Source organism: Hemicordylus capensis, chromosome 7 (assembly GCF_027244095.1).
Source record: "Hemicordylus capensis ecotype Gifberg chromosome 7, rHemCap1.1.pri, whole genome shotgun sequence".
In the NCBI taxonomy this organism is placed as follows: Eukaryota; Metazoa; Chordata; class Lepidosauria; order Squamata; family Cordylidae; genus Hemicordylus; species Hemicordylus capensis.
The window spans coordinates 36,674,551-36,746,639 of NC_069663.1; the positions used below are offsets into that span (position 1 = coordinate 36,674,551).

Sequence of the window (72,089 nt, forward strand, 5' to 3'; positions counted from 1 at the left end):
CTGGGGATAGGGGGCTGCAGCCTGGCCAATAGGTGCCAGCAATGCTGCAGCCGCGACCAAGAGGGGTGAGGGGGATGGAAGCAATGGGATGGAGGAGGAGGAACAGGAGTGCAGCTCAGATGAGGGTAGAGAGATCTCTGAGGGGGGCTGTGGCAGGGGGTGAGGGGAGCAATCAAGTACTAGTGCACAGTTGCTCTGCATGGGTTAAGCTAGATCCCATTATTCTGGTAAGAAATTATGCTCAGGAGTACCCCATTCCCATTGAATGATGTTTTTGTTTTTAAACACATGAAAGGTGGAAGGGGATTTGTAGGAAAAGTTGGGTAGTGATGGAGTGGGGTGAGAAGTCCATTTTGAGCCAGGCCCAGTTTGAGGATTCTGGACCCAATGGGAAAGGTGGCCAGACTGTTTCAAGTGGGGGCGGGGGGGAGTGGGGTGGGGGCGGTTCATATATTCCCCCATTTAAATTCTTGCAAAGTCTCTAGTAACATCTGGCTTTTTTGTTGCTGCAAGGAAGACATCAGATAATCATTTGATAGTTTTTATTTTCAGGATAGAAAAATAACAAGTTCAAAGGGAATCCCACCTCCCTCCCCACCAAATAACAATTAGATTATATGAACATCCACTCTTCCCCCCTCCCTTTTTTTGTGGCACAATCCCACTCAGTGCCATTGCACCCCCAAGGTTTCTTCTTATTCATCCTTCCAAATCATATGGATGATCTCTATACAGGATCACCCAATAAGAGATCACACAGTGAATGAGATAATGTAACAACTAGGTTTTATACAGCACATTTCACCCAAAGCAAAATTCAACCCACATTTCAGATTCCAAGGGGGAAACCTCTGAGAATTTCCAAAGGGAGACAGATGAGCTTCTATAGGAAAAAGGGAAATACTCAGTGGGTCTATTCACATGACCACATGCGTGTGCAGGTCGGAAAGCAGGAGAGGTTCAGCCTACTTTCCCCAGACAGTCTTCTGCAGCCCTGCAGCATGCAAGCCATGTGCCCACATGACTCGTGCTGCCAGGAGCAGTGCAGATAAACAGAGGACAGGACTCATTATCCTGGCCTCCAAGTATCCCACAGTGCACTGTGCGCCAAGCACGGTACACTGGGGGATTCCCCCAGGAGACGGGCACTCTAGGCACCCGTCTCTGTGTCAGTGCCTGACGCACGATCCTAGCAGCCAGGGCACCCTTAACCTTGGCTAAGAGCCGGGCGTCAGTGCAGGGTTTGGTGCCACTGGGCCGCAGAGATCTGCATGGATTCTGGCAGTTCTCATGGGGCTCCCATGGGGTTGTTGCCTGAGCCAACCACCTTTGGGATCCCTACACTATCCTCCTTTATGGGCGCACACACTAGAAGCAAGAGGCATCCCCCTGTTTGAAGATCTCGCTTTCAGAGGTCCTGGGGAGGGAACTGAACCCTGAAAAATGGCAATGCTAGTAGCTCACTAGGACTGTCCTCATGACTGTTAGTTGGGTAGGACACGTCTCCTCCTCAGCTTTGGGAGTTGCACACTCTTCCAGTTTTCAGTTGTGTGTGAGTTGAAAGCTAGGTCGGAGGAGGGGAAAGTGATTGGGTGCAGAGCGGGTGCCAATGGCATCCTCTTCCCCAGCACTTTAATCCAGGGTGGAGGAATCATGGTCAGAGCCTCCTCTGGCCTAGCTTTTAACTCACACACAACTGAAAATGGGGAGCACACACAGTTCCCACAGTCCCAGTTAATCACAGTGAGAACTGCCCTACCCAATTAAATATTAGCACGCATTCCCCCAAGGAAACAAAAGGAGACAAAATGAACTTAACACAAATAAAATAGGGAGCATTCCCTGGTAAACAATCACAGCGTATGGAGTGGGTGCATGAAAGCAGCAGTTATGGGGAACACCAGGAGACTGTTGCAATCCAGAACAGCGGCTATTTGGAGTCCAGATATGCAAAGACATACACAGTGCTAAAGCGCCCCCCCCCCCCCCCACACACACACACACTCCTGTTGCCTCATTTCCCATCATTTGCAGGAGCAACTCTTGCATGCTACACTTCCTCCCAAGGTGAGGTGGGTTGCTCTGTTAATCACCAGATATGTTTGCTTCCTGCATCTGGCTCAGCTCTGAGTCAGCAGACAAGCCTCAGTGAAACAGCTGAGAAACCCGGAGGTGGTGTGAGTCCTTCCTTCCAGCTGATCCCATTCGCCTACGTGTGGCTGCCTAGCCAAGAAGTCTGCAGTAGAGCACGGCCAGACATGACATCTCCATCCTCTGCAATTGAAGCTTTAGTCTTGATCTGCAAGAGGGCCTGCCTGACCAGACAAGAAAAGGAATTTCATCAGCCAGGGTAGCAATATTTTGGGGTGTGCCAATGAAGAGGTGGCATCCTAGGTGCTTTAGTAATCTCACAGAAGATCAGCAGGAAAGAAAGACCTGCTCTACCATAATGCTACCCGAGCAGGGGCGAAACTTCCATCGAGCAGCTGTGTGCAATGACCATGGGCCGTTGCTGATGCTGGGGCCACCAGGAGTATCTCTGCAGGCCCTGCCATTCGCCACCACCTCTTTCACCAGCCAGCCGACCAGCCGGCCGTTCTGTGGCCGCTTCTAACTGCCACCTGCCACTATCTTTTGCCAGTTGGTCAAGCTGGTATAACGATGTCACTGCCTGGTGCCTGGGTGCTTTCCAGACCATGTGGGAGAAAGTGAGGTCAAATCCAACAGCTAGCTCTAATGTTTTGAAGCCAGTTAGAGTCAGCTGCTTTGGATTTTACACTATTTCCTCCCTCACTGAGGCTTTGAAGGGAGAAAAAGAAAGGAAGAGGAGAGGAAGGAAACCCCTCCCCTGGATTTTCACACAGGGCACTTCCCAGAGGGAGAAGAAGAGGAGAGGTGGGTGACTGATGGCTTTCCCTCACTTCCTCCCACCCCCCTGTGAATTTGCACAAGGGCAGCAGACCCGTGCAAAAAGATTTTGGCAATTGACACACACAGAGCCCTCTGAAACAACTATGGGCCTATCCCAAGTGGTCTCTGGACCAACGCATATTGCGGGATTGCGGGTCATGCGTTTGATTGGGTCTTTTACTCTGACCAGGGTAGTGTTGCATGGGTGGGGACTCCTGTGATCTCCCCATTGTCATAGACGGACCACCATCTGGTTAAGGTTGGACTTACAGCCACTTCCCACCTCAACAGGGGCAAGAGGCCTATTAAAATTGTCCACCCGAAGAGGTTATTGGATCCAGTGAGATTCTGAAGAAGCCTTGGAGGGATTCAGTGTTGGCTTTGCCAGTGATCCTATCGATGCCCTGGTTGAGAACTGAAACAACTTGCTCACCAGGACAGTAGACACAATTGCTCCCAAGCGTTGCCTCCAACCCGCTTCAAAAGTGGCCCCTTGGTATATGGAAGATCTGTGGGGGCTGAAGCAGCAAGGTAGGCGACTGGAGCGCAAGTGGAGAAAGACTCAATTCGAATCCAACAAATTACAACATAGAGCACATTTGAAGCAATGCATGCGGCAAAGTGGTTCTTTTCAGCCCATATTACCTCTGCAAATTCACGCACAGCAGAATTGTTCAGGGTTATGAGGGGACTAGTATCCTCCCTCCCTCCCTTGAACCAGAATTTGGAGTCATCTGTTACCCACTGTGGTGTGTTTAAAGAGTTTTTTCACAGATAAAATCTCTCTGATTTAGGCCGACCTAGATGGAGACTCCACAGTTAATTTGATGTCTGAGCTGGAGGTGTCCAGCAACTCCTCTTATGCAATTCTACTGGATCAGTTTCAGTTTGTGACTGCTGAGGATGTGGACAAGCTGCTTGGAGTGGTGAGGCCTACTACTTGTTCTCTTGACCCTTGTCCAACATGGCTTGTTCTAACTAGCAGGGAGGCTGTTGCAGGTGGCCTGGTAGAAATCATAAATGCTTCTCTGAGGGAGGGCAGGATGCCTCCTTGTCTTAAGGAGGCAATTATTAGACCTCATCTAAAGAAGCCTGCATTAGATCCCTCAGAGTTGAGCAATTATAGGCCTGTTTTCAACCTCCCATGGCTGGACAAGGTAATTGAGAGGATGGTGGCCTCTCAACTCCAGGCAGTCTTAGAGGAAACTGATTATCAAGACCCATTTTAAACTGGTTTTCGGGCGGGCTATGGGGTGGTGACTGCCTTGGTTGGCCTGATGGATGATCTCCAATTGGGAGTTGACAGAGGAAATGTGACTCTGTTGGTCCTTTTGGATCTCTTGGCAGCATTCAATACTATCAACCATAGTATCCTTCTGGAACATCTGAGAGTGTTGGGGGTGGGAGGCACTGTTTTACAGTGGTTCCGCTCCTACTTCTTGGATAGATTCCAGATGGTGTCGATTGGAGACTGTTGCTCTTTGAGATCTGAGCTTAAGTATGGTGTCCCTCAAGGCTCCATACTTTCTCCAATGCTTTTTAACATCTACATGAAACCGCTGGGAGAGATCATCAGGGGATTTGGAGCTGGGTGTTACCAGTATGCTGATGACACCCAGATCTACTTCTCCATGTCAACTTCTTTAGAAGCTGTCATTTCCTTTCTAAATACCTGCCTGGAAGCAGTAATGGACCAGATGAGGGAGAATAAACTGAAGCTGAATCCAGATAAGACGGAGGTACTTATTGTGCGGGGTGAGAACTCCAGAGACAATTTTGATCTGCCTGTTCTAGATGGGGTCACACTTCCCCAAAAGGGACAGGTTCACAGCCTGGGAATGCTTCTGGATCCACACCTCTCCTTGGTTTCTCAGGTTGAGGCAGTGGCCAGAGGTGCTTTCTATCAGTTTCGGCTGAAACGCCAGCTGCGCCCATTTCTTGAGATCAAACTTCAAAAGAGTGGTACATTTGTTGGTAACCTCCAGACTTGACTTTTGTAATGCACTCTATGTGGGGTGCCTTTGTATGTAGTCCGGAAACTTCCGTTGGTTCAGAATGCGGCAGCCAGGCTGGTCTCCAGGTCATCTCGGAAAGATCACATTACTCCTCTGTTGATGGAGCTTTACTAGCTGCCAATAGGTTTCTGGGCAAAATACAAAGTGCTAGTTTTAACTTATAAAGCCCTAAATGGCTTAGGCCCTGTGTATTTACATGAGTGTCTTCTTCACTATGAGCCACATTGCTCAGGGAGGTCATCTGAGGAGGTCCGTCTCCAGTTACTGCCAACTCGTTTGGTGGCTACACAGAGACGGGCCTTCTCAGTTGCTGCCCCGAGATTGTGGAATGTGCTCCCTGCTGAGATACGATCCTCCCCATCTCTGGCAATTTTTAAAAAACACCTGAAAACCCATCTTTTCACCCAAGCTTTCCCAGTATCTGTCTGTTTTTAATTTTATGGCTGATTTTAAATTGTTGCATTGTTTTAACTTTTTATATGTGTTTTAATTGTTTTATGTTAACCGCCCAGAGATGAAAGTTTGGGTGGTATAGAAGTTTATAAATAGATAGATAGATAGATAGATAGATAGATAGATAGATAAGCAAGCCACACTTCTACAGCTGCAATCTTATGCACTCTTACCTAGGAGGAAGCCCACTGGACTAAATCATCTACTTCTGGATAACCCCAGCAAGCCTGCACACAGTTTTCAAAACTCAGAAAAGCAGCTATTATTTCAGGATGCACATACAATGTGTTAAGCCTGAAACGTCAAGATAAGATCTGAAACAGGCTGCGGCGACGTGAACAGTGCCCTGCTGCTCCCATATGCAAGACAGTGTCAAAACCCAGATCATACATATGGACAGCGAGCCTAGATGTAGCGAAGCAATTTCAAGGTGCCATCTGGAAAGTCCACTGGGATGTGCTCGTGCTAGGTGGTGGCTTCGTTATACCACATTGGCTGGTTGGCTTGCCAAAAAAAATAGAGAGAGAGAGAGCAGGTGGTAGACAGAGGCGGTTAGCAGGGGTTGTGAAGCAGTCAACTGGTTGGCAGGTGGGCAAGCAGGAGCCCAAGGTGGTGAATGGAGGGGCCAGTATTGGCTGAGTGGAGGCCAGTGGCTGGTCGGTGGGCGGGCAGGGCACCAGTGGCGGTCTCTGCCTGCTGCTTGAAAAGGTCCCCCCTCCTCCAGATTTGGCATTGGTGCACAGCTCATGTTTTGCACACAGGGACCTTCAGAGATTGTTGCGCTCCTGTACCCTGGCAATAATAAACAGTACTGCTGTTAGTCTATGGGTCCTTTCTCATGATCAGTGAGAAGGGCGGCCAGGTGTGCCAAGAGGAAGGCTGCTGAAACTTACCTCCGCCTCAGACAATTGTTTGGTCTGTGCTGGGTGCATGGATCATGCGCCAGGCGGACTGCCCCCAACAACGCAGAGGTGTGAGGACTTGGACACGCCCTCCCAGCCTTCAGAAATCCCATAATTTGGGGAGCTCCCTGGCACTGGCCGGGAGCCCCACAGTGTCTCAGCCCTGACTGCAAGCAACCAAAGCTGACACACAAGCAGTCATATGGCAGTTAAGGGCACAAGTGCGCACTTAACCTTGGCTAACTGGTGGGCTTCTTTGGCGGGTTTGCTGCCGAGGTGCCGCCATGATTGGGCCAATCCTAATCCAGGCTGGGTGCCCCTAGTCCAGGTTAGACTGTGTGTGAGAACAGCCTCTACAACTCCCAATTTATTTTGGCTAGGAAAAGAAAGGTAGGGAGGTGACATATGACAGGGGTGTCCAACCGGAGGCTCTCTGGCTGTTGTTGGACTATAATCCCCAGTTTATTGTAGTTGGGGATGATGGGGATTTTAGTCTAACAAGAGTTGGGGAGCCTCCCCTGCCATGTTCTACCTCTCCTTCTTTTGTTTTCTTCCTCTTGGCTTCTCCTTTCTTTGCAACTTTCTATATGTGTTTTGTTAACTCTTGCTTCTTAACTTCCACCCTTGTCAAAAAGTTCCAAAAAGTCCCAAAGCCAAAAACTCCCTTTATCTACTCTTAGCACATCATCCCTCTCCAATTGCCAGAATTCCTGGAGACTTGAGAACAAGCAGAAAGGGCTTTACACAGCACATTCTTTTGATGGAGAAATTAACTTCCACCCTTCTCTTGACACCCGACTCCCTTCCCTGGAGGATGGCATTATATGCCATCTAGAATTATGTGACATGTGGATGCAATTGTTTATGCAGAAAAGTTGCAGAGATTTTGCCACAGTACTTTTGCAAAAGTATCATAGGTTCTTGTTTGTTGAATGCTGCCCAGTTCAGACTAGGGATTTGCAAACAGGTTCAAATCTGAACCAGTTCGGTTTGAAGGTTTGAACTTGATCCAAACAGGGCACTGAATTGGCAATGCTGGTCTGAGTTCTATTCGAACTGGTCCAGGTTTTATTTGAACCAGTACTATTTGAACCGGTTCAAACTGGTTCAAAGGATCGAGTTTCCAAAACTGGGTTGGGGTGGTAGGCCCATGGGTGCCAACTACCACCCAAGCCCTAAAGCAATTGGACATTCCTTCAATTTTTAATGTTTTTTTGAATATTTTTCAATTTTTTGCATTTTCCCATAGGGTATAATGGGGACATGAAGAAGCCCATTATTCCCTAGGCATAGCACCTAGGGGCACAAAGCCTGGGTGGGTGGTAGGCACCCAAGGTTGCCTACCACCCACCAAACCGCATAGCAATTGGACACTCCTGAAATCTTTAATGATTTTTTTTGAAGATTTTTCTTTTTTTGGCATTTTCTCCATAGGGAATAATGGGGATTTGAGGATGTCCCAACTGCCCCCCTGGGGGGTTCCTGGGAACCACAGTGGGTTTGGGGGCAAGGCACCTTGTGCCACAACTCCTCTCAGAAGCCCCAAGCTGGTGGGTTTCATGAGACAGACAGAGAGAGAGAGAGAGAGAGAGAGAGAGAGAGAGAGAAGATTCTAGCCTGTCACGATGCAATGAATAGGAATTTCTCCCCCACCCCCGTGAACTCCAAGGACACACAGAGTTCATTCGATCACACACTGTTCTATGAAACAAAACCCATGAGCCCCACCAGCTTGGGGCTGCTGGCAGGGGGGTTGGGGTTGTGGCATAAGGTTCTTGTCCATTGAATAAGGTGGCATAAGGTGTTTGGCATAAATCACAGGAGTATCCAATTGCTTTGTGGTTCGGTCGGTGGTAGGCATCCATGGGTTTTGTACCACCCACCCAGGTTTTGTGCCCCTAGGTGCTATGCATAGGGTTTAATGGGCCAGTTCAAATCCCCATTATACCCAATGTAGAACCTCTTAGAACCAGTTCGAGTTGGGTTCAAAATTGAACTGAACTGGGAGGGGTGTGGGTGTTCCAAGCAAAGCCAAAACTGAACCTACATACCCTGGTTCGAATTGGGTTTGAATCTGAACCAAACAGGCCAAGCTGGTTTTGTGTACACCCCTAGTTCAGACAATTCTTCTCCCTGATTTTTTTTTCTGCATGCCAATAGGCTCCTGGTATTTTTGCCTGGTGTCACAGCCAATCAGGAAGCTTTGTACTGTCTGCAATCTCTTTCTGGCTTGCATGGGCTGACAGCCAATTTCATCAGGGCTGGAAGCCAATTGCCTGGACCCTGAGCTTTGCAGAGCTCTGAAAGGAAACCCACATCCATATCCACAATAACTAGCATGCCAGGAGTGCTTGTGTGAATAGCCCCCCACCCCACCCCCCATTTCACAAGCCTCAGTGTCAAACAACATGTCCCATTAAGTGTGGAGAGGAGAACTGGTCTTGAAGTAGAGAGCATGAATGGTCCCCTTTGCTAAGCAGGGTCCTTCTTGGTTTGCATTTGGATGGGTGACTACATGAAAGCATATACCCTCTAGGCGATGGGGTTGTAGCTCAGTGGTGGAGCATCTGCTTGCAGGCAGAACATCCCTGATTCACTCTCCAGCTAGTACAAACTCCTACCTTTGAGAGCTGCTGCCAGCCAGTGTAGACAATACTGAGCTAGATGGACCAATGGTCTGACAGCTCCCTATGTTCCTGTATGTCAACTGACTTTCAAGCCTTTTAAAAAATATATTGTTAAAATATTTTTATTTAATAAGAAAAGATGATTACATTATCATCTCTTGAACTTCCAAACTTTACATATAACCATCTGGGATTCTGCTTCCATCCTTTGCCAACCCTCCCCCTCACATCAAACATTACAGAAAGATATAAGTAATGCCTGTTTTTTGGGGTTTTTTTACAGATCTAGCAGCAACAGGGCCTGATCCAAATGCATGCACAGCCATTCACACGAAAACATGCACACATGCACAGACACTGGAAGCACATGCCATGTAATGTCCAAATCGGGCTCTTGTGGCAGTGCATTCCCCAGGTGAATGGTGTGTGAAGAAGCGAGGGGAGGGAACTCCTGCTAAGTCAACAACAAATCTTTTCAGCTAGTTCTTTGCTCAGCAGGGAACAAAGGGAGCTCCATGCTTCGGTCAAATATCGATGCGCTGATGAAAGAGCTGAGGGATTCCTCTGATGATGTCTAACAAGAAGGAACGTGTTTGGAGGGCGTGTCGGAGGGATCCTGGAGGGGGGAAAATAACAAACTCTGTATCTAAGGACAGAGCCGTGTGTCATGAAAGAGACGGCTGTGCTAGGAACAGAGGGCTTTGATCTGACTTCTTTGCTCGGTAGAAGCACAGCCTTTTAACCACACGGCAAGACAAACAACACCCTATTAATCTCCAAGGAGCTGAACCCTCCCCTGACCTGCATCTGTCTCAACATGCATTCAGCTCGCAGCTCTGGAGGAAAGGGTGAGACGCTGTTGCTGTCTTCATGATAATACATAAGAGGGAGCTCGGAGTAGGAGGAATCTTCGGGGCAGCGTTTGCACAACAGTGTCTTTGGCACTGGATGGCTCAGAAGGCAGAGAAGAGCATCATGCCTTTATATACATCTATGCTGCAGCTGCATTGGGAGTGCTGCGTGCAGTTCTGATCGCCTTCTCCCAAGGGTTCTCAAACTGCGGTCCCCAGATGTTACTAGACTTCAACTCCCATCATCCCCGGGCACAATGGCCAAAGCCTGGGGGTTCTGGGAGCAGAAGTCCAGAAACGCCTGGCGAGCCAGGTTTGAGAACCCTGGCCTCAATGATGCAGAAAAGGGCAATGAAACTTAACTAGAGGTTGGGGGACCTCCCCTATAAGGAAAGGCTAATGAAGCTGGAACTTTTTGGTTTAGAAAAAAGACCATTGGAGGGGGCACATGAGAAGGAAATGGTTCATATGTAAATGAGGGTCAATGAGCCCTTTCTCACGAGCAGTAAGAAGGGGCAAGAGGGTTAGCGGGGGCAAAGCCTTAAAAAGTTTATTTCCCTGCAGATGATACAGGGCTCCCTCTTCAGCGGACGGAGTGCCCACCTAGACGATTCCCAGCTGCTGACGGTAGCTTGTAGAGTCAGGGTGCCGGGATGCATCACCCTGCATCACCCAGCCCCCTGGAGTAGCCATAATGCATTACAGAAGTCCACAGTGCATTATAGGGCTTTCCCCTCCCCGGATCTAGCTGGGATCCTCACCGTCTGCCGCCCACGGCTGCAAGAGCCGTGGCTGCACCTGTTCTCCTAACCTCATTTTAGAGGGTGACTCCAGCAGTGGGTTTGCCACCAAGGCACCACCAGGGTCGGGCACATGTGCAGGAAAAACCTTCCCTTACCTGGTTTTGTCTGCATGTGCAGATAGCTTCAACGTTTGCATGTAAGTGATTAATTTGATTAAGTGCCATCAAGTCGGTGTCGACTTTTAGCAACCACATAGATAGACTCTCTCCAGGATGATCTGTCTTCAACTTGGCCTTTAAGGTCTCTCAGTGGTGCATTCATTGTTGCCGTAATCGAGTCCATCCACCTTGCTGCTGGTCATCCTCTTCTCTTTCCTTCAACCTTTCCCAGCATTATGGACTTCTAAAGGGTGCTGGGTCTTTGCATAATGTATGTGGTCATTTGTGCCTCGAGTGACAATTCTGGATTCATTGTTCTATGAGCCATTGGTTTGTTTTCCTGGCTGTCCGTGGTCTCCTCAAAAGCCTTCTCCAGCACCACAGTTCAAAAGCATCAATACTTTTTCTACCTTGCTTCTTCCAAGTCCAGCTTTTGCATCCATACAGTGTCACGGGAAGTAGGCCTGAATTAAATAGACCAGCCAACGTTAGCTGCCATGATCAACAGAATGCTATTGCTGGAGCAGAAATGAGATGACCGTCTGATTTCATTGGAGTACTAAGGGATGGTAATCCAGATGGTTGTCTCAGGCTCTTTATTGGAGTAATTGTCCTGTCGAAAACAATGCGTATATCATTGCCACTCAAGTTGCACAGTTTTACAAGTATGTATCTTGCGATGGCTCCAAAGGTTGTAAGAAGCTTGCCAGGAGTATGAAGAAGGAGCAGTCCATCTACCAATGTGCAGTCTGCAGTGGATGGTTCCTGACTGTCAACTCTGCTTACAAGTGTCCTCGTGAGAACTGACATCAGTTGCAAGCATGGTTGTATCTATGTGAAACAAAGCAAGAGGCTCTCGGATCAGAGGAAATGACAGCACTACCTGCATTTCAATTTTGGTTGAAATTGGGATATCTACCTGCTGCCAGGTCGCTCCTTCCCCAGGCCTCTATGACCAAGATGGCTGCCGGAAGCCTGGGAGGAACTACCAGCAGCCCGAGCACCCACACAATCGGGCAGTGAGGTAGGAAGCTTGCATGTGTCCTCCTACCTCACTTTTAGCCCGGGTTTCAAACCAGGGCTACCCAGGGGTGGAGTGCTAGGATCTGGAGCAACCCTGTGCTGCACATGAACAGCCTGACTTGGGGTGGCTCTGTTCTAGCCCTGGAGGGCTGGTCGTGTGAATGACCACAATACGGAGCTAGATGGACCAAAGGCCCCACTCTGTACAAGGCAGCTTTCTACATAACCTATTTATGTTCTTCTGTACTGCTTTGCATCCAGGATGGTTATCACCATTTTCCAGAAGAGTAGAGTCACCCAGCCACCAAAGCCACACAGAGGTATTCCCTTATCTTCCTGCTTCTGTGTTCGGCAACACGATGCAGGAAGCCATGGGAAACATCCCCATGCTACCAAGGCGATGGGGCAATTCTGATCCTCTGGCACTGTGCTGGTAGCTTTCATCACAGCTGTGGGCAATCACAGAAGAAATCAGATAATCGGTTGCAAAAGTGGGGTGGTTTCAGGAAGCACTATGGGTTTGCAATGGGTGAACTTTGTCCCTCCAAAAGATGGACCAAAAGGGATGTAATTGTGGCTATTTTGTGGGGAGAGGCCATCATTCATCCAGTGGATTGGATCAACCTCCTAACACCCACTATTGTGTTTCATAGGATGCAGCAGAAATGACACAATGTCATGATGTGGCATAATTCCTTGATACATTCTGCAAGGAAGAATGTAGTCAGCAAGCCACTGGGGAAAACAGCAGCCAGTGTGGTGTAATGGTTAGAGAGTTGGACTAGGCTTGGGGAAACCCAAGCTCAATTTCCCATTCATCCATGAAGCTCACTAGGGCCTCATTCACATGTAATGGGGGATCAGAGTTGCAGGAACCCATGTTTCCTTACTGTTACATCCGAAAACCGGAAACTCCAGTCCCATCTTCTGTAGCGTGAACTGAAGTTGCACTGAGAAGACTCCAATATGAACCCTCGGTTTGTAGTGAGTTCCGCTGCTCCAAACCAAGGGTCCAAGGAGCCTCTGTTCCATCTGAATGCAGCACTGGAGGCTGCATTTGGCAAGACTGGAGAAAGTTCCTCTCTCCCTGATTGGCTGTGCAGGCTGTCCTTCAAGCATGAAGAAAGCCAATATAGCCAGCTCCTCTGTCTCTCTGCAGTCTCGCTGAGAGCAGAGGTCACAGAAGACGCTCTGAGAGCCCCCCTGAGAGCCCCCCTGAGAGAAGAGGACATACTCCAGTACATCCAAATATGGATGGGAGGGGTGGTGGTGCAAAACCGTGGATCCACTGGACCCGTGGTTCCACATAACATGTGAATGCAGCCTAGGTTTGTTCACATGATCCCCATCCGGATAGGAAGAGCACTCCACCCATATAGAAGAGCCAAGCACGCTACCAAGCGACAGTCATGAGAAAACCAAAGAGGGTGGAAGAGTGATTGTGTTGGAGGTGGGAGCTGGCCAGGTGGACTTTTCATCCACCTTGGGGAAAATGCTGGGGAGATCATCTGGGCAGAGCGCACCTGTCTGTCTCAGCTCCCGCCTCCAACGAAATCACTTCCCATGCCTCCTACCTTGCTTTCTGAGTTCACAAGACCATGGTTTGGGAGCACACCTGGCTGTACTACCCTCTACTCTGACTGGTCTTGTGAAGAGCATGCTCTTGGGGTAGCAAGCATGAACTGTCCCCTTTGCAAAGCAGGGTCCACTCTGTTTTGCATTTGGATGGGAGACTACAGGTGTGAGCACTGTAAGATACCCTCTTCAGGGGATGGAGCCACTCTGGGAAGAACACCTGCATGCGTGCATGCAGATGTTTCCAGGTTCTCTTCCTGGCATCTCCAGGAAGGCTCAAGATAAGGCTGGGAGAGACTCCTGCCTGCAACCTTGGAGAAGCTGCTGGCAGTCTGTGTAAACAATGCTGGGCTAGATGGACCAATGGTCTGACTCGGTAGAAGGCAGCTTCCTATGTTCTCATGACAGTGGTCCTGTGAATAAGCCTACTGGATGACTCTGAGCCAGTCACTTATCTCTCAGCCTACCCTACCTCACAGGGTTGTTGTGGGACTAAACATAAGCACTTACACTGCTCTGGGCTCCTTGGAGGAAGAGCGGGATATAAATGTACAAATAAATAAATAGAAGGCTTAAAGCACAGCAGCAGCCACCCCACCAGCGCCCATGGATGTGCACAATTTTCAGAAGCAAGGGAAAGGATATCTCAGCTGCCACCAGCAGTTTAGGTAACACACACACACACACACACACACACAAACGTGCGCGCATCCCATGTTGCAACTTCCAGCAAAGCTTGTGTAGCCTCTAAAACTGACACTGTTTGTCCCTCCCCCAGCACTCCTGAACTTAATCCAAAATCGCAGAACTGAATTTATGCAGATCAGCAAAGATGGGAGAACACCTTCTTTGCATGCAGAAGGAGACAGATGGAAGATTTCTTAGCCCTTCCTGGAAAAGCCAGAATTGAACCTGACACCCCAAGGGTTGCTGCCAGTCAGTGTAAACAATACTGACCTAGATGGAGAACATAGTGTAGGCAAAACTGACCCTAATGACTCTGCAGAAGGCAATTTCATATATTCTAATTGCTGTGGAGTTACTAGGCTAGTTTTGACTCAGCTTTAGAAATCATGCCTGGTGTTTACAGAGCAGATTGAGATCTTTTTTCCCCGTCCGCCTTAACTAGACGCCTGATTTACTTCCTAAAGATCCGCTGTGCCAAGGAGCCGGCATCATTCCAAGGGGTAGCAAGGATTAACGGATGCTCACCCCCAATTTTTCCCATTCCCCCTTCTGTGCCCCCATGCACCAGACTGGAATTTGACAGCAAAGTATCAGACAATAAAGTCACATTGTCTGGCACTCACATTAAAAGACCTCCGTTGTTTAAAGAAGCCTCCTCCACTCACTGTTTTAACCCCCACCCCCAGAACAAGCAGTAGAAGCCTGTGCAGTCTGGGAGGTAGAGGACTCCTCCAGCCTCCCAGGAGCCAGGCCAACTCCTTTACTTCCTGCCTGGGCAGGAACTGGGCTGAGTGAGACCATGTGTGTGGTGGTGGTGGGGGTCATCTCCCCTGCAGATTTCAGCTGGCTTGGTCCTGACCTCTCTCCTCACCTCAGCCTTTCCAGCCACATTGTCATGGCTGGAATAGGAAACAGGAAGAGGAAACATGTGTGGCTGGAACAGGAAACATGCCTAAAAGGTTTGGTCTAACTCCCCAAAACAATGAGGCTCTTCACACGATTAGTGTGAAGAGCCTCTAGGGGGGTTGCGGGGAGAACAGGCTTAGCCCACTCTCCCTGCAGACGAGCAGACAGTCTGCTCTGGGCAGCTGCAGCAGCCACCCACACGACTGTCAGCTCCATCATGGAGCCAGCCGGGGCTGGGGAGTTCGGGGGCCATGTGGCCCCCGGAAGCTCCAGCTGGGAAGCCTCCTGGTTGGGAGTCTACTCGTGAGTAGCCACGGCACAGAGCCACACCACAGCTACTCACGATTTAAAAAACCAGGTTTGTGGAGTGCTCGCTCCGCAAACCCAGTTTAAGGGGCGGGCAATCTAAGCAGGCTAGGCACTTGTAAGTGCTTGTTTACATGAGCAGCAAAAATCGGGCTAGGCTCTCCTAGCCCGATTTTTGCTGCTCGTGGGAATAGCCTCAATATTTTCTATGAGGAGTCTGGCCCATTTTATAAATAAGTTTGAAAATCTCTAGCAAACTTCATTAATAAGATGAATCAACTAACATTCATTACTTTACCTCTGTAAGAATTTAATGTATAGCAAAATCCTCACTCCCCTAATCACATTCTTTGCCAACCCTTTGCACATTGTTCTGGAGTCACCCCTGCCAAGAAGAGGTTCAGCAGCTGAACTACTGAACAGAAACATGTGGGGAAGTGTTTACATCTCCATCCTTAGCACTTACTCTTCACAAAAAATGTATAAACAAGCCTGTGCATATGTTGTGAGTTAGGACACGAGCAGGAGAAGTATGCATTGGGTACATTTCAACTGCCATTTGAATTCTTTTTAAAGCAAGCTTCTAATCTTCCTGATTGCCAAAATATACATTCAAGTGTATGGTCACATTTGCACGTAAGGCAGAACTGGAGTTGCAGGGGACAAAGGTTGCCACACCGTTACGTCTGAATGTGTGCAACTTCGGTCCCATTAGAAAAGCAACCCAATGTTGTGCTCTGCAGACTCAGTTTGTAGTGAGTTTCCCTGCTCGTAACCGGGATTTCAGTCTGGGAGCATCACATCTGAATGTAGCACTGGAGGCTAGGGATGTGAATGGAACCAGGCAGGGGTGGTTCGATGATGGGGATGTTGCACTTTAAGGGTGGGGGAGGATGCATTTACTCCTCCATCCACTTCCCCCTCCCGCCGGCACTCAGTATTTGCAAAGTCCCATGGGGCAGCAGCATATTCCCTGCCACCCCATCCACTCCCTGGCCGGAAGTGGCCGGAAGTAGCTGGCGCATGTGTGCAGGCTGGGCACATGCAGGCGCATGCTGTGCTTGTACGCAAGCCCAACCGATGTGCATGGGCATGCATGCCAGCTACTTTCGCCCCGTAGCACCGGTGAGGAAAAAGCGGAAGGAGGGGTAAGTGGATCCTTCCCTGCCCTTAAAGTGCACCCCCCCCACCGCCTTTGAATGTCAAAACTCCCAGTGTTCAAACCTGTTCAGAGGCCTGTAAAAGGGCCTCCCAACTGGTTCGTGCACATCCCTACTGGAGGCTGCATTTGGTCTAACTAGAGCTGAGGGAGGAAGACTGGCATACATAAATTGCATAGAGCCAGCGTGGTGTAGTGGTTAGAGTGCTGGACTAGGACCAGGGAGACCCGAGTTCAAATCCCCATTCTGCCATGAGACTTGCTGGGTGACTCTGGGCCAGTCACTTCTCTCTCAGCCTAACCTACTTCACAGGGTTGTTGTGAGGAGAAACTTAAGTATGTAGTGCACTGCTCTGGGCTCCTTGGAGGAAGAGCGAGACATAAAATGTAAAATAATAATTTTAAAAATACAGCTGTATTGTGATCAGATGTAATGTGGTACAACATAGGGCTGGATGTATATCATGATCAGGACTAGTCCAAGAGCTTTTGGAGCCCTAGGCGAAGCTTGATTTTGGTGACCCCACCCACAGACAAGAAGTGTGAATCCCCGGCTTTAACCTGAGCAATGCAGTCTTCTCATCTGCGAGGTCCACACAGATGACCAGCAGATAACTAGCCCATGTTGGTTTGAGGATACAGTGAGAGCGAGTTCACATTCTTTTATGGGGCAAAGTTCTTAACACTTCAGAGATGAAAAGATGCTGCTATTAATGTGGAAAGCCAGTCTGAGACCATTTCTTTTTGGAAATGGATGCTGAGGCAGGCAATTCATCTTCAAGAGAGGAGGTGCAGCTGATAAGACTAGCTGGGGTGCAAAGACTATATTTTGGGATCTAGAACGTGCAGGCCCTATGGGGTTCAGGGGGCAGGGTTACAAGATGCATTCTTACACCACTGTGCAGTACTTCAGGGGCGCAATATGAGAGGGAGGGACAGGATAACTGGCAGGCAGTGCTATATTCTGGCACTGTTTATGCACCCTCCAAGAATTGGTGCCAGACCTGGCTACAGTTCTCTAGAAGCAGAGGGGGAAATGCAAAGCATTGCATTCAGTGAGGATTCTAGTTTCCTAAGCATCTTGACTTTTCTTTTTTTAAGAGCAAGTTCATTAGGAAAGGGGTTGAAAATGAACTGTTAGTGATACAATGCCATTATACAAATCTATGATGCAGCCACATTTGAGGTACTGAGTACAGTTCTGGTCCCTAAATCTCAAAAAGGACATCAGAGAACTAGGAAAGGTGCAGAAGAGGGCATCCGAGATGATCAGGGGCCTAGAACATCTTCCTTACGAGGTAAGGCTACACCATCTGGGTTTTGTTTTCTCTGTTCTTTTAAAGGCAACTAAGGGGAGGCATGTTAGAGGTGTATACAATTATCCATGGAGAGAGTAAAGAAAGAGAAATGTTTCTCCCTCTTTCACAACACTGGAACCAGTGGTCATCCCATGAAACTGAAGGCCAGGAAATTTAGAACCAACAAAAGGAAGTACTTTTTCACACAGCATATAATTAAACTTTGGAATTCTCTGCTTCGGGATGTGGTAATGGCCACCATCCTGGATGGCTTTAAAAGGGGCTTAGACATTCATGGAAAACCAGTCTATCAATGGCTATTAGACTGGATGAATACCAGTTGCAGGGAGCAATAGCAGGAGAGAGGGTATGCTTTCATCTCCTGCTTGTGGGCTTCCCAGAGGCATCTGGTGGGCTACTGTGGGAAACAGGATGCTGGACTAGATGGGGCTTGGGCCTGATCCAGCAGGGCACGTCTTATGTTCTTATGTTTCTAGATCAGGGCCTGCACAACTTTGGCCCCCTAGCTGTTTTTGGACTACAACTCCCATAATCACCAGCTACGATGGCCAATAGCCAGGGATAATGGGAGTTGTAGGCCAACATCTGCAGGACAGCTGAAGTTGAGCAGCCCTGTTCTAGATCTTAGGATTGCAAAGCTGTGGTTGAAAATGTGTGGGCAATGTGGGCCTGCTGAAACCTCAGAAGGCAGAAAAGGAACTGGGCAAAAGAGTGCAGTGGTCAAGGGGCGTGGGCATAAATGGGTCAGCTTCCATACCTTGCCCTCCCTGTGGTTAAATTATGCAAACGAAGAAAACAATGTTCAAAGTTGCCTTGTTGGCATCCTTTATAGAAGCTGCAAAAAATTGGTTTTAAATTACATGGCGAAAAATAGCTCTGTTCATGAAGTTTGCATAAATGTGGCTTGGGGAATGTGCTGCACTCATCTGTGCTTTCCATCAGTGTAATCAGTATGTTGCCATTTCTTTCCCATCCCCTAAATGCAGCTGCTTGCACCCAAACTCTCTCTCCTGGCTCTATAAATGGTCAAGCAATGCCCAGCCAGTGATTGGTCTGCTAAGACCTCTTTCAGCAGTTCCCTCCAACCAGCGCACACTTGCTGACAGAGGAAAGCCGATACCATCACAGAACAATGTGACTGAGGTTTTCTATGATGCTGGGGACTTGAACATTGCTTGAGGGCAAAGGAAAGCGTTTCTCAGTGTACAGCAGAAACTGTACAACGTAAAATCTTTCTCCCAGAATTGGCTTTCATATGAATTGAGAGGAGAGGAGTCTTTTGCCCCCTGCATGTATAGACCCTTGCTCCATCTAGCTCCGAATTGTCTACACTGACGGGCAGCAGCTTCTTCAAGGTTTCAGGCAGGATCCTTTCCCAGGCCTGCCTGGAGATGCTGCCAGGGAGTGAACCATCAGTGAACCATAAGTGTGCAAGTCCTACCGTGGACTACTGTTGGAACGTCTTAAAATGAGTGACAGGGAATGGCCATAGGAATGCATGGAATTTCCAAATGACCATTGCAAGGAACCAGAGCATTTCAGTGGGCATTCTCTGTTATTAGTACAGCACCCAACCACAATTTTGTGGCCAGGGATAATAGGAGTTGTAGTTCAACAACTGCTGGAAAGGGAAGATTGCTGACCCCTAGGAGAGCTGGTCTTGTGGTAGCAAGCATGACTTGTCCCCTTAGCTAAGCAAGGTCCACCCTGGTTGCATATGGATGGGAGACTAGAAGTGTGAGCACTGCAAGATATTCCCCTCAGGGGATGGAACCGAGCAGAAGCTTCCAAGTTCCCTCCCTGGCAGCATCTCCAAGATAGGGCTGAGAGAGATGGTTGATTGATTGATTGATTTGATTTGATTTGATTTGATTTCTATACCGCCCTTCCAAAAATGGCTCAGGGCAGTTTACACAGAGAAATAATAAATACATAAGATGGATAGATAAATAAGATAAATAATTCCCACCTGCGACCTTGTAGAAACTGCTGCCAGTCTGGGTAGACAACACTGAGCTAGATGGACCAATGGTCTGACCCAGTATATGGCAGCTTCCTATGTTCCTGTGTACATATCTCCTAGCAGGCAGTGCTCACATGTAGCCACCTATCCAAAAGCAAACCCCGGGATGATTCATGCTCGCTACCATCAGACTGGCTCTCCAGTGGTTAAAGAGAAACAAGCAGAAGTAGTCCAGTCTCCCTGTATCCTAGAGAGGAGAGGTTTTCTCCTCTCTTGCCAGCTTCTTTGTTCCATGGGTCTGCTCTACCCTGTGTGATTCACTTCTCCCAAACGCTAGTTTAAACCACGGGAATTTCTAACATCAATCCCAGAATGGAACATGTTCAACTTGCTGTGGTTTTCTGTTCTTTCCGCCCTTTGGCATCCTTCCCTCCTCTGCTTTACCAATGCAAAAGTTTGCACTGATTCAGCACAGCAAACAAGTACACTTTGATGTGGCTCACGCTGTTGTATCACAATCCCCTTTTATGCAATGTTTCTAGGGCTGTTCTCATTCAAATTTTATTAGCGGATCATCCAGTCTTCACTTTAATCAGCTTGCCTGCGGTACATAGGTACAACCTTTGCACTGATCTTGCCAGATGCATTGGTGTGCAAGGCAGTATTTTGATATGCAGCAGAGTCAATCAGAGACAGCATAGGAAGTTGTTGTTGTTAATAATAATAATAATAATAATAATAATAATAATAATAATAATAATAATAAATAATTCGATTTCTATACCACCCTTCCAAAAATGGCTCAGGGTGGTTTACACAGAGAAATAACAAACAAATTGTCATAAACCGAGTCAGAGCATTGGTCCATCTATAAACCGAGTCAGAGCATTGGTCCATCTAGCTCAGTACTGTGTCCAATGACAGCAGAAAGAGAGCTGGGCTTGTCATGCAGACATAAAGCTGGTCATGCAAGCATGAAGTGTCCCCCTCTGCTAAGCAGGGTTCTCCCTGGTTTTCATTTGAATGGGAGACTGCATGTGAGCACTGTAAGATATTCCCATTAGGGGATGGGGCCACTCTGGGAAGAGCACCTGCCTGCTTGCATGCAGAAGGCTCCAGGTTCCCTCCAAGATAGGGCTGATAGAGACTCCTGCCTACAACTTTGGAAAAGTTGCTGCCAGTCTGTGTAGACAATACTGAGCTAGATGGGCCAATGCTCTGACTCAGTAGAAGGCAGCTTCCTATGGTCCTATGATCATATGACTGGCAGTGGCTCTCCAGAGTTTCAAGCAAGAGTCTCTCCCAGCCCTATCTGGAGATGCTGCCAGGGATTGAACATGGGACCTTCTGGATGCAAGCAGATGTTCTCCCACTGGATTCCAGCCCAGTTCCCTAAGGGGACTATATAACAGCAGACAGTGCTCACAGTAGTCACTCATCCAGATGCAAACCAGGGCAGACCCTGCTTAGCAAAGGGGACACTTCATGCTCGCTACCACAAGACCAGAGAAGCAGCAAGCAAGGGACCTGAAGCAATGGAGAATCTTCCACCTCTGCCTCCTTGCTTGCCCTCTCTCTGAGTGTGCGATTTCCATCCTTGGGTCTCTAGATGTCATTGGACTGGATCTCCCATCATCCTTAGCTACAATGGCCGAAAGTGGGATACTGAGTGGAATACTGAGGTCCTAGTAATACAGACAGTGGTGCCTCTGAACATATGCAGACCGACTTTTCTTCATAAACGAGAAGCTGAAATCCACCTCCAAACATCTGAGATTACCAGGGAAGGCTTCCAGATTGGATTGTGTAGATGAATCCCAGCATCTCGGTTTTTAGAAATCAAGCACTTGGTTGTATGCCCAGGAGGGATGTGGAGAAAACTTCCCAAAATTTCTCCTTGGGAAGAACCTTGAAATCCAGAGAGAGGTTCAGTTCTTGCTTGGGAGGAAAACTTTGAAATTCAGAGAGAATTCTCATTCAGGAGAAATTTCTCCAGGTCCAAGGAATTGGATGCCTCTGACTAACAGTTTCAGGGGAGCAGCAGCAAGAGGGCATGCCTTCATAATCTCCAGCTTGTGGGCTTCCCAGAGGCATCGGGAGGGTCACTGTGTGAAACAGGATGCTGACCTGGATAGGCCTTGGGCCTGATCCAGCAGCAGTGGCACTCTTTGGACTGGACTTCTGGGAAGAGGTCCAGTCTCCTGAAGTCCTGGGGGCGGGGGCTCCAAATGCTGAGTGGTCCACTAACTGAAGTGGCAGGATTGTCCATGCAAAATGTGGTATCTCCCTGCAAGTCAGTGGGAGGTATCTTATTCAGAATATCTTCTTCTTCTTCTTCTTCTTCTTCTTCTTCTTCTTCTTCTTCTTCTTCTTCTTCTTCTTCTTCTTCTTCTTCAAAAGGAGTTTCCAGCTTTCCCTGAGCATGTTCTGCTGTAAAATAATGGATTGCAGCTCATCTACTGCCAGCAGCAAGAGCAGTAGGGGGCCCCCAAAAGGCCTTTAGGTCCAGGCTCCAAAATTACCTAGGTGCACCTCTGTCCAGCACTGGGCTGTTCTTATGTTCTTATGTTCAGGAAAGATGAAGTGACAGCAAAGAGAAGAATTTTCCTTTCCCTCCCTCTTCCTGCTCCAGTTTCTCTACCGTAAAAACAGCCCTGCTGCTGGATCAGGCCCAAGGCCCACCTAATCCAGCATCTTGTTTCTCACAGTGGCCCACCAGATGCCTCTAAGAAGCCCACAGGCAAGAGCTGAGGGCATGCCCTCTCTCTGCTGTTGCTCCCCTGCAACTGGTAATTAGAGGCATCTTGCCTCCGGGGCTGGAGGTGGCCTGGAGCCATCAGAGGCCTCTGAGTCCAAGGGGTGGAAAGATGATGAGACTGACATCTCTTTCTCCAGCATTAGGCCACTGACAAAGGATCTCCAGCTGACAGGGTGGAGGAGCAACCTAACTTGCTCCTATGCCTTTAACAGCAACTCAGCCTGCAGAAATCTGCTGGTGAAGCTCTTTACATCATGGAGAAAAGTCATGTCTGCAGATCAGTTAAAGTCACCGGATCCGGGGCGGCAGAAAAGCTGGCAACCCTACTTTGTTAGGGAGAGGAGAGCTGGTCTTGTGGTAGCAAGCATGACTTGTCCCCTTAGCTAAGCACGGTCTGCCTTAGTTGCACATGAAAGGGAGACTAGAAGTATGAGCACTGTCAGATATTCCCCTCAGCGGGTGGAGATGCTCTGGGAAGAGCATCTAGGTTCCAAGTTCCATCCCTGGCTTCTCCAAGATAGGGCTGAGAGAGATTCCTGCCTGCAACATTGAAGTCACTGCCAGTCTGTGACGACAATGCTGAACTAGATGGACCAGTGGTCTGACTCAGTATATAGCAGCTTCCTATGTTCCTATGACCCATTTCTCCCCTTTTAGCTCCCCTGCTAACTGGGCAAAGAGGCACCTTTTAAGGTGGTGATTCTCTTTATTTAGCAGGGGGAGAGAGTAACTGGCTCTATCCACCCCCAGCACAGCATCCCTCCAGTGACTGTTGCTGGTGTCCCTCTTTTGTTTTTTTTTAGATTGTGAGCCCTTTGGGACCAGGATCCATCTTATCGTATTTATTTATGATTTCTCTGTGTAAACCGCATTTTTGGAAGGGCGATATAGAAATCAATCAAACAAACAAACAAACAAATATCAAAATCCACCCCAGAAAAACAATGTGGTTGTTCAATTAATGGCCCTGAGCCATTTTTGGAAGGGTGATATAAAAATCAAATAAATAAATAAATAAATAAATATCAAAATCCACCCCAGAAAAACAATGTGGTTTAAAGATCCTCACTAACATGAGTTGTGGGAGGAACACGTGTGCATGGAAACAAAGGGTGTGATACACACTGGCACATCAAATACATTGGCGCACAAGCAAAGTAAACACATACCCATCTTGCCCCAAAGGAGAGGGGGTGAGAAGGGAAGAGAGAAGAGCACAGGGCTCACCCCAAGCCCCACAGCAGAACAGACAGGCTGGGCTAGCCGCTGCGGGAACAGCACAGGCATCCTTAATCAAGAGTTAATTATTTAAAGAGTTCCAGCGTCTGCTGAAACTAGAAACCAGTTCTCCTGCATCAGTAAATGGGGAGACCAGAAGGCGACTCATAGGGAGAGATATTGGAGCTGGAAGGGGAAGCTGCAAGTATCCGGCACATTTCAAAATGGAAACATTTTCACTTTTAAATGAAAACTCAGCCACAAATGAAATTGAAAATTCACTTTAAAAAACACACAAGTAGCCACATTTTCAAAATTCAGATTTGATATTTGAACTGATTTTCATGAATCTATTCTGAAATGATGAAAGCTTAGCTTTGGGAGGCATTTTTAAAATAATAAGAGAGGGCTGAGTAAGCAAGAAGTTTTCTGTTTGCATTCCCAACTAAGGAATAATGTCTTTCTGGAGATCCAGAAAGAGCCAGTGTGGTGTGGTGTGGTGGTTAGAGTGTTGGACTAGGACCAGGGAGACCCGAGTTCAAATCCTTGTTCAGCCATGAAACTGGGTGGGTGACTCTGGACCAGTCACTTAACTTTCAGTTAAGTGCAAGTTACCTCACACGGTTGTTGTGAGGATAAACATAACCATGTACACCACTCTGGGCTCCTTGGAGGAAGAGCAGGATAGAAATGTAAGTAAGTAAGTAAGTAAATACAATGGCAACAAATGTTTATAAGCCACTTTTCAACAGAAGTTCTCAGAGCAGTTTACACAGAAAAAAGGATAAGCTGGCCTTGTCCCCAAAGGCCTCACAATCTTAGAAAATGAAATTAAAAATGCAAGGTAGACACCAGCAACTGTCAGTGGAGGGATGCTGTGCTGGGATTGATAAGGCCAGTTGCTCTCCCCCTGCTAAATGTAAAAGAATTGTCACTTTAAAAGGTGCCTCTTTTTTCCCGTTAGCAGGGATCATAATGTATTGCAATGTCTGTCTTCTTGCTCTTGAACTGGCCGGCTGCAACTTTTGATGTGAATGGGTTGCACATTTGCACTTGGGAGCCACCAGCTGGTGTGATCAGTTGCCTGTGACTAAAGCTGTATTAAAGCCATAATCTTAAAACTCGGATAAATCTTAAGGAACTTAATCAGGAAGGTATTAATTTGCATATGTTGCAAGCAAAACCATTCCAGTTTTCCTTCTGGCTCTCTCCTGTGTCCCCATGTCAAAGGCCATGACAGGCCAAAATTTAGCAGGCCCAAGTGGAGTTCAGCAGGCCCAGCTGATGCCATGGAGGAGAGCTGGTCTTGCGGTAGTGAGCATGAATTGTCCCCTTTGCTCAGCAAGTTCTGCCCTGGTTTGCATTTGGATGAGTGACAACATGTGAGCACTGCCTGGAGTAAGATAACTCCCTTAGGAGATGGGGGCATAGCTTAGTGGTAGAGCATCTGCTTTGCATGCAGAAGGTCCCTGGTTCAGTCCCTGGTGGCATCTCCAGGTAGGGCTGGGAGAGACTCTTGCCTGAATCCCTGGAGAACTGCTGCTAGTCATTGTAGACCAGGGCTGTTCAACTTTGGCCCTCCAGCTGTTTTTGGACTACAACTCCCATAATCCCCAGCCACAGTGGCCCATAGCCAGGGATTATGGGGGTTGTAGGCCAACATCTTCATTCATTCATTCATTCATTCAATTTCTATACTGCCCTTCCAAAAATGGCTCAGAGCGGTTTACACAAAGAAATAATAAATAAAAATAAGATAGATCCCTGTCTGAAGTTGAGCAGGCCTAGTGTAGACAATAATGATCAAGATGGACCAATGGTCTGACATGGTAGAAGGCAGCTTCTTCAGTTCCTGTGCATGATGGGTAATTCAGTCAGCCATTGAACTGATCCTCAGCTGTTGATGTTGCCTATCATGCAACAGTGAGATCAACAGAAGCTTTGCTAGAGAAAAGATGGCAACCCTTGGCTGTCTGCTGGACCAGATAGTTTTCTTTCAGTCTGATCTTCAGAGGACAAAAGAACCCATTCCGAACAGAAACTAGGGGCCAGATTAGATGAGACAAGCCATTGGCATTAATAATAGTGGTTTCACAGGAGCACTTTTGTCAAGACCGTGGCAGAAGGGAAAGGGTTAAATGTCCCCTCCCTCTGCCCTGTTGTCCCAAAGCTGACCAGACTCCCCTGTGGCTGCTATTTAACTTTCTTAAACAATTGATTCTAAGAACTAAGGGAGCCTACCTTTAGTTTTTTAAACATGATGATTCTTCCCTAGGAACCCCTCCTGTGTGGCATGGATTTGGTTTGTATTGGACTATTAATATTAGAGTTACAAAGAGATGCTGCCTGCATATACTCTGGGTGCCGCCATCTTGAAACAAGTTCCCAGGTGACTACAACAACAACAAAACCCATCAAGGTCCCTTAAGATCCCTTCCTATGTGTCATGAATTTAATTTGCATCCGACTATCGGCATATGAGTTACAAAGGGCTGTTGGCTGTACTTTGAGTGGTCATCATCTTGAAACAAGATGGTAGATTTGAAAAGAAAAGAAAAGAAAAGAAAAGACCCCTGTAAGGGTCCCATAGTACCCCCTCCCATGGGCTGTAGATTTGGTTTGCATCTTACTCTGAATATGAAAGTTATTAGGGGGGGACACAAAGACACGCAGACAGACATGGCAGTCTCATAAGACCCCCTCCCTTCAGAAAATAAGCTAAAAATGCACAACCTGGGCCAAACTAGGCATGGAACTTAACATGTTCACCGTTTATCTGAACCCAAGACTAGGTTTTCTCAAAGTTCTTTGATGATAGAAATCAGAGGGTCATCTTAAATACAGAGTCTCTTCCTTTCAGGTACAACCTTTCTTTTTTCAAACGGGGTCATCTTAAATTGAGTCATCCTATTAGGGTAAGAGAGTGTGTGTGTGTGTGTGTGTGTGTGTGTGTGTGTGTGTGTGTGTGTGTGTGTGTGTGTGTGTGAAATCAAGTAGTCCAGGTAGTCATATTGGTACATTAGGGGAGAAAGTGACAAAAGTGTATGTAATACTTTCAGAAGCAAGTGAAACACTGCAAAGTAAGCAAGCTTTAAACTTTACTAGCACTCTTCTTCGGCCAAAAGATGTGTCATCAGAGCTCCTCCCTTTCTTCTTCTGTGAATGGGCTGCCTTTCCTCCCCTCCCCTCTCCTTTGTTTTCTCCTCCATTGATAGAATTTTGAATGTAAGTTCCTCAGGGCAGGGTCTTCTTTCCTTAAGGTTACTTTGCAAAGCACATAAGACACTGAAGGCGCTATGTAAATCATGAGGAAGAGCATGGTAGCTTGTGCTAATCTATGCCCTCCCACGTGCTATCACGTGCTCCAAAAAGGACAGTGTAGGGGGAAGCAAAAAGCTGCTTCCCTCTATACTGGGCAGCACCCAATCTGTGGTACATCAGAGAATGCCCTAATAGGCCAGCTTGGCATGCACCAGCTTTAGAGAGTGTGGCCTCCCCTTATTCCACAAATTGGAAAAAGAGGTGGGCTCCATTTCGCCTTTGCTAGTTTTTTGGGATCAGCCTTTCCACGCCCCCAGCACGACTTTTGCAGCACATTCGGCTGCAGAACCGGCTGGGTGAAAGCCTCCCCCCCGCCACCTCCCTGGGCTGCTTGAAAAAGATTCCTTTCCACTTGCACAACTTCAGCCAGACCACACCTTCATTGCTCACACAAAAATAAGGCAGCTCGTGACAAAGCAATGAGCTGGGATCTCATGCTTTTCTCTCTGAGATAGGGGAGAAAGTCTCATGGCCTAAGCCCCAACACTAGAGGGTCTCTCCTCCAGGGGGAATTCCACACTTTTCTTCTTGGTGAGGTGGTTGGCTGAAGAAGATTCAGAGTTGGTAAGTAGAATGTCACTTCTTAATGGCATCAGGATGAGGCGTTTGGGGACATAATAGGGTAGAGAGACGGCGAATTCTGTACTCCGTCTTTAAAAATATTTAGACATTCTAAGTGGCCAACTTGGCACAGAAGTTTCAGAACTTTATTATTAAAGACTAGAACATGTCTTTCATGCAAAAAGTGCTGTAAGATTATATAGAGATAATAAGATGACATGCAATAAGGTGGCATAAATTATTTGAAATGTAATCGCATTCAAACCAGATGTTTTTGATACACACGGGCATTCCAGTTTCGTAGGGCTATTCGGATCTACATGGAAGAAATTATCTTCCCTTCCCTTCCACAGAAGGATTTATTTCAAAGAACAAATCTAACCAGATTGGCAGATGTTGCACAGTTTTAAAAGGAGGAGAAATGGTTTTAAGTCAGTTATAAGGAAGTGTATCTGTGTCACCCCTAGATGTTTCTCTGTGTAAACCGCCCTGAGCCATTTTTGGAAGGGCGGTATAGAAATCGAATAACTAACTAACTAACTAATTAAGTGGCTTGAACCATCTTCGTTGCTTTTGAGTTGTATAACTTGAAATCTGGAGCAAACCCTGGGGGGGCATGATGAAAGGGGTTAAGAGAGAAAGTATTTTGGAATTGTCTTCGAGGAGTGATTGTTGGTGAGCTGCCATTCTTTGGGCATGAAATGAAGCATTGTTAGTTAAACATTGTAAGTTTGATTGGGTTTTGTTAGGAGAAAGTTTTGCAACATAGCCGGGTCTCAAGGGTTTGAGCTGTCAGTGACTGACCAGGAGAGATCTCGGGGTCGTTGTGGACAGCTCACTGAAAGTGTCGACTTGGTGTGTGGCAGCTGTGAAAAAAGGCAAATTCCATGCTAGGAGTCATTAGGAAGGGGATTGAAAATAAACATGCTAATATTATATGGCCCTTATACAAATCTATGGTGCAGCCACTTCCGGAGTGCTCCATACAGTTTTAGTCACCGTATCTTAGGAAGGACATTGTAGAACTGGAGAAGGTGCAGAAGAGGGCAACCAAGATGATCAGGGGCCTGGAGCACCTTTCCTATGAGGCTAGGCTACTGCATCTGGAGCTCTTTAGTTTGAAAAAGAGGCAACTAAGGCGAGACATAATCGAGGTGTATAAAGTTATGCATGGAGAACACAGATAAATGTTTCTCCCTCTCTCACACTAGAAACACTAGAACCAATGGTCATCCCATGAAACTGAAAGCCAGGAAATTTAGGACCGACAAAGGGCAATCAATACTTTCCCCACACAGCACATAGTTAATCTGTGGAATTCTCTGCCATGGGATGTGGTGATGGCCATTAGCTTGGATGGCTTTAAAAGGGGCTTGGACAATTCATGGAGGACGGGGCTATTAATGGCTATTGGTCTGGTGGCTATAGGCCACCTCCAGTTGTTGGGGAGCAGCAGCAGGAGCGAGAGTATGCCCTCAGCTCTTGCCTATGGGCTTCTCAGAGCCATCTGGTGGCCACTGTGTGAAACATGATGCTGGACTCAATAGGCCTTGGGCCTGATCCATCAGGGCTGTTCTGACGTTAGGGGGCCTTCATCATACTGCCCTCCATGGGCGCCATCCAACATGGTCAGCCCCAAGAGAGTCCTTCCACCACTACTGCACATCATTTATGGGTACAGAGATGTTCCCAAAGACCGGGGGGCGGCGGGGGGTCCCCAGAAGCTGCCCAAGGAGGCCATCCCCTGACACAGAACCTGCACATTTATTGATTTTACATTTATTCCCCACCTTTCCTCCAAGGAGCCTAGAGCAGGGTACATAGTTATGTTTATTCTCACAACAACCCTGTAAGATAGGTTAGGCTAACAGAGGCATGACGGGTCCAGAGTCACCCAGTGAGTTGCATGGCTGGGTGTGGATTTGAACACAGGTCTCCCTGGTCCTAGTCCAACACTCTAACCACTACACCATAGTGGATCTTTGTTTAACTCTTCTAATAAGGACAAGAAACGAGAGCTTCCTTCATAATCTAAGAAAGAAAAACTGCTAGTAGATCTCAGAAATGGTGTACCATAGGGGTTCTCAATTTGGGTCCCCAGCTCTCATTATTCATCAGCTGGGGGTAATGGGATTTGTTATCCAAGAACATCTGGGGACCTAAGTTTGAGAAACCCTGCTCTACAATCACTATTTTTGTTTGTTTGTTTCTAAGTTCTGTGGAATCGGGAGTTCCTGAAATCAGAGCAAGAGAGTGGGAGAGAAATGGCAGGGAATTCTAGCAATGCACATACGTGGAATGGGGAAAAAACCCGTGGCTAATCCTATGGGTGTAGGGGTGGCTATAAACAGAGATTTCACACATCCATGGGCATCACTCAGCGCCCGCCTGCTACCGTGTGCAGCCGCTGAACATGTGAACGGGCTCCACGGAAAAGCATTGTTTTTACAGGGATAAGCACGTGCGTTCGGTAGTGCGAAACCAGCGAGCCAGTAAACATGTCAACTTGTTCATTACTAATGTGGGCTGGGGGGTTCTGAGCTCCTGGCAACAGTTTGCAAGCAGCAAGACCAACAGAACTGAGCAGAAATCGTTAAGAACAGCGGCGCCGTGCGCCCTGAATGTAAAGCCAGAGAAAAGGCTAAGATGAATTTTTTAAATCCCCAAAGGCCTGTCAGGTAATCAGAAGAGTATCCAGCTGCTACCGGAAAGACATCAAACCCGGGGGGGGCAGTATCTGAAGGGGGGGTTGAGGCAAAGTAGTGGGTCCCCAGGGACACCATGCCCTCCCACAGACCCCCCCATGATGCCCCCCAGCCCACTTGAATGGGGAGAGAGGGAGGCGGAAGCAGTGATAGGTAGGGATGTGCACGGAACCACACCCCCACCACGCATCCCCCTCTGGCACTCTGTGTATACACATCGCGGGCATCATGGCCGGGCGGGTGGGCGCATGCATGTCTCATGCGCCCACCTGCGACACACGCATATGCGCACAGCGCTTCCGGTCACTTCCGATCAGGAAAACAACAGAGAGGCAAGGAGGCGCACTGCCACCCCGCTGAACTATGTATATACAGAGCACCAGAGGGGGGAGTGCGGGGGGAGTGCCTCCCCCGTCCTTAAAGCCACTCCCCCCGCCCCAAACTGGTTTGAACAAGGGGGTTCCGGACCTGTTTGGCGTTCTAAGAATAGGATGCCGAACAGGTTCATGTACATCCCTAGCGAAAGGCTTAGGGTGGTTGTTCCTCCCACTTCCACTGCCCCAGTGAAAGGGGGTGGGGTGGGGGTCTGCGGGTGTGTGTGTGTGTGTGGCAGCAGCAGCTCCGTGCTCTTTGCCCTGTTTCCCGTCCCCCTTTTCCAAGGGGAAATGTCTCCACCAGCGTCCCCTCTAACAGGGATTCCCAGATGTTGTTGACTACAACTTCCATAATGCCCAAGCAAAAGCCCTTGCAGCTGGGGATTCTGGGAGCTATAGTCAACAACCTCTGGGAATCCCTGTTAGAGAGGACGCTGGCCCTCACCATGACGTATCCTCCTTCATAGACTCTTATTGTTATTTATTTTTACATGTATGTTTTGCTTTTCCTCCAAGGAACCCAGAGCAGTCTACATAAGGGTTTCTAAACCTTGGGCCCCCAGATGTTGTTGGACTACAATTCCCATCATCCTCTGCCACAAAGACCATGTCAGGGGATGATGGGAGTTGTAGTCCAACAACACTGGGGGCCCAAGGTTAAGAAACCCTGGTCTACATGGTTATGCTTTCCCTCACAACAACCTTGTGAGGTAGATTAGATTGAGAGTGTGGTGACTGGCCCAGAGCGACCGGGTGAGTTTCATGGCTGAATGGGAATTTGAACCCTGATGGTAGAGTAGGGTTCTCCCTGGTAGAGTAGTACCTCTAACGACTACAGCACACTGGATCTAGTTAAGAGTTGCAAGGGGCCTCGGAGGTACTAGTCTAACCTGCTGCCCAGCACAGGACTCTGTCACAGCCCTGACCATCCAGCCTCTGTTTGCAGGCCTCCAGCAAAGGAGAGCCCCCTACTTCATGAGGCAGTCAGTTCCACCGTCAAACGATCAGGAAATTCTTCCCATTTTAGAATAAAAGAATTTTAGGGTTGGAAGGGTCCTTGGAGGTCTTCTGCGCAGTGCAGGAAACTGTGGCAGCATCCCTGTCAGTTGGCCATCCAGTGAGGGGGAGCCCCTTCAGTGGAGGCATTATCACAGGGTACTCTGGGAAGAAGTCCCTTCCCTGAGACGAAGGGATGGCAGGAGGGGCCCATGGCACAATCAGCTTCTTTCACTGCCACTGCTTTTCCCCATCTGCTCCTCTGCCACAAATGTCTCTGGGGACACTTGCAGAGTGGGAGGCGGGTGGCATAAGTGGCATGAGAGACTCGCGTTCCCATTGGCCCCCTCCCAGCACCCCGATTGGGCCCCGGGGTGCAGCCATAGACCCTCAGCCAGGGCCCAACTTGGCTGACCTCAGACACCAGCCTGGAATGAGACTCTGCCCAACCAAGGCTCTCTGGGCAGAAGATTCCACAGAAGTGGGGCTACTGCTGAGAAGTCCATGTCCCTGTTGACTACCCTCTTGACCGGCAAAGGGGGAAGGTGGGCCCAGAGAAAAGCCTCTGGACAATCCTAGCTGGGGGGTTAATGCTACCGCTAAATTTCCATTCAGTTGCTTAATACTTAATTTCCGAAACAAGAGAGGTTGGAAACTGCCTTATACTCTGTCCATCTAACTTAGTACTGTCTACTCTGACTGGCAGCATATCTCCAAGGTTTCAGGCAGCCCCCGCCCCCACCGATTCTACCTGGAGATGCCAGGGACTGAACTTTCTGCATGCCAAGCAGATGCTCTGCCTGAGAGCTATAGCCCTATTAAGATGCCAGCCTTTGAGCTGACCTCTGAGTCAAAGCCCATTGAACCTTGTAGCTCGGAACCTCAGAACCTCAGGAGCCCCATGGAACCTCATAGCCCGGAACCTCAGAACCCCCTCGGAACCTCATAACACGGAACCCCGTAGCCCTAATCCCAAAGTCACGAGGGTTGCTTGTAGCGAGCATAGAGAGCAAGGAACTCCGTACATGCTCGAGGGTGTTCTTTCACAAGCCAAGGGCTGAGCCCTCGTTGGCAGAGTCATCCTGATCTTATAATCCACCCACATTGGTTATATGGGACAACAGTAGACTTAAGGAGGAACAGTTCCTGAATGGAAAGGAGTGCCCCAAGATGCGTTCTTGAAAAGTATTAAGAAACCGGAAGACAGCATCCTGTCCCGAACAGTAGTCAGTCAGAGGCATCTGGAAATCCCTCAAGCAGGTAATGAAGGCAACAGTCCTTCCTGTTTTTAAATCTTAGTTTCAGTTCTTAGAAGCATACTGCTTCTGTACATGGAGGCTTCATTTGGCGAATAGCCATTGACAGCAGGAACTGGGGTGTGGGGCACAGCTGCCTCTCCTTCCCAGAGCTCCATTTGCTCCTCTCTCTCCTGTCCCTCACCACCTCAGCGTTAATGAGAGCTGCACTGCCTGCAGGCTGGCCATCTGTCAGGTAGAGCGGCGTGATTAACCTGACAAATGCATGCAGCTCTACCTGATGAATGGCCAGCCTGCAGGCAGCACAGGGTGTGTGAGAAAGGAGCAATTGGCGCTCCAGGAAGGTCCCCCCCCCACCAGTTGTTAGGACGATCCACTCCTGATTGGTAGGTCTGTTCTCCACAATTTGGTCCAATCCTGTTTTAGGCTACCACCACATCTTGTAGCAGTGAATTCTATAAGTGCATTAGGTGTTGTTGCTTGAAGATGTGCTTCTTTTTTCTCCATCAAAACAGCTCCTTTGGGTGGCAAAGGGGGTCGCCAAGGATGCTGGCACAGGATTCTCTGATAACGGACTGTCTGTTTGGTTCAAGGCCCAGGAACTTCTTTGCCCAGACAGACCTGCAGCATGTCATTTAGCTGACTGTCTGGCTTGAGTCAGCCAAAGGTGTAGATTTGCAGGCTGTGAATATCATAAAAAATAAATGCAAAGCATTATTTTTATTTTAAAAAATTTTAAGCAAAACTTTTAAACAAAAGTAGTTCTCGATGTGACTTGCTCAGAAGAAGAAATAAGATAGTTCCCTGTCCCCAAAGGGCTCAGTATAAAAAAAGAAACATCACGCAGATGCCAGCAACAACCACAGAAGGGATGCTGTGCTGGGGATTGATAGGGCCAGTTGCTCTCCCTTTGCTAAACCGAAGAGAATCGCCACTTTCAAAGGTGCTTCTTGGTCACTTAGCAGGGATTATTACTAGTGATTTGGCACTGAGTGAGACAATTAGTCTGCCTTTGGCATGTGGGGTGGAACTGAATACAATTTGTTGCAGCAAATTAATCATTTTACATGGAATTCTAATTGCAAGCTATTTTTTCAACCTTCCACCTTCCCTGAGTTTTGTTCTCACAACAGCCTTGTGAGGTAGGCAGGTCCATATTTAAGATAGATGGATGGATGGATGGATGGATGGATGGATGGATATCAGAGCAGCAGAAGGCAGAAGCCATAACATCTTGCTCATGTCCATAATGATCCGATTCAGACAAGCATGTGAGGAGGAAAGGCTCATGCCTAGAGAACACCCATCCTGATGTCACTGGAGGACATCCCAATGCACTGTTGTGATGTCCTTTACTCACCTGAGAAGGGCATTCATCCAAATCACCCCTCTACACATGCTCCAAAACCCTGTTTAAACAATGCACCTTCTCACATGATTAAAAGACATACTGGCAGCGTGTCAGGACATCCTTACGTGATGCCAGGATGGGCACACACCCAGCGTCACCCCATCCTCCTCACTGGATGCTCATCTGAACCAGCTCAATATGTTAACCAACAATAAATTTAGACGTGTGTTGTTGTTTTTAAACTACATTCTTCTGAGACCCAGAGAATATTGGTAGTAGTTTCAATTTCTCTGGAGGGGTGTAATGCATTGGCCAAGGCTTCAGAAAAAGTCAGTGGCAGAGGTTTGATTTCATAACTGCAGACATGTCCCTATTTTCACCTGAATGGGAAAATAGGGACATGTTGGAAGGGATGGGATTTGCACCCAGGACTTCTAGATGTAAATCTAACTGGCGTCTATCCGCTCAGCCCCACGTATGTCCTCCAGCCCACCTTTGCCATTCACAAATGTGAGTGTGTCAGGACTTAAAGAGACACCATTTGCAGGTGGCTTCCCACTGCTCCAGCAGTTAAGAGGTTAAGGCTTTCCCTTTTCAGGTCAACCCTGCTCATATGGACAGCTTACCTGCTGTGCACTCCCTCCCCAGTTAACTCCCACTTAAGTACCGCATGGAATGCAAGAGAAAAAACACAATTCTAGATCTGTGTGCCACAAACAGGTTTCTGTGAAAGTAGAAAGCAGCAGCCATCTTGGCCCCTCGGAATCTCAATTAAGTCTGGGTGCTAGATTTCAGCTCTGCATTTAATTAGATTTTTCAGCTCTGCATCGATCAGGCTATCAGTATGGTTGCCAACTTTCTTACTGGCCTTACTCTTGTGCCTTTAATAGTGGCTCGAGGTGCAGGAATGAAGCAGGTCAGGTTTCCTCACAAGATTTATCTCCATAAAAAGTTTCACCTCCTAAACTGCTGGATGTCCTGTTAGCTCCAGGATGGGGTCAGTTTAGAAAGCTGGCAACCTCGATTATGGGTTGTTCAAAAATGGATGTTTTTTAAAAAAACAAAAACCTGGGGTATGGTGGAATTACATAGAAATGAAAATCTGGGTGTTTCAGGATGTTAGGGTTGCCAATCTAGGGGGTTGCCAATTTTTTTCAGCCTCTGCTCCTGTGCAGACTTTGGGGAAAGGCAGTGCTTGTCTCCAGGCTGTGAAGAGCCTTTTCTGCTGATTTCTGCAGCTCAAGCTGCTGCTGAGAAGCTTAAAGCTTTTCTTTCTTGGTGAGCTGGCAACTCTGATGGATGGATGCAACCGTATTCGTGCTTCTTCGGAATTCTGCATGAGCACTGATTGAAGAATTTGCAGAACTGAGCCCAACAAATGACGCACCAGCAAGAGAAAGTTCAAGAAACCTTGTTTCTACCTCTGTTTACTGTTGGGAGGGTGGAATTTATGGTATGCTAATATTCCAAGGCATAGATGCATGATTATATAGGATATGACTCAGCTATAAGTAAAGTGTGCCGTCAAGTCGATTTTGACTCCCGGCACCCACAGAGCCCTGTGGTTGTCTTTTGGTAGAATACAGGAGGGGTTGACCATTGCCTTCTCCCATGCAGTATGAGATGATAACTTTCAGCATCTTCCTATTTCACTGCTGCCCGATATAGTACCAGTGGGGATTCGAACCGGCAACCTTCTGCTTGTTAGTCAAGCATTTTCCCCACTGTGCCACTTAGCAGCTAATAATAGGGGTATGCACAAAACCGGTTTCCTCGGTTTGGTTCGAGTCCAGACCAGGCATGTTTAGTTTTGTGCACCCCCAAACCCAACCCCCGGTTTGGCTCCAGTTCGAGCCGGTCCAGGGTTCAAAATCTTTTAAAAGGTGGATGTTTTTTTAAAAAACTTTGCTTCCCCATGGAAGAGCAGCTCTGCGCTCACATATTGTCTAGATTTATATAGAAGTCCCTGTAAGCGATTGGGGAACACTCTGTACACAATTCAGGTTTTTCATTGCACTTTGGAGCTTAGCTCGATTTATGTCCGGGGTTAAAAAAACACCACCAACTTTTTGCCTCCGTTTTTTGAGCAAATTCAAAATATCCAATATGCCCCATAACTTGCAGTAAAGCTTCACAGTAAACCCTCAGTAAAGCCTACTGTCTGGGAAAGCTTTTGGGGGCCTCCAGATATTGCTGAACTACAACTCCCATCAGCCCCACCCACAATAAAGTGACCTAGGCAAAGTATGACTTTGAGTCCCCCATCCCTTAAATTATGCTCCATTAGCAAGCCAGAGGTTGCCGGTTCAAATCCCAGCTGGTATGTTTCCCAGACTATGGGAAACATCTATATCGGGCAGCAGCGATCTAGGAAGATGCTGAAAGGCATCATCTCACACTGTGAGGGAGATGGCCATGGTCAACCCCTCCTGTATTCTACCAAAGACAACCACAGGGCTCTGGAGGTGCCAGGAGTAGACACCCACTAGATGGCACACTTTACCTTTACTGTACTGAATATAATTCTAACTGAAAACAGGGAGCAAAGTCATACTTGGGGGCTGCTGCTAACTGGGGCAAGGTTGGGGCAGTGAATTTTTAATATACTTAAAAATTTGTAGGATGCCATGTAATGCCTCTTCTATGCTGAAAGCCAGGGCTGGAATCTGTGTGGAGGGAAAGCAGAGTGGCAGCAGTGGGACATTTTCCTAATTCTTCAAGATATGATCGGCTTCCTCACTGCCCTCCTGCCTTATTCGCTGTCGGGGGGGAAGCAGCAACCTCAGGTTTGAGTGTCCTGGGTGACTAGGTCTGCCTAGTGCACAGGCCAGCCCTGCTGGTAACTTTGGAGATACTACTACTACTTATATACCAGTTTTCAGCAAAAGTTTCCAAAGCTGTTTACATCGAATGAATGAATGAATGAGATGGGTCCCTGTCCCCAAAGGGCCCACAGTCTAAAAGGAAACATATGGTAGACACGAGCAACAGCCATGGGAGTGATGCTGTGCTGAGGTTGGATAGGGCCAGTTGCTCTCCCCCTGCTATAAGAGAACAACCACTTTAAGAGCTGACTCTGGTCAGTTAGCAGGGCATTCTGTATTCAACACCGAAGTGTTTCAGTGTTTGTCAAAATCCAAACACTCAAAAGACATACGCAACTCTTTAAAATGACTCCAGAACTGAAATCTCAAATTTTGTATTCAGAATTCAAATCCCATTTCTCAGGCCTTTTGCATTTAAAATCTGAAGCTTTGGCAAATTGCAAAGGTCTGTGCTGTCCTGTGATGTTTCGCCTCCAGCAGAACCGCTTAAGGTCTCCTTGGGCTGGTGCTGATCCCACACGAATGGCTTGCTCATCACAATTAGCAAATCACAGTTCCAAGGAGGAACACCAAAACAATTGTTTCCCCAATCATGAATGCAAATTCAGTCCTGCAGGAAGGGTTTTCTAAACCACTCAATCCATCCAAATTTCAGCATGGCACAATCAGAAAAATGAGTCATAACTGATGCAATCCTTGGCTGTGAGCAGCAGTCTGCTCAAGTGTGCCACATCCACCAAGCCAAGGTGCAGATGCCCCTGCTACCTGGGTAAAGACTGCTTAGGTAAAGTCGTGACTCTTATATTTAGGACTAGAGCAGGAAAGAAACTATCCCAAATTGTGTCCAGCATCGTTTCTCTCCCATGGCTTTTTCTAATGAGCTCTCTGGGGAAAGGGAACAATTTTCTCATACCTTCTGCCATTTAAACCACTTTGAGAACTTATTTTGTTGAAATGCAGTATATACTTCTTTTTATTTGTTTTTTAAAGGAACTTTATGGAAAAGTGTCACTGCCGTGGTATATCAGGGTCCTATAGCTTGAACTAGTAATTATTTTAAAAGGCTTCTGATATCTAAAGAAGCCTTGCCCACTCTACTCTAGAACAAGCATCAGAAACCAGTGCCACCAGGTAGCGAGGAGAATAATTAATTACCTTAAATGCTCACCTAATGGCGCAGCAGGGAAGTAACTTGCCTAGGGAGCAAAAGGTTGCTGGTTCGAATCCCTGCTGGTGTGTTTCCTAGATTATGGGAAGCAGCTATCGGGCAGCAGTGATATAGGCAGATGCTGAAAGGCATCATCTCATACTGCGTGGGAGATGGCAATGGTCAACCCCTCCTGTATTCTACCAAAGACAACCACAGGGCTCTGTGGTCGCCAGGAGTCAACATCGACTCGACGGCACAACTTTATAAGTAATTTTTTTCCAAAGAATTTTTGCTTTTTTTAGTAATGGAAATAGAAAAGGTTACATCTCTGAGATCGAGATAGTCATACATGAATAAGAGCAATGACTTATCCGCAGCTAAGAAAACAAGAAAAATACACAGTAATAATATTTAAGTATACTTAAATGAGTAAAATAATCTGTAAGAAAAAGAGTGTAGATCTGAAAACTGAATCTAATCATCAGAGAAACTAAAATACAATTTAAACCTCTCATAGAACACTCCCCCTGGACTTAATCAAACGATAACAAAGTTAATCAATGGAGAAGAAAATGAAAATGAAAGAACACTAGCCGTAACAGAAAAAGTATATATTGTAAACACAAAACCGCATATCTACCAATATTCTATAATCAAAATTCCCATCTCATCCCATAAGCCACAACTTTATAAGTATTTAATGTGTAGCAAAGCCTTCGCTCCCCTGATAACATTGTTTGCTCTCCCAAACTTCTCGTTCTAGAGCAGATTGCACAACTTTGGCCTTCCAGCTGTTGTTGAACTACAACTCCCATCATCCCCAACCACAATGGCCAAACGACCGGGATGATGGGATTTGTTGGCCAACATCTGCAGGAGAGCCGAAGTTGTGTAGCCTAGCTCTGGAATCAGTCCTGGCACAGAGGGCATCGACTTCCCTGCAACAAATTCCTGCGGATCAAATCTGAGACTGAATGCAAAGCAGCTGCCCAGGTGGCTTGAAAATTTGTTGCCAAAAAGGCCACCTTTAAGGCATTTTTGATATGTTGAATGGAAATCTGGGTACTTCCCAAAACAATTCCCACTAGCCTATGCAAACTGATCGCTAGAGTTGCAAAGGCTTTCAGTCCATGCCCCACATACACACACAGAGTCCGAATCCAACTCAGCCCCAACCCCACCCATGTGGCTTCTAATTAGCAAAAAACAAAAACCAGGCTCATCAGAGCGAGCACTGTTTTGCAATGTGTTATTTGGCACTGTCTTTCTCTGAAAAGCTGTGAACCAGGATGTGGAAAAACTGTCTAAGAAAATTCCGTGACATCCCTCATTGGGAGTAACCCCCTCAATCCGGAGAGAATTTCAGTATGTCCTTAGAGAAGAAAGCACTGAAATTCTGCGTGAATGTCCACTTCTCTTTGGAAGGAACCCCAAATATCTGGAGAGAATTTCCGCTTCGGAGAAATTTCCCCCACATCCTTACTGCTGAAGTGGGGCCAGGCCCCACAGCACTCTCCAATGACTGCAACTTTGCCACAATCCCAGACAAGCATCCCTGAAAAAGGCTAAAAAGGAGAAAGAAAATTTCTCCTACAATTCTTCTCCCCGCCAGTGTGTAGCCAGAAGGGAATACTGGGCATGCCATGGTGCAAAGGTCCTTGTGGCGGGGATGATGGAAACCGGAGTCCCACACCCCTGCTAAGTGAGCCAAGAGGCATCTTTTCAAAGTGGTGATGCTCTTTATTCAGCAGAGGGAGAGCAGCTGGCCCTATCCACCCCAGCACAGCATCCCTCCAGTGGCTGTTGCTGGCGTCTATCTTTGGTTTCTTTGTTTAAATCAGGCCTGCTCAATTTAGGCCCTCCAGCTGGTTTTGGACTACAAATCCCATAATCCACAGCCACAATGGCCAACAGCGAGAGATTAGTGGAGTTTTAGCCCAACATCTGCAGGAGAGCTGAAGCTAAGCAGCCCTGGTTTAGACTGTGAGCCCTTTGGAGGCAGAGAACTATTTTATTTTATTTTATTTTATTTTATTTTATTTACTGCCCTTCCAAAAATGGCTCAGGGCAGTTTATCAAAATAAAAACAATTAAAATCAATTAACAATTAAAATCATGTCAACATTTAAATCATTCCCATTAAAATCATTAAAAACCAACATTAAAAATGTAAAACCATGAATCTAATTAAAAGCCTTTGTATAGATGTATTTATTTATTTCTGTGTAAACTACTTTGGGGACTTTTGTTGAAAAATAGTATATCAGTATCCATTGTGTATTCATTGTATCTGGGAATCCAAGGTTTGGAAATCCCTCAATTAAGCCATTTTCACCCCAGAGACATTTGACTTCCCAGTTTGGTACAGCGATTTCTTTTGCTCTCTGTAGAGGGGTTCGCAACCTCTGGCCCTGCACATCCACATGGGAGCTGTGGTTCATCAACATCTACTACTATTACGGATATTTGTATACCACTCTTCAACCAAAGTTCTCTACACAGAAAAATAAATAATACATAAATAAGATAGTCCCCTGTCCCCAAAGGGCTTACAATCTAAAAAGAAACATAAGGCAAATACCAGCAACAGCTACAGGAGGGATGCTGTGCTGGGGTTGGATAGGGCCAGTTGCTCTCCCCCTGCTAAAAAGAAGAGAATCACCATTTTAAAAGGCACCTCTTTGCTCAGTTAGCAGGGGTTGACGCAGGTTGAGAAACCCTGTTCTAGAGGGGCTACATGAAGCATGACCATTCAGCTCTCCCTGAAATCCCAGCTGAAACGGAGGGGCCAGAAAGCAAAGAGTTAAGTGGGAACTAACCCCACCTGCTTGGCGTGTTCTTTCCAGGTGCACAAAAAGCAGAAGTTAATAACTTACAACCCCACTATTAAAATAAATGAAAGGAGACTGCTGCTTACACAGATGACTGAAATGTAATGAGGTTACTTAACAAGGAGCCTTCTTAGCCGTCCTGCAAAACCTGGCCTGGACTGCATGGATATAGGGTTGCCAACTTATCAGGCAAAAAGGGAGCCTAGTTAGTGCTTGTGCTTAGTACAGAAATCACCAGGTGAAAGTTTTCATGGCATCAGAGAGAAGCATTTTCACCTGCTCATGTATGCACCCCAAGCTGCTATTAAAGGCATAGCTACAATGGCTGGTGTCAAAGCTGGCAACCTGAGATGGATGCCAAAGAGGATGACTGGATGCAAAAGAGGTTTGGGCATCTATTATTTAATAGCTGTGCAGAAGTGGAAATTTGTGCAGATGTTGTTGATCATGCAGTGCTGAGAGAAGCTAACCCAACCCAGCCAAAATTTCCTCTGAGGTTATACTGCTGCTATGACTCAGATCTTACTACCACTTTCTAAGGCTTGAAAATGAAGCTTCAGCAAAAAAAAAAAAAAAAAGGTCCACCAGCATTTAACATAGGCTGCCTACCATGTATGGATGATTCACCATGATTTTGATAAGCTTCTAGCTTTTGTTACCTACCTGGGACGTCACAGAAATGGGTGGCAGGGATGGTCTAGCACCTGGCAGGCATTAACATATGTGGTGGATCACTAACTGTGCAGACCTGTATTTATGCAAACAAGAACTGTGCTGGCTTTTTATGCTGCAGCATCACAATGCTGGCTCAAGTTTGGTTTGTTAGTTACTGTAATTTCTAAATCTTAGTGCTCGGTTATCTCATATGTGCAGTGTTGTACATTTGAACATGCTTAAATTTGGGTTGCTGCCCATTCTGTCCAGATGCCCAGTTGTTTGACCCCATTCTGTCTATCTATATTGTATGGCATGGGGCAGTGAAGCCTCTGATGTGGTGGCATGGAGTGTTTATTTCTTGAGGAAACACTACAATTCACTGCCAGGTTTGGGTGAGAGAAGTACATTGTCAGTTTATCTGGGACTGAAAACAGGGCTGAACTGAAAGTGGGGGCACTTCTTGTGATTTTTTTTTCTCCTTCCACAAGAAGTCACAACATTTTTAGTCTTTTTTCCCCCCAAGGAGGTACCTCTCAAAATCTGGCATTCAGATGGTAAGCACACACTTTGCAACCCCCAATCAGCTGCCACATTCTCATGGTTTCTTCCTTCCGATTGGCCTTCTTCCTCCAACCAACAGAAACATTTTCACAAACTAGCCACTCAGATGTATATCCCTGAGATCAACTAAAGCTTGTTAAGAGTGAGGCCAATGCTCCCAAAATAGCTATTGCCCTCCGTGACCTCATCATATAGATTAGTCAGTCTGCCAATGGCATTTTATTTATTTATTTTACTCTTTTTAAAAACGTTTGCAGAAATGTACAAAAGAAAACAAATTACAAACAACAGCTGAAACTCTGCTCAAGAACAAACAAATACATCTCAGGATCATGATTTATCTTGATTCTTTGAGAATATTTGTAAATACAATTACCTTTCAGGGGTTTTGGCATCAATAATATTTTAAAATTGTAACCAACTTTCTAAAAAGATACACTCCTAGTTTGGATGAGCAGAGGCTTTTAGCTGGAAAGAGAGACCTTGTTCTGTACCACAAGCTCCCAATTTTTTTCAAACTAACATTTAATTTTGGGAGGGTTTTTCTTTTTCCTTTAAATTAAAAAAAAAAGCACAATTAGGACTGCAGCCATAAGCAAACCACTACAAAAAGGTCAAGTTAGGAGAGGTGTTTCAGGAGCCATTTTTGGGAGGAGATGGCAAACACCTCTTTTTTATATACACATAGGTTCAGTGCAGTGAACTTTCAGGTCAGCCCAAATTAAACGAATACAATGAATACAATGACGAACATTTATATACCACTTTTCAACAAAGGTTTCCAAAGCTGTTTACATAGATATTAAGTACATACATACTTACATAAATGAAATGGCTCCCTGTCGCCAAAGGGCTCACAATCTAAAAAAGAAACATGACAGACCCGAGCAATAGCTACTGGAGGGATGTTGTGCTGGGGATGGATAGGGCCAGTTGCTCTCCTCCTGCTAAATCAAGAGAATCGCCACTTTTAAAACATTCTAGACCAGTTTGGACAAACATGCCCCCCTCCCATGTGTGATTACGGTGGGAACACGCCCACCTTGACATCATTAATGTTAGAGAGCTTGGAGGGGAGGTTGCTTTATCAACTCCAGGTGCAGCAGAAGTTCACAGGTAAGGAGCGCACGGCTAATTAATATTGTCTGGAGACATGGAGGCGGGTCTCACAATCAAGGAGACCTGCCTCCATAGGGTTTACGGGGAGAGCGGACTAAGCCCGCTCTCCCTGTAGACGACCAGGGACACAGCCCTGGACGGCCGCAGCGGCCACCCGCACAACTTCCAGTTCCGTCACGGAGCCGGTGGGAGCTGGGGAGTTTGGGGGCCGCGTGGCCCCCGGAAGCTCCAGCATGTCCTGCGCAAGTCTGCGGGGCATTCTGGAGAGACCGCTGAGCCGGGATGCTGCTTTTCAGCCTCCCGGTCGGGGGTCTCCTCATGAGTAGCCGCGGCATGGAGCCACAGCGTGGCAACTCATGATCGGGAAGCCCGGGTTAGCAGAGCACTCTCACAGCCGAGCCCGGTTGTTCTCACGGTCTGCAAAAATCAGGCTAGGCTCCCTTAGCCCGATTTTTGCAGACCGTGTGAATAGCCTCATGGTGTTAAAGATCTCAATATAGTCAGTCACTCATCTAGGAAATCCATCAGGGGGATCGATAAGCCTACATGCTTAATTGCTTGCTACATACAGGAAGAAGGGAAGGGAAAAGAAGGCACTATCTATCTCTCCAGGTGAGAGACTGGAACTTGAGACTATCAGTCGAACAAAAGGGGAATCAGAGTAGCGAAAGCATGCTCAGAGGGGGAATGCCCTTCCTGGCTGCCTCTACCCCTAATGCCCCCATGGGGTGGCTGGTGCTAAGAGTCGATGCCATCAGGATTTGCCTCTCCAACAATTAAAGGATGTGCAGATGTGTTCTCAGCATGTCTTTTAAATGCATGTGGGGGGTGATCATCCAAGTGGCCCCTCAACATGTGCTGCAAAACACTGATTCAGGGTTTTGCAGCACATGCTGAGGGGTGGGTGATCACCCCTTACTTGGGAGTAAAATGACTACCGAGAGACTGCCTTGGCATGTCCTCGAGTGATGTAGGTGTGGGTGTGTTTGTGATGAGACTGCATCCTTATCATGTGTAAATGGGGCACTGGGCTGAAGTTCATCTATGTAAGTGGGAGAATTGGGAAGAAGTCCCAGGTCATGAGAATCCCAGAGGCAATGGTGCTATGGAGTAATCTGAAGGTTGAGAAAAAGGAATGTGAAGGAAAGGTAGGCGGAGAAGGAAACTTGAGAGAAGGGGCAGCAAAGACACGGAATTGAGCCAAGCAGGGTCTAAGCCAGGCCTGCTCAACTCCCCCCCGCACAGCTTTTTGAACCACAGCTCCCATAATCCCCATCCACAGTGGCCAGTGGCCAGGGATTATGGGAGTTGTAGGCCAACATCTGCAGGAGGGCCAGAGTTGAGCAGGCCTGGTCTAAGCAGAAAGGAGGAGATCCGAAGAAAGCTTCAAATTACTCAAGGCTAGGAGGGGCACCATAATGGACTAAAGGAGTGTGAGCTGAGGTGGGTTGAGAGACAGGGTGGGGCCAAGGAAGCAGATGGCCTGAAACGCAAGAACTGAGTTAACCATGGGTGGTGGAAACATGGAAATGAGGAGCTGAGTAGGAAGCAGGAACAAGAATGGAAATTCGGGCTGGGGCCACATGCAAATTCCCCCAGTTCTGTTCCTTCGTGGTGCCATGGGTTAATTCCGCCCTCAGCTTCACTCCTCCCGAGTTCTGGCTGAAGTGATATAATTGAGTCTTGTGAAACCAACAGGCAAAGCTGCAGGAAACCATTGCCAAACAACACTGCCAAGACTGTGATTGCACATATGATGGCCTCAAGATGCTTTTTGTGCAGAATTGGACCAGTGTGAACATGTGCTCTTGCACATTTCACATTCATCAACTGACGCCCTGCTCCGGCTGCCATTGCGTTCTGAAATGAGTTGGGCGGCAGTGACTTGGAGCAGGGCTCCTTCTGCGGTGGCCCCTTTGATGCTCTGGAATTTCCTTCTACTGCAGGCTTGTTGGGCTGCACCTGTTCTCTGGGCAAAGAGGCTCCTTTCAGAGTGGCAGCTCTCTTCTGTTGAGCAGGGGGAGAGCAACTCTCCCTGTTCAACTCAGCCCTGTGTTGAATACTGCTGAATGCTTGAATCCAGTCTTGCTGGTGCCTCTCTTGTGTTTCTTTTTTAGATTGAAATCCCTTTGGGGAGAGGAAACAAACCTGTTTTAAACAAGTTCTCAAACCTGTTTACATGTAAACCACCTTGAGAACTCTTTTGCTGAAAAGTTTATTATTATTATTAATATTATTATTATTATTAGGTATGACTAACAGCTGCTGCACATCCCTGATCGGATGCTGAGTTTGGAACAGGGAGGCATACTCGTGCGGTGCGTTATGGGAGTTTCAGGGGCCTCCCAGCCCCCTCACTCCCTGCTGCCGGCAGCGGCCTGCAATCGTATGGATGGGAAATCTGCCCACCCAACAAAGAGAAGGAGATCGTCTGTGGGGGAGGTAAGCCTTTTGAGGCCACCCACCCCCACTTCAAGCCCTTTCTCACAGATCGTGAGAAAGGGCTCAGGGTGTGATAAGTCACCTGTGTTCTCCTTAGCATCTTGCCTGGTTAGCTAATCTGGTTAAGGAACAGCCAGAAAGCCCCTGTGGCTATGAGTCAACTAGAACTATTTGCCTATTAATTAGGTGTTCCTTTTAAACCCAGATTAATAAAGAGTATGACTCCAACATTTTGGGCAAGACTAAATTGGATGCCCTAAATAAAAAAGAGTTGCTTGACTAACAAGCAGAAGGTTGCCAGTTAGAATCCCTGCTGGTATGTTTCCCAGAAACACCAGCGATGTAGGAAGATGCTGAAAGGCATCATCTCAGACTGCGCAAGAGGAGGCAATGGTAAAACCCCTCCTGTATTCTACCAAAGACAACCACAGGGCTCTGTGGGCACCAGGAGTCAAAATTGACTTGACGGCACCCTTTACCTTTAAGCAACTAAGTGGCCAACAGGCAGCCAGATTTTGGAACCAATGTTTGCTGATTAATATTAGGGTTGCCATCAAACTCCACCTAAATTAGAATTTGGGTCAAACGTTTCATGTTCAGTAATTGCAGAAACATGTTCCAAAACAGTAGGCAGACTGAAAGAAAGATGCCTCTTATGCAAGCTTTAAGCCTATAAAACCTATGATGTAATGCGCTTGTATGGAAGACGCACTCACTTATGCAAGACACATACATACACATATACAATACATAAGACTTACATACATATGACTGTTTATGAAGTCTTCTGACTACAAAAATTTGTGATGTACTGTGCTTGTGAGGGGAAAAGAAATATTCCATTAAATTAAAACCAGGCGATCACAACCATTGGCCCAGTTCACACAACAGATTGAACCTAAGTTTAATGTTCAATGCAACTTAATTAAGGATAAATAAGGATAGTATTGGACAAAGATTGCATGCTCCTTATTGTGTTTGTAGTTTTACTGTATGTGTGTGCAAAGTTGTGAACCTGGTGGGAGACCAAAATAAAGAGGATGATGAGTTTTAATGTACTTTACCAACATCAGCGTAATTGTGTGAACTCATGCCAAGGTGGGAATCTCAGATTCATCTCAGCATATAACCCAGTTAGGAATAGCTTCACACAATCATGCTAATGTTCTTTCAAAAGGCATATTTCTGTCCAATCCCCCTGAAACCTGCAAACTATTTAAACCATTTAATGACACAAAAATTCAGAAGATCAACGACCCTTGCTCACTTTAACACACTCCCTATCTGGGGACTTGATGGGAAATTTAAGAAAATGCCTTATACCTCTTGGCTATGCCCTTGTGGCACTGGTGCCATTGAAATGGCTTCATTCATTTTATAAGGATATCCAAAATAGTTTTATTTTGCCTTTTTTTAGTAAATTATCCTGGCCAAACTGATATGTTTTATCTGCAGCACCTTTTGTCTGATCATGATGGTTTTATTTCTCTAAATGTGGCTAAATTTTGCTTTATAGCTTGCAAAATACACAAGCTGATGCTTACTTTGATGTAGGCTCGTATTGTCTGCCACAAACTGTATGATGATTGTTTATCTGGTCAATAACCATGATAAAGGAGCTATCTAATCATGCTAATGCTGGTAACCCAAATTAAATTTAAATTCAATTTGTTTTGTGTGAACCAAGCCACTAATATGAGTGTACCCAGACTTTAAAATCTGCTGGGGAGGTCTTAGTGTAGACCAGGGATTCTCAACGTTGGGTCCCCAGATGTTATTGGACTTCAACTCTCATAATCTTCAGCCCCAGTGGCCTGTGGTTGGGGATTATGGGAGTTGAAGTCCAATAACATCTGGGGACCCAACGTTGAGAATCCCTGGTATAGACGATACCGATCAAGAAGGACCAATGGTCTGACTTGGTATAAAGTTTCATAAGTGACTTGCTATTAGCCTGTCATTTTTTTATCCACTGCCAAGTTCTTGACTGTTAAACCAGGAACTGTGTGAAGGAATTTGACCTGCTTTTTCTCTTTCCTTCCTGTAGACTCAGGTGAACAGGGCCTCAACAGGCTTCTGTCAGCATGGACTGGAAGACGTTACAGTCCCTGCTAAGCGGGGTGAACAAATATTCTACCGCTTTTGGGCGCATATGGCTCTCCGTGGTCTTTGTTTTCCGGGTCCTGGTGTATGTGGTTGCTGCCGAGCGGGTGTGGGGGGACGAACAGAAGGATTTTGACTGCAACCACCGGCAGCCTGGATGCACCAATGTCTGCTATGACCACTTCTTCCCCATCTCCCACATCCGCCTGTGGGCCTTGCAGCTCATTTTTGTCACCTGCCCCTCCTTGCTCGTCATCATGCATGTGGCGTACCGTGAGGACCGGGAGAAGAAGCACCGGGAGAAGAATGGGGAAAACTGCCCCAAGCTCTATAGCAACCCAGGCAAGAAGCATGGCGGGCTTTGGTGGACTTATCTCCTCACCCTCTTCTTCAAGTTGGCCATCGAGATTATCTTCCTCTACCTGCTCCACAGGATATGGGACAGTTTTGACCTGCCAACCCTGGTCAAGTGTGAGAATCTGTCCCCATGCCCAAATGTTGTGGACTGCTACATCGCCCGGCCAACAGAGAAAAGGGTGTTCACCTACTTCATGGTGGGCGCATCCGCCATCTGCATTGTCCTCACCGTCTGCGAGATCTTTTACCTTATATTCAAGCGGGTGGTCCGCTCCGCACAGAAGTGGAAGAAGAACAAACAGTCGCTCACTTACAGCAAGGCCTCCACCTGCCAATGCCATTCGAGACTGGAGCACCCACTGGATGGGAAAATGAAGAACCCACCCTTAGATGCTCTCAGAGCCTCTGCACCTAACTTGACTTTAATTTGAAAGGGGAAGGGACAGATCGAGAATGGCCACCTGCGGTTTGGAATGTTTCATTGTGACACAGAGTTAATGCAGACACTACATTTCCCTCACAATTTCCAATTTTTCATGTGATTATTATTATTTTTTAGTGCTTGTAAGATACACCCTGTGCAGGAACAGGGAGCATGTTGAACCTCCTGTTTTCAACCTTAGGAATCTATGTCATGGATTCTGTGATGATCTGCCGTTTTCAGGTTGTCTCGCGACATTTGCAGATGGGGCCACAGATCAGGGGCAGAGCATCTGCTTTGCACACGCAAGGTCCCAGATTCAATCCCTGGCGTCTCCAGGTACAGCTGGGAGAGACCCCTGCCTGAAACCTCAGAGAAGCCACTGCCAGGCAGAGTAGATAGTACTGGGCTAGATGGACCAAGGGTCTGGTTCTGTATAAGACACTTTCCTAGGTACCTTATGTTTTTCTTCTAATGGTTTGGCATTACAGTCACATAGGACACTGCTTGACACCATTAGTCTTCTCAGCAGTTCCTGCAGCTGCCAGAATTGCTGATTTGGGGGAGACTATCTAGGCACGTCTCTATGGTTGTCTTTTAAAATACTGGTATCCATTGTCTGCTTGATGTGTATGTGCAATAGTGCCATTTTGAAAAATGGTGGAGGTGACGGAAGAACCTGGAATCCTCCTTCCTAAACCACTAGCTAGCCATGCATCATGGGATGTTAGGAAAGGAGAGCTGGTCTGGTGGTAGCAAGCATGACTTGTCCCCTTAGCTAAGCAGGGTCTGCCCTGGTTGCATATGAAAGGGAGACTAGAAGTGTGAGCACTGTAAGATATCCCCCTGAGGGGATGGAGCTGCTCTGGGAAGAGCAGAAGGTTCCAATTTCCCTCCCTGGCTAATCCAAGATAGGGCTGAGGGAGATTCCTGCCTGCAACCCTGGACAAGCCACTGCCAGTCTGTGTAGACAATACTGAGCTAAATAGACCAATGGTCTGGCTCAGTTTATGGCAGCTTCATATGTTCCTATGATGTTGTAAACTGAAAGGGGTGGGGAGAGGGACACCTTAGAACTTCTTCCTCACCCAAACATGTTACACAACAATAATGTACTGTTAAGAATGAAGGACACAGATGGTGATGGCCAATGTTCCTTCTAACAGGGATTCCCAGATGTTGTTGACTGCAAGTCCCAGAATCCCCAGTTGTAATGACTTTGGCTTGGGGATGAGAGAGAGATTTCTATATTAGGCAGTATAGAAATTCAATAAATAAATGAATAAATAAATAATGGGAGTTGTAGTCATCAACATCTGGGAATCCTTGTTAGAGGAAACACTGGTGAAGGCCCACTTCAATTGCCTCATCTGCATCTATATCCATGATACGTGTAATGTCTGCATTAGCTCTTATGAGGCTGAGAAAATGTGGACGAGGGATTTGGAACGGAGACCTTCCATGGACCTGAGTGACCAACCAAATCATCCACAACTGGGCAGCGCCACCATGTCATTGAGGCCTGAAGTCCTGGTCAGCCTGCAGGCCCGATAAGACTGCAGCCTGTTTACAAGCTTGGCTCAGATGCTCTGGCACAAGTTTTTGTTTGCCTGTTCCTGGAGGAAGCTGCAATCCTGAAGTTTATGCTTATGTTTTGGAGGATACATGTAATACATAGTTGCTAAGGAAGCTGTCTCTGTTTAAGAGTTTTTTTGTGGTCTTCAGAAGATGACTCATACCAGTCAATACGGTTCTTGGCTTTGGCTCCTTCCCTGACTTCTTCAACTGTTTATAGAATGTCACGGGGCCACTAATCTGGTGGAGGAGTCATTAATTAGGAGAAATCAAGGAAACATTGCGTATTTTGCCCTCAGGCCATGCATCCGGTGGACCAAAATTCTCTGCAAGGTTGTAATGTCTGGAAACAAAGACATGTGGATCATGCAGAGGCATTCTTACCCCCGGTCTGTGGCCATAGTCTGTGGCCTCCAAGTTCCCGGGCAGCTCCAGATGACTAGGGGGTCCTACTGCTGCCACCCCATGCCCACCCCACCACTGCCCCACTGTGCTGCACCTCCGATTTTATGTTCATAATTTCAGCCGCCATGTGTATGGCAGCTGAAGGGGTGGTGGCCGGGGGCGGGGGTGAGCCGAGCAAGACTTCCTCGCCCCGGGCAGCAGATGGAGCAACCGCTGGGCCTTTCCATCTGGCCCAGTGACTCTTGAGAACTTTGAGGTGCTCCTGCACACCTGCACAGTTGAAATAGATCGTTGGAAGTCTGTCGATGTCTGTGACAATGTATTTCAACTGCTCAGGCACGCTGGAGCGCCTCACAGTTCTCAAGATCTGCTGGGCCAGACAGACAGGCCCAGTGGTCACTCCATCCACCGCCACCCGCCATGGGAGGGGGGAGACCTGCTTAGCTCCCCGACCCCCCGGCTGCAACCCCTCAGCTGTGCACATGGCGGCTGAGATTATGAAAAAGAAATTGGAGGTTCAGCACAGCAGGGCAGTGGCGAGGCGGGCACGGGGTGGTGGCAGCAGACCCCCCCAAAGCAGGTTTCAGGGGGGCTCGTGGTGGGGGCGCCTCACAGTGGGAGCGGTCTAGGCACCAAAATTACCTAGGTGCACCAGTGGGATCATGGCTGGTTTTCTTTGAACCTAGAGCTGTCACATGAAGGAAACTCAGGGCAAAATTGCAGGTTCCTTTTCACAAACGATGACTGCGGAATGTTAAGGGGAGCCAGGAGTTACTATATGCAACATGTCTTGGTGATGGGGAAAGGAAGGTTGTGATGGATTCACATGAACAAAGGCAAACAGTATTAGATTGTGGTGAGCCGCTTTGAGCTCCTTTGGGAGGATTTAGAGGGATTTAAGACTTTTTATAAATAAATAAAACCTCTGAAAGGACTCCTTGAGAACAAGTGTCTTTATTATGTACTGCTTACACACTTCTTACATCCAGGACAAGACAAACCAATTAAGATCCCTTCTGGACTTGAGGAGAGGTCCAGCTAGTCCAGCATAGCTCCAGAGCATCGCCGAAGGGTGCACGATACAGCCAGTTGGCTGAAGCTACGAAGGTCTCGGTGTGACCTGTTCCTGAATGGAAGACCCATGTATGCCACCTTTGGGGATGGGGCCATAGCTCAGTGGAAGAGCAGGTGCATGCCAGGTTCCCTCCCTGGCAGCATCTCCAGGTAGGGGTGGGAGAGACTCCTGCCTGAAACCCTGGAGAAGCTGCTGCCTGTCAGTATAGAACTTGATGGTCTGATGTTCTGACACCGTATGAGGTGGTGTCCTCTGTTCCTTGGCATTCTACTGCCCACGGTGGTCCCCGCTCCACTCACCCTCCCCGAGTAACTGATATTCAGGAATACATTGTCCTCTGAACAGAGAGAATACAGCCTCCACAAATTTCTCTAATCCCCTCTTTATGCCAGTAGTGATAACCACATCTTGTGGCAATGGGTTTCTTTGATAAATGTTGCATTGTGTGAAGAGGGACCTCCCCGCAAAAGGAAGCACTGCATTCATCGAAGTCACATGACCATAACCCAGGATTTCTCTTCTGAAACACTTTCTAGAAAGGAAGTTACTGTACGGACATAAGAACAGTCTTGCTTCTCTAGTGCAGCATCCTGTTTCTCATAGGGGCCCACCAGATGCCTCTGAGAAGGCTACCGGCAAGTGGAGAAAGCACAAGCTCTCTCCTGCTGTTGCTCCCCTGCAACTGGTATTGAGAGGCATCCTGCCTCTGAGGCTAGAAGTGGGCTATAGCCACCAGACCCGTAGCCTTTGATAGACCGGTCCCCCATGAATTTGTCTAAGCCCTTCTTAAAGCAGTCTGGGACTGGTGGCCATCACTGCACCCTGTCTCAGAGAATTCCATAAAGTGTTTCCTCCTTTTGTCAGTTCTAAACTTCCCGGCTGTCAGTTTCATAGGATGGCCCCTGGTTCTAGTGTTGAGAGAGGGAGAGAAATTTCTCTCTCCACACCGTGCAGAATTGTCACTGTGCATGCTGGGAGTTGTAGTTCAGCAACTTCTGGAGGAAGCTTGGCTGGGAACCACTGCCCTATGCCATCCTAGAACTGAAACCCCTGATCCTGCTTGTTCCTCAAGGCTCTCCAGGGGCTTCCTTGGCTCTCTTGCCATGCCTGCAGTACCGACTGCTTTGTGACCTGGACTCCAGCCCCAGACCAGCCTTCAGGCCTCTGCTTTGGTGGGACATTGTTGTGGTCCAGGCCTGATTTGTATACTAAATATGCTCATTAGCTAGCATACAAAATTAGGCCTGTCTCATAAGTGTCACCAAGTGACCAAATTATTTTATATAGTGACCATGTAGGATCTGGGCACAAGAAAGAAAGGAGATCAAACCGATCTTAAATGATTCAATGGGCTTTATTGAGTATAAAGGAATAACAACATCAATCTAGCTGAGCAGAAAGCAGAATATTCTATCAGTATTACTAACAGTATTTCAACCCTAGCCAGCACCAATATTCACCCAGTGTTCCCAACTAACATATGTGTGTGTATTAAATCTTCCTAGAGCCTAATACAATTCAGATATAGATGGAAAAGGGGGGGGGGTAAGGAAGGCTGAGGGCTGGGATGGTTTGGGGAGATCAGGAATTAGTAGAGGGATGAGGGTAAAGGAGAAGAAGGGGAAAGGATGGAGGGATCCAAGGCTTGTGGGGTGGCATATTACCAGGATCAGAGACTTGAGAACGGTGGATCTTTCAGCTGAAGGAGAGAGGCTTTTGGCTGGAGACAGGAGCTTTTAGATCAAGCATGCAGTTTGCTCAGGGCGAGGCAGAGAGAGTCAGAGCACCATGGCTGGGGAAGTCTTGACTTCTCACTGTGCAGTGGAAGTCACAGACAGTTCCTGTCCATGGACAGAGTTCCTGCTTGTTGCCCCGCGGCTTAGCAGCAAACTCTGGGATGGCTCTTGAGCAGATCTTGCTTGTAGGCGAAAGACTGCGTGTAGGCACAAGACTGCTTGTCCTCTGTCCAGTAAGCTTCATTCTTTATAGTTGTATTTTCCTTTGATCTCTCATAGAGTCTATTTGAATTCTCCTCATCTTTTCCTGGGTCCCCAAAAAGGTGACAACTTGCTGTTACCTTCTGGATATCATCTTTTAATTACTCTGCCAGTCCAGAGAGATCTCAATCTCATCTTCTGTTAGCTGCTATCTTGAGGAGGGGACATTGCTCAAAGCAAATCTGCATCTCTGAGTTGCAAATGGGCCCCTTCTCTTGTCCCAGATTTGCTAGCCTGGTCCCAAAAGGTGTTAAAAGTCAGGAGTTAGTGAGAGAATTAGTTCTATTTGTGTGAGACAGCAATTACATTATTTCTTGTGTACCTCTATCAAGTGTGTAATTATAACAAGAGAATATTTAAAGTAACATAAAAAGGGGTACATGTGTGAGACGAGTTAATCAATACATTTGACTGAGGCAGAAGCATCCTGTGAGTGAGGAAAAGGGATAATTTCAGCAGTGTGAGACTGGTAATTAAGCCTGACCCATTGAGTCTCTTGTGAGTTCCACAAACACTGATAAACAATGCTAGATTACCCCTGCCTTTACAAATCATTTACTAAGCATTACCCAGGCAGATCTGGGTGTCAATTCACGCTGAGTCCAGGCATTAATTCCTGTCTTAATAAAATGGAACCAGACACAGGCCTGAATTCCACATACTTCTGGGTTGGTACCTCTGAGTCTAAGGTTGGGGTACATGTGCCCCAACAACATCTGCCTCCACTACCATGACTCCATCTCAACGCCTGTCACCTGGTGAATCATCCTGACACCTGGTAGTTCACAGTAGCAGAGGTGACTGTCCGCCCCCATATGAGAAGGAGGTGGCTAATGAAGTTTGGGGCTCTGAACCACTCATTGGGCCACCACCCCTAATGATGGCACATGATCAATACTGTGCTGGGGATGGATAGGGCCAGTTGCTCTTCTCCTGCTAAAAAAAAGGGAATCACCACTTTCAAAGGTGTCTCTTTGCTCAGTTCTTCACTCCTTCACTTCACTCCTTCTGAGTGCTGCCTGAGAACATAGAGCTGGAGGTGGCATGATTAAGACCTTCAGCATGCAAAGAATTGGCTGTACCACTTGAGCCGTGATTCCTCCCCAAACAAGAGTGCCCCAGATGGCTTTTATCTGGCTTGGATTGAAAGGCACAGCCCCAATTTTATGAGCACCTTGCTCGGAAACCGACCCAGCTGGCTGGTCAACAGGTTAGAACAATGAAATCAAGTGACTCTTTAAACTTTGTTCCACCCAACCTTTCACACTTGTAAATCATTCTTATCTCCATGATGGAATGCAGATGCAAATGCTAAATCAAGGGTCAGAGGGAGTCCATTCTCAATTGTGTTTGTTTGCAGCCCATCCTAACAAGCCAGGAGGGCACCAAAGGAGGCCGTTCGGGTTGCTCCTTTCTCTCCGCCCGCTAGAGATCCGCATTGCCTGCAGGCTGGCCATTCAACGGGTAGACAAATGCAGCTACCTGATGAATGGCCGGCCTGTAGGAAACATCGCTCTCGGGCAGGGCATGAAAGAGAGGAGCAATCTGAGCTGCTTCCAGGAAGCAAAGGTAGCTGTACCTCCTTTGGTGCCGGCCGGCTTGCTACTGCTTGATTGTCAGAAATCAGAGTCTGATGCAGACATTAGGCTGTACTAGTGTACAGATATGCGTTTGTGTGAATGACTGTATCTGTACTAATGTTAAAAATGAAACTGGGTACAGGCCCCTCAAATGCATGGTATCGATAGGAAGTATACTGCTGTGCCTGGGTTCAACATAATGCGTGGATAACTGTACCTGAGTACAGATCTGTACCTTTTACATGAACAAAGGCAAACAGTATTAGATTGTGGTGAGCTGCTTTGAGCTCCTTTGGGAGGATTTAGAGGGATTTAAGACTTTTTATAAATAAATAAAACCTCTGAAAGGACTCCTTGAGAACAAGTGTCTTTATTATGTACTGCTTACACACTTCTTACATCCAGGACAAGACAAACCAAGTAAGATCCCTTCTGGACTTGAGGAGAGGTCCAGCTAGTCCAGCATAGCTCCAGAGCATCACCGAAGGGTGCACGATACAGCCAGTTGGCTGAAGCTACGAAGGTCTCAGTGTGACCTGTTCCTGAATGGAAGACCCATGTATGCCACCTTTGGGGATGGGGCCATAGCTCAGTGGAAGAGCAGGTGCATGCCAGGTTCCCTCCCTGGCAGCATCTCCAGGTAGGGGTGGGAGAGACTCCTGCTTGAAACCCTGGAGAAGCTGCTGCCCATCAGTGTAGAACACGATGGACTGATGTTCTGACACCGTATGAGGTGGCGTCCTCTGTTCCTTGGCATTCTACTGTCCACAGTGGTCCCCGCCCCACTCACCTTCCCTGAGCAACTGATATTCAGGAGTACATTGTCCTCTGCCTCAGATGTCCCAACAATCCTAGGACAAAGCAAAGTAGGACAATGAATGCTGAGAAATTGCCACCGTGACAATTAGCCCAACCACAAATTTCTGGTATGATCAATACCTGCTATGATGCATAAATTACAGAAGATTTCTCACTGAATTCTTTCCGGTGGATACAGCAGAACAAACTGAATGTCCTCGGTAGAGCTGTTGACAATTTTACTGCTTCTGCTTCTGCACCAGTGCCAGATTTTGGCACAAGCTAAGTAAACTACAACTTAGGATCTCACATTATGAGGTGCCTCTGGATACTCACTATCTGAGTAAAAAAAAAAAAAGACTCAATTTCAAGTTTTACATGACTGGCTGAAAAATAAAGGAGAAGGGGTGGGAGACTTTAAAACAGGCATGATTGTTCTGATAGACAAAAATATATGTATATAATTACACAATTATTCATCATATTGAATTTATACATTTTAAAAAGCAACGAAAGACCCAACCTTTTAGAGCAGTTTAAAAAGATTTTATTTGTTGCTTATATCTGGTAGGTTTCTTAGTGTTTAGTTGTACTGATAAATTTAAATTTCAAGTTAAAAAACAAAACAAAATTGGTCCTTTTAATTGTGGTTTGAGACTGGTCTTTTAAGTTTCATCCTAGATTGTATCTATTCTATCAATGTTGTAAGCCACTCTGCACAGTAGTACACTGGCGGGAAGGTGTAAATATTTCACATAAATCAATAAAATATAAATCCGTGCAGAAATAACAGTCGGTTTTATCAAAATTTGATTAGACCATGGCCCAGGTTAGACCAACAGCAATTATCATCGTTCTCCAGGCAGCATCTGCCTCTTCGGATGAACAGTGCTGTAACCGTGAGCTCGGGATGTACATGGACGGCTCAGGCAGCTGCCAGTGGGGAGGGGAACGGTTCCCTTAAAAAGCAGGTAAGCAGCTCCTTACCTGCTCTCCCACCACTCCGCCGCTTTTCCGGAGGCAGTGCCCCCTCACCAATGGGCCACATGTGGCCATAGCACTATTCCCTGCAGCCTCCACATGGAGTCGGAATGCACATGTCCGGACGGTTCGAACACCAACTGGTTCGAATGTGAGCCAGGGCAGCACTTCCTAGAGGAGGCACCGAATTGGTTCATGTACATCCCTACTGTGCGCAGTGCAGCAAGGGGGAGTTGGTGGGGGGCTGAGTGATACACGGAGGCAGGCCTTCCTTCCAACCAGTTTTGCAATGCTATGGGGCCTTTTAAGCATAGCATAACGTACGGCCTCAGCATGTCATAATCCAGACCTGTTCTGCACCTTTCACAGCAGCTTGACAGGCAAAAATGAAACAGGGAGAACATGTTTATAGCACACATTTTCTTGCCACTGAAAAGCTTCACCAGCTACATTTACATAGGAACACAGGAAGCTGCTATATACTGAGTCTGACCATTGGTCTATCTAGCTCAGTATTGTCTTCACAGACTGGCAGAGGCTTCACTAACGTTCCAGGTGGGAATCTCTCTCAGCCCTATCTTAGAGAAGCCAGGGAGGGGACTTGAAACCTTCTGCTCTTCCCAGAGCAGCTCCATCCCCTGAGGGGAATATCTTACAGAGCTCACACAAGTCTCCCATTCATAAGCAACCAGGGTGGACCCTGCTTAGCTAAGGGGACAAGTCATGCTTGCTACCATCAGACCAGCTCTCCTCTCCAATTTCTGCATGACAGGCTGTGACTGAAGGCACAGGAGCAAGGTCAGGGGAGAAAAGCTGGCAATCCTAGTCCTCAGGTGTCCTCTGAATGGAAACATCAACTCTCTGATTGCAGATGTCAAAAGCGATCCGGCCGCTAACCTGAGGGACAGGAAAAATAACACACAGAATTGCCTCGGGCAGTGAAGTACCGGAGTGGATCACTCATGGCCTTTCCCCAGTCTCCCATGTAGAAAAGGGCTGTCCTTCTGGCCTCTTTTCTCCAGGAAGTAGTTGCTCTGTTTTGAATGGGCTCATTGGAGACTGAAAAACAAAGAGCTCCCTGAATACACATTCTTCAGCAGAGAAGACTTGAGTTGAAAGGTGCTTGAGATGTCTCTGCAAGGGGCAAAGCAAAGGAGCACAAATCAAGTCTGATCCAAAACAAAAGGTATGAGGAATCTGGTATGTGGAAATTCCCAGAAGGGGCCAGCAAGATCAGGGCTACCGAAGAAGCTGGGTCAAAAGTTGAGCTGCATCGGGGCAGGAGGACAACAGCAGGCAGGCATCATCATCAATTTTATTACAGCCGTTGACCAGCAGAAATAGGAGTAACAAATATACTCAATAAAATGATCAATAAAACAGTGCTAAAACACAATAAAACAGAATACAATCATTCATAATAAATTACTTAAAAACAATAGACAGCTCTCGTAATTAAGCACTATTAATAGGGACCTTAGCCTGATTGCAATGTAGAAAAATTTAGCTATAGTTGTTGTAATCCCGGGGCTTGAATCTGCGAGGCAGTAATATGTATAAAAGAGCTCACACCTTCCAGGAAATTTGAGTAACAGGGGAAATAAGTTCTTCTCTAGCATCCCGATATAAAGAGCAATATAGCAGTACATGGGTGACAGTTTCCAGAAGGCCGATGCCACAAGGGCAGAAAACTGCAACAGTATGATCTTTAGCAAATCTCCATTCCAAAAGAGAAGAGGGCAACATATTAAACCAGGCCCGAGCAAATGAGACCCAAAATTTAGAAAAATGCAGTGTTGTTAAGTAATTAGCACCTCTATCTCCCCAAGGTGGCAAATCCCAAAACGTAAAGGGGAGCAAGTCCTATTGGCCGAAGACATAAGTTCCTGCCGCTCAATATCGTGCAACCGGAGAAATAATATTTCCTTCACCTTATTATATTCCCAAGTAAGGAGTTCTGAAGGAGAAAGGCCCAGATGAATAATTTTATTATTTACATACGTTAGCCAAGGGTTGGGATAAGAATCCGCCCATAAATATTGGAAAAAAGAGAATTCCTGAATCTCTGAACAGAGTTTACTCCATCTAGCAAAAGTATGCTCCCAGGCTTTACAGACAATAGAGAAAGACCCAGATTCCAAGCACAGAGCAGAACAAGGCACACACCTAGGCAATGCAAAGATTGCTCTTAGAAAAATAGACTGTACTCTCTCCAGTTCAGCTGTTACTCCCTGGATCCATAGCGGGACTCCAAAAAGTAGTTGGGCCATGATCTTAGCACGAAATACCTGGAGTGCCATGGGAACAAATTGGCCCCCTTTAGAGTAGTAAAATCGCAAAAAGGCACTGAGAGTATTGCGGGCTTTATGAATTGAAGACAGCCTATGGGTTTTCCAATTTAGATTATATTGAAATAATATGCCCAAATATTTATAGTTGTAAACCTGCTCAATGTGGTTCTGATTTATTACCCATTTATATAATTTCCTGGATTTAGAGAAAACCAGGACCTTTGTTTTTTTTTTTGTAGTTAACTGTTAGTTTGTTATCATTACAGTAGCCGGCAAAAGCGCGCAGCAGTCTTTGCAGACCTAATCTGGACTGTGATAACACTGCTGCGTCATCGGCATAGAGTAAAATGGGCACTCGTTTGTTAGCCAGCTTTGGGGCATGGGAATCCACACTCTCCAGAGATGGAGCCAAATCATTAATAAAGAGATTAAACAATGTTGGGGCCAAGATGCAGCCCTGTCTAACCCCTCGAGTAGAGGGGATAGAATCAGTTAGGGCCCCATCAATAGCATATCTAACCTGTAATGAGGAATTGGAGTAAAGCTGCATCATCAAAAATAGCAATCTCTTGTCTATTGTTGTTTTTCCAAGTTTGGACCATAATAAAGATCTGGAGAAAGAATCAAACGCAGATTTTAAGTTTAAAGGCAACAAAAAATTTGCATTTGGGGCCGCTAGAGTATTTCTTTGCTAAATGGTGCAGGATCATACAGTGATCGAGAGTAGAGCGGCCTGCTCTAAAGCCCAGCAGGCAGGCAGGCAGGCGGTAGCCCAACACGCAACGCATAGGAAGCTGCCTTATGCTGAGTCAGACCCTTGGTTCATCGAGCTCAGTATTGCCCGCCCTGACTGGCAGCAACTCTCCCAGATTTCATGTGGGAGTTTTTCCCAGCCCTACCTGGAGGTGCTGTCAGGGATTGAAGCTGGGACCTTTGGTATGCAAAACAGGTGCTCTACCCAGAGGTGCACCTAGGTAATTTTGGAGCCTAGACCTAAAGGCCTTTGGAGGCCTCCACCCCTGGCTGGATGCCCCACCTGCAAGTTAAGCATCATCACTTAAAAGCCTTTGGAGCGGCCCCGCCGCCCCATAAAGGCCTTTATCATATTCCCATCCCACATATTCCTTCCTCCAATCTCCCCTCTGTCTCTAAATCACACGCGGCTGCCCAGCTCAGTGAGAGCCAGTGGTTTGCCTTGCCTTCGGCCCCAAAGTCCAGGGGTAAGAATGCCACTGGCTCTACCACTGAGTTATGGCCCCATCCCCTAAGGCCAAGTTCTTACAGTAGACAGCACTCACATGTCATCAGCCATCCAAATGCAAACCAAGGCAAACCTTGATGGGGAATGGGAACAATTTATGATTACTACCACAAGACCAAGCCACTTAATGGCGTGGAGGGGAAGTAACTTGCCTAGGGAGCAAGAGGTTGCCAGTTCGAATCCCCACTAGTATGTTTCCCAGACTATGGGAAATGCCTAACAAAGAAAACCACATGGCTCTCTGGTTGCCAGGAGTTGGCACCGACTCGATGGCACAACTTTATTATTATTTCTTGTTTACACAGTCAGACAGGTGTTGTTGCTGTTGTTGTTACATTTATATCCCGCTCTTCCTCCAAGGAGCCCAGAGCGGTGTACTACATACTTAAGTTTCTCTTTCACAACAACCCTGTGAAGTAGGTTAGGCTTTACCTTTACCACAAGACCAGATCTCCACCCCTACACAGAGTATAGAGATATGGGGCAGGCAGATGGGAAAGGGGAGAATCATCAAATTTTTGGACATAGCCCCAGCAAATACACAATTCTGGAGCCTGGGTTAAGGGCTCACTCAAGAGCCACTGCTGAGATGGGGCTTGGAGGCTGCACCTCCTGATGACGTTGGGAAGGCACCACAGAGAGAGGGGTGGGGCCGTGGGGACAGGGGCGTACCGCTAATGAGGCAAAGAGAGAGGAATGTCTCTTGGCCCAGAGCCTCTGAGAGGCCCCCCAAGGCCAGTCCTTGCCCTCTCAATTCGACCATGCAGCAGGCCTGCAAGGGAGAGCAAAGGCAACTTCCTGCCTGCCCAATCTCTCCCTGCTTCCCCGCCCATGCAGCGTGCTTGCGAGAAGGAGCTGCTGGGAGTCCAAGGCGATGGAAGAAGGGAGAGAAGCAAACTTTCCCTCGGCAAAGCTTCCTCCTCGGTAGGCTGAGGTAGCTGAGAATAATTGTTTGGATCCCTGCCAAGCTCTGTCCTGCTATTGGGGGAGGGGGACGGTTCTATCTGCCTTCTATTGCCCAGGCTGGACCTGGAGGTGGAAGAAGGTGAGAGACACTACAAAGATGACACGGAAAAGTAAGCCCTCACCCCCAGCCCGTGTTTTATTTTGTTTTTTGCAAATTGTGGAGCTTGGACTTCAGTTTGCAAACTGGCTCTCTTGAAAGGGGAAAGGGGAAGAGTTTTATGTGTGGGGGGGGGCGTGGAGAATGGAGCACCCTCATGGAGATCGGGTATGTCTTGTGTATGTTTCATTTTTTTTTGTCCCAGTGTCTGCTCTCTGTGCTTGCAAAACTCCTGAACTCCGCAAATGTCCTGCAAAAGCCAAAGCAGCAGAAGCAGGAGGGAAGTTGGGGGCACGCAAGGGAAATGCCTTACTTCCAAACAATCCATTCCGCTATGATGAGGGAAAGAGTGCAAGCCAGGATAGAGAGGCATGAGGGAGTAGCAAAGCAGCTTCTGCTTTTCTGAATGGTGGGTCTCTTTCCCACCCAGCCCCCAAGTTGCATTAAAAACCAACAAAAATTCCAAGGTCTCCCCATCCTCCCTCAAAAAACCCCCCATTACCTTGGTTTTTTACATCTTTATATTCTTGCAAATTCAGTTGTGTAAATATTGGCTCCTTTAGAGACAGAGAGGGGAGTGGATTAAGAATTATGTAGGATGTGGGAATATGTTAAATTGTGTGTTGAAATGTTTCTGCTAAAGCATGTTTGCATGAACATACTTGTTTTATATTATTACATTCTTGTGAGTTCAGTTGCTGTTTGTACCCTCAAGAACCCACGTGTGCCATGGTGTGTGTGTGTGTGTGTGTGTTGTGTGTGTAGGAGGGAAAGATGCTTGACTTCCCAGTCAGTGTACGCAGGATTGCAGTTTTATTATGAAAGTATATCAGCACAAAGTTTCAGGTGGTGTGGTTGTGTTTTGGAATAAGGTTCAAGGCTTTCAAACTGAGTCACTTGGTGACAACCTTAGATTGGAAAAACTCTGAAAGAACCACATCCAAGCACTGGTTTGCAGTATTGTTTGGTTGTTTTAATTGTAAACTGCCCTGAGCCATTTTGGAAGGGCCATATAAAAACTGAATAAATAAATAATAAATAAAAATGTTAAATTAATTTGCATTGCTCTTTAAGACATGTCATTTTACCATGGAAAACCACTACTGTGAAAAGCCAATATACTTAAAACGCAGCATGTAATTTCTACAAATTGCCTTCCTATATTTTGCAAATCGTTGTGTTGGATTTGAGAACAACCTTCCATCATTTGGTCCATATATCTTCGAGTGGATTCAGATGACAGTTTGGGTTGTCTGTTAATCTGCTGCACTGTATAACATGTGTCCTTAAAATTCTTCTGCAGCAGAGACATGGGACCAGGAGAAGGAGAGGAAGGCAGTGAAGGGCCCATTTTAAAATCTTGTCTCTGGACCCACTCCAATCTTGGTACGCCCCTGTGTGGGGGTAAAGATGGGACAGAGGGATTGGAAACCACTGCCTGTAACAAGGAGGAAAGGGCGTTAATCAAGGAGGGCGGGACCAGCTGGATGGGGGCGGGAGATGTTTCCCTTGCCAGCAACTATTTGAGATGTGAGTTGCCTGGGACGAGGGGCTAGTTGGGTGAGTGGAGAAAACAAAGGGCAAGAGTCAGCCCCCGTGACCCCATGAAGCCTGGAGGAGGAGGAAACAGGTAACAGCCAACCCCCTCCTCTCCCAACTCTGAGGCCTCGCCACAACGCGTCATGACAGCAGGGTTAATGACAGAAGAGGCGCTTTCTTAAGTACCCTGGACCCAATGAAAATCTCACCACACCGTGCACATGGCTTTAAAGAAGCCACCATTTCTTGAGCTTCAGCTGCAACTCTGTAAGAATGAGACAGGCCATTGAAACATCAAAGAACGCTCCAGCTGGGTGTAGATTTCCTCCCCAAGAGTGTAAGCGGCTTCTCCAGTAAAGCCGGTGGCTGGATGGAACCAACAGGTAATCATAGCTGCTTGCCTCATAGACTGGGTTGCACCACGGAAAATGTTACGGCAAAGCAAGACCTGGTTGCAAATGGGACACTCCTATAAATGCCTAACTGGTTTCTGGAAGCTCAACCACTGAGTGGGTGGAAAAGTCTAGCAAATGGATAATGCTGGATGGAGAGTGTGCAAAGGTGCACGTAGGTAATTTTGGAGCCTGGACCTAAAGGCCTTTGGAGCATGCCCCCCAGGTGTATAGCTATAATTGATTGGGTGGGTACAAAGAACCTGGACACACATGCCCCCCCCCAGCTCGACCCCTTCCCTATTTTCCTCATTATCTCCTTCACTCTGAGGGGTCACCAAGGAGAGGGGCAAACGTGGGCCCACTCTCCTCTAGGTACTCCCATTTTGCCCTCCTGCAAGTTAAGCCTAAAGAGAGACTAAAGAGGATTGGGGGGGGGGGTCCAGGGGGTGTGGAGGCCCTGGACTTTGACCCACATGTCCAGGAGTAAGAGCGCCTCTGAGAGAGTGTGTCAGGAAATGTTTGCAGAGGAGTAGCAGACGACGAACCAGAAGAAATCTATATCCTGAATTTCCCCATGGATAAGAACCCAGTCCAGGTGTTCAGTCTGGATTTGGGGAGAGGAGAAACGGCACACCCTGGCTAGCCACACGCCCTCCTGTGTCACTACAGTCCATGGCTATAACCACTGCTTTCCTCATGTTCACTGCTTGTCCGCAGAGGGATCACACTACGGAATACAGCGGATAATTTCTCCTCGCATTGTAGAATCCCAGCCAGTCAGAATTTGAGCGTGCAGGAGGAAACTCGCCCTATATTCACCGCTTGCTTCTGCATTCAAATGTTCTCGTGGGCAGAGCAAAGAGTTTGGCCAAGGAGTGTGATGGTGCAGTGTGTATGTGTGGCTAGCCAGTGTGCTCTCAATCCCACTATATCCAGATTCAGGCTGAACATCCAAACACGTTTGAGGAGTTGTTTGAATCTAGGGCCACTCATTTTTAAAATAAATATTTCGGACAATGTCAAAAAAAGCTTCCCCTTTTTTACAATGGTTTTGACAGTACAAAGGTGCTTGCCTGTTCATCTATCCATCTGTTGTTCTCACTCTCGTCTGACTTCATGTCATTCAGTGAACACCATTATTGCCAAACTCTGTGTAGCATTGCAACATCAGCCCAATTCACAGTGTGATCCCTGGTTGGCTAGCAAAAAGACTTTGGGACCCAAGTCTGGAGCACCCCGTAGCCTTGTTCTGCCCCATTTCTAGTGTGTAGGGAAGCCCCTGCCCCCCAGCTTGTCTCTGGAAGAGCATGGAGAGCACTCTTCTTTCTTCCCCACTCCCTCTTCCTGCTGGAGAATCTCTCCATGCTGAAAGGCAGCAGTCAGAAGTTCACCAGGTGAGCCACAGGTCAGTCTGATTACTAGTCTTGTGGCTATAGGCCATCTCCAGGGGTCATCACATGAAACTGATTGCCAAGAAATTTAGGACCAACAAAGTACTTTTTCACATAACACATAATTAACCTATGGCATTCTTTGCCACAAGATGTGGCGATAGCCACCAGTCTGGATGGTTTTAAGAAGAGCTTAGACAAATTCAGGGAGGACAAGTCTATGGATGGACACTAGTCTGAGGGCTATAGGCCACCTCCAACCTCAGAGGCAGGATGCTTCTGAATACCAGTTGCAGAGGAGCAACAGCAGGAGTGTGGTTATGCCCTTGCCTCTTGCCTTTGGGCTTCTCAGGGGCATCTGGTGGGCCACTGTAGGAAACAGGATGGATCAGCCTTGGGCCTGATCCAGCAGGGCACACTTGCCAACATGTCCTTATTTTCCCATTGACTTGAATGGGAAAACAGGGACGTGTTAGCAGGGCTGTTCTTATGTCAGAGGCTGTGCGAGGTTCTTGCCCTGCAGCCAGCCTGAACTACAGCTCCTAGGCTCCCTCAAAGGCCTTTTGGTGCCTCGAAGGCTGAACAAAGGCCAGAATTGAACACGGCCCCCGTCTGATTATCTTCTCATAGAGATCAATAAGAAGAAAGGACGGGGGGAGATCAATAACTCTGATCATTAGTGGCACTCTCTTAAAAGTAGAACTCCCAGGATAGGACTGGTAGGACATAGGAAGCTGCCTTATACCGAATCAGACCATTAGTCCACCTAGCTCAGTATTGTCTACACAGACTGGGAACACCTTCTCCAAGGTTGCAGGCAGGAGTCTCTCTCAACCCTTTCTCGGAGATGCCAGGGAGGGAACCTGGAACCTTCTGCATGCAAGCGTGCAGATGCTGTACCCGGAACGGTCCTTTCTCCTGAGGGGGATCTCTTACAGTGCTCACACATATCTCCCATTCAAATGCAAACTGAGGCAGACCCTGCTTAACAAAGGGGCAATTCATGCTTGCCACCACAAGACCAGCACATATGCTGGTGTAAAACCCATAGATGTTTGTAATGTAGATAGAGGCCCACCATCTGCATCTCTCCCCAGGGCTGAAGAGAGACACTTTGCCCCCACACCTCTACAGGTGGGCATTGTGACATCACCTGTGGCTTCTCCATTATGATGCGCTCATTGACTCCTTGGCAACGGCTAGACCTCAATGGTCTGGCTCAGCGATGTGGAGGAGGCAGGAGCAGAAGTAGCATCTCATTGGGTCTGCTGGGCTCTCCTCCTCTTCCAAGACTAGTGGTGAGGCTGCCAGGTAAGAAGGATCTTCCAGTGCTAGAACAGGAGTGTGAAAGGGCTGGAGGTGGTTTGAAGTCAGGGAGTTATTCACACTTGGCTTCCGGCTTCGGGGTAAACGTTGAGCGAAGCCACTTCGAAGTACACTCGTGGCATTGAGGGAAGCAGACCCTCCCCTCTGCTCTCGGTTTTCTTTTGAAACATGTCCACATGGCATGTTCCGTGTTTTCCTTCTAGCCAATGCGGGGGGGGGGGGGAAGAGCTCCTGCAGAGAGAGATCTGCATTTCTGAAGAGACAATGCCTCTTATCATGCTAATGATTGTATGTCAGTGCCTCTCCCTATCTGCTCCGCCATTTTCAGAAAAAGTAGCTTAAAACCGGCTTTTGGGAAAACCCAGAAATACCTTGAGATAAGCTAGAATTCGCAAGACAAAGCCCATTTTGTGTGTGGATTGGGTCGAAAGATCTTGAAGGGACTTCGAGGTGAGTTTGGCTGGTGTGTGAACGTACGCACTCTCTGCAGAAGGAGATTTGGGACCAAAGCCCTGTGTGTATAGCCTCCAGGTGTGCTAGCAGATCAGACGAGTGTTTCCACATCTCTGAATTTTCCCATCTCCTTGGGATAGGAGAAGGAGAAAGGAGTTTCCGCTGTGAGATGCTGCTGCTTTCTCGGCATCTAGGGTTGCCAACTAGGGACATGCAGCTATTTGAGGGACCAAACAGCCTTTTTTGCACGTGTTGTGGTGTCTGAAGTTCAGGGGGCGGGCATTGGCTCAGGACACTTTGCTCTCATGAGCAGCTGCTCTTCCTCTGTCTCCTTCCCCTTCCTACTGACCATCCATCCAGTGGGGGAGCCAGAGGGAGGTTCTGCTTCAGTGGCAGATTGCAGAGCTACTTGATGCAGGAGCACGGATAGGTGGGCCCAGGAAGGTGTGGCTTGCTTCCTTCATGTGGTGGCAGTGAGAAGTAAGCTAACTTTCCTCCATTATCAGCTATCACTAACTGAGTAAGCCACCTAATGGTGCAGCGGGGAAATGACTTGACAAGCGAGCCAGAGGTTGCCAGTTTGAATCCCTGCTGGTGTGTTTCCCAGACTATGGAAAACACCTATATCAGGCAGCAGTGATCCAGGAAGATGCTGAAAGGCATCATCTCATACTGCATGGGAGGAGGCAATGGTCAAGCCCTCCTCTATTCTACCAAAGACAACCACAGGGCTCTGTGGTTGCCAGGAGTTGACACTGACTCAACAGCACACTTTATTTTACTTTACTGAGTAAAATAAAATGGCACCTTTTAAAGGGGTGGGCCTCTTCTATTTATCCTGGTGAGAGCAACTGGCCCTATCCAACCCCAGCACAGCATCCCTTCAGTGGCTGATGCTGGTGGTGTTACCTTGCAGTTCTGTTTAGATTGTGGGCCCTTTACAGACAAGGAAAGTTAGTTCCTTAGGAAACGTCTTATTATTTGTCTTTCTCTGAAAACCACTGAGAGACCTTTCTGCTGAAAAGCCGTATATAAATGTTTGTTGTCATGGAGAACAGCAAGCGAGTGGGAGACCGTTCATGCACCACTGTGCCAGCATGCAAAGAGGCTGGCCCAGAAGCTAGCCGGCTTCCCTGCCTCAAGTAGGGTTGCCAAGTGTCCCTCATTACGCGGGATGTCCCTCATTTCAGGGATGAAATGTTGGTTTCTACAGGGGCAGCATTTGTCCCTCATTTTGGTGGAGGGGCGAGCAGCTTCTTAATTTGAGAGGTTTTTGATTGAAAAGTGGTACAACTTGAATATGTTCTAAATAATAACAATGTGTGCATTGTTCAATAGCATATCATTCAATTACATATACGTCAATGATACTCAGGCTCTTGATTACCACTGATTACCACTTGATTACCACTGATATACCACCCACCCATCCAGCCAGCCGCCCCCCCCCCCAACTTGTGACCTTCATTCTGGCAGTGAAATGTTGGCAACCCTAGCCCCAAGCCAAGAGGTGGAGTTGCTGGCTTGCCTGGGGAGAGCAGGCTGGGTGACCCATGGGGGAGGAAGATGAGGACTCTGTGTGTGTGTGTGTGTGTGTGTGGTAAGCCTAGCCAGGCAAGGAATTTACCGTTAGGAAGCAGGGGCCTTGAGAACTCAGCACCTAGACAGCAGACTGGGCAGACATACAGCTCACCTGCAGCTTTTTCAGATGCTGACTTTACTTTGGGAGGGTGGGTATGCATTCACATATCGGCCAGATTTACCCCGAAGTCCATGCCAATATTTCAGACAGCACTTCACACACAGTTTGGGTTTTCCCTCCATATTGTAACCTAGCTCAATTCATGTATGGGGTTAAAAAATCCTCTTTTTGCATTGGTGTGTCTGTTATGCCCCAAACTCACAGAAAAGCCTCATGGTAAAATTCTGCCACCGGGTCGGTGTCGACTCCTGGCGACCACAGAACCTTTCAGCATCTTCAGCTGGGCTAGGGTTGGATAGGGCCAGCTGCTCTCACCATGATGGAGAGCTGGTCTGGTGGTCACAAGCATGACATGTCCCCTTAGCTAAGCAGGGTATGGCCTGGTTGCATATGAATGGGAGACTTGATGTGTGAGCACTCTAAGATATTTTCCTTCTGGGATGGAGGTGCTCTGGGAAGAGCAGAAGGTTCCAAGTTCCCTCCCTGGCTTCTCCAAGATAGGGCTGAGAGAGACTCCTGCCTGCAACCTTAGAGAAGCCGCTACCAGTGTGTGGAGACAATACTGAGCGAAATGGACCAATGGTCTGACTCAGTATATGGCAGCTTCCTATGCACCTATGTTCCTATGTTCACTTTAAAATGTGCCTTTTTACTCAGTAAAGTAAATGTGCCATCAAGTTGATTTCAACTCCTGGCGACCGCAGAACCCTGTGGTTGTCCTTGGTAGAATACAGGAGGGATTTACCATCAGAGGCGTAACTATAGGGGGGGCAGGGGGGGCACGTGCCCCAGGCGCCATCTTTTCTGGTCACGTGGGGGGCGCCGCCATAACAAAAAAAATGTTTTTTTATTTTTTTTTATTTTTTTGTTAATACAAATGTTTCCTGCTCAGTGCAGCAGCACTGCAGCAGTCAAGGCAGCGTGTCGGCGCCCCCTCCCCCATGAGCGGTCCCTTCCGCGCTGCCCGCACCCCCCCCATTGCTTTGCTGGCGCCTGGCGGCCAGTCAGTGGCCTGGCTTGGCGGTGGCGGCGGGCGCTTGTGAGGAAAAACCTAAGGATAATGTAGTATGGGGGGGCGGGGGCGGGGGGCGGCATTTCAATGCTTGCCCCGGGCGCCATTTTCCCTAGTTACGCCTCTGTTTACCATTGCCATCTCTCGTGCAGTATGAGATAATGACTTTCAGCATCTTCCTATATTGCTGCTGCCCGATAGAGGTGTTTCCCATAGTCTGAGAAACATACCAGTGGGGATTCAAACCAGCAACCTCTGGCTTGCTAGGCAAGTTACTTCCCGGCTGCGCCACTTCAAAGTCTGGATCTGAAAAGCTCCACTGTCGTCCATGATGGGTGAAAGACAGGACAGAAACAAAATGCATCAAGCGAATGAAATAAATCTCTGGTTCTTGCTTCACCCTTAACAGGATGAGACCAGGTCCGGGAAGAAAGATCCAGGTGCCTCCTTTCAGTCAGCTCCAGGGCACCACACCTAGCAGCACCCACGTCCTTCTTTGCTGCCTGCCAGGTCGCCAGGCATCATTAAACTTTAATTCAATTTAACCAAGCACCAGCAATTGCCCCCAGAAGTCTAGAAGGGCTCTGCATCAATTATTCACCAGCATTGAATAAATATTACAATTAATAGGAGCGATTTCATTTCCTCTTGAAGAGCTCTTGATGGCATCTCTGCCTTACCTGGGGAGCACTGAATGCCCCCTCCCCATCTCCGGTGAGATCATAAATAGCTTTTGCATTAACTCTTCCCGGACACAACAACAGCCCTGCTGGATCAGGCCCAAGGCCCATCTAGTCCAGCATCCTGTTTCTCACAGTGGCCCACCAGATGCCCACACACAAGAGGTGAGGGCATGCCCTCTCTCCTGCTGCAGCTCCCCTGCAACTGGGTTTCAGAAGCATCATGCCTCTGAGGCTGGAAGTGGCTGCCACCACATCCTGTGGCAGAGAATTCCATAGGTTAATTATGCATTGTATGAAAACCTCTCCACTGCTAGCCTAGGAGCTAATACTTCATAGAGAGCCATAGTTTATTCAAAACACAGCAGGAATGCTCTGTTACCTGTCACCAGGTACATTAAAAAGCTTAACGGCGGGATGGGGGGTGAGGGGGAATGGTTTCCAGCTCACATCTTTATGCATGTATAAACAGAGTGCTACTGGCTCAAGATAACAGGGACTCGACTGGGGTGTGGGGGTGGTGGCTTCAGGTGATGATAGACCTCCTCCCCTCCATTCTGAGGCAATTTGAGGGTCTATGCCCTATGGGCCTTGGGCAACCCCAAAATGCACAAATCACATTCTAGACACATTCAAGGGTAGTTCCTGAACACTCACCTACCTCACAGGGTTGTTGTGAGGATAAACTTAAGCATGTACACTGCTCTGGGCTCTTTGGAGGAAGAGCAGGATCTAAATGTCAAAATAAATAAAATGTAAAGGACATAACCACACATGGCAGTATTTCCTACCCCCAACACCTAAATCCAGCCCATGGGGCTGCAGCCCATTCTAACTGGTCAACACCTTCCACCATAAGTGGAAGCCACATTGATCCACCAGAGCTAAGACTCAGAGCCTGTGTGTTCTCATGACCAGAGGCACACGCCCCACATGCTCTTGCAGAGTGTGAGGCGCGAGAACTCAGAGTTTCCAGGCAATCCCGGCAGAGGCGCTCTAACCCCTGGACCATGGGGCCCCGGTCCGTGGCCTCCAAGGTCCAGGGGGGCCTCCTGCCCCCACCCCACCCCATGCCCGCCCCACCACTGCCCTGCGGCGCCGAACCATCATGCGGAAAACTTCAATAATTCTAGCTGCCATGTGTGTAGGGGGCAGTGAGCTGAGCAGGCCTCCCCCAGCCCCGTGGCATTGGCGGCGGGTGGAGCAGGAGCAGCCGCTGCACCTGACCCTTCGGCCCAGCAGCCCTTGAGAACTGCGAGGCGCTCCAGTGTGCCTGCGCAGATAGAATAGAGTGTCGCAAGCCCGTGACGTCAGGGCTTGAGACACCCGATTCCAACTGTTCAGGCTTGCTCTCACTCCACCTGCCGCCACCACAACACACCCCAGCTGCGCACATGGCGGCTAGAATTATTGAAATTTCTGGCACCACAGTCTGGCGTGGCGAGCAGAGGCAGCATGCTTCTGGGAAGGTCCTCCACGGGAGGGCTTCGAAAAATGCAGGTTCCCTTTAAAAAAAAAAAATCTTTAACATTTTTTAAAACTCATGGCAGGGGTGGGGGCCTTCAGGTCCTGGCACCAAAATTACCTAGGTGCACCCCTGAATCCCAGTCAAACTTATGTAGTTGACAGCATTTAACTGGGATCAATAACAATGCTGTTTAACCACAGCGGTTTGACCAGGATTGCCTGGAAAATAACATTCCAAATAACATTCTCACACCATTATTATTATTATTATTATTATTATTATTATTATTATTATTAATTCGATTTCTATACTGCCCTTCCAAAAATGGCTCAGGGCAGTTTACACAGAGAAATAATAAATAAATAAGATGGATCCCTGTCCCCAAAGAGCTCACAATCTAAAAAGAAACAACAGATAGACACCAGCAACAGTCACTGGAGGTCCTGTGCTGGGGGCGGAGAGGGCCAGTTACTCTCCCCCTGCTAAATAAAGAG

The 72,089-nt window shown here is 47.4% G+C and overlaps 1 protein-coding gene across 1 annotated transcript; it reads left to right on the forward strand.

Moving 5' to 3' along the window:
* Positions 1 to 27,361: 27,361 nt before the first annotated feature.
* LOC128333031 (gap junction beta-3 protein-like) lies at positions 27,362 to 51,489 on the forward strand. Its single transcript, XM_053268026.1, has 2 exons — positions 27,362 to 27,458; positions 47,770 to 51,489. The coding sequence occupies exon 2, from the start codon at positions 47,807 to 47,809 to the stop codon at positions 48,611 to 48,613; it is 807 nt and encodes a 268-aa protein (XP_053124001.1). The 5' UTR covers positions 27,362 to 27,458; positions 47,770 to 47,806; the 3' UTR covers positions 48,614 to 51,489.
* Positions 51,490 to 72,089: the final 20,600 nt, after the last annotated feature.

What these genes read in the sequence shown, in the direction of transcription:
- LOC128333031 (XM_053268026.1), top strand. Translation starts at nt 47,807, where the DNA reads ATGGACTGGAAGACGTTACAGTCCCTGCTAAGCGGGGTGAACAAATAT.